This window comes from Volvox carteri (assembly GCF_000143455.1).
Source record: "Volvox carteri f. nagariensis unplaced genomic scaffold VOLCAscaffold_92, whole genome shotgun sequence".
In the NCBI taxonomy this organism is placed as follows: Eukaryota; Viridiplantae; Chlorophyta; class Chlorophyceae; order Chlamydomonadales; family Volvocaceae; genus Volvox; species Volvox carteri.
Window position 1 is genome coordinate 231,266 of NW_003307635.1, and position 68,352 is coordinate 299,617.

At 56.9% G+C, this 68,352-nt stretch overlaps 7 protein-coding genes across 7 annotated transcripts in view; 4 read left to right on the top strand and 3 right to left on the bottom strand.

Annotated features, from left to right (window-relative positions):
* The window catches only part of VOLCADRAFT_99660 (uncharacterized protein), a gene marked incomplete at both ends in the record, with an annotated part of 2,667 nt that extends 1,087 nt beyond the window's left edge, over positions 1-1,580 (bottom strand). The window contains 2 exons of the mRNA XM_002958360.1: positions 14-99; positions 946-1,580. Coding sequence (XP_002958406.1) covers positions 14-99; positions 946-1,580 — 721 coding nt within the window. The remainder of the gene's footprint in view (positions 1-13; positions 100-945) is intronic.
* A 6,518-nt stretch (positions 1,581-8,098) lies between these two features.
* Positions 8,099-10,002, bottom strand: VOLCADRAFT_99661 (uncharacterized protein; the record flags this gene model as incomplete). The annotated part of the gene is made up of 5 exons (XM_002958361.1): positions 8,099-8,421; positions 8,820-8,856; positions 8,960-9,186; positions 9,454-9,645; positions 9,972-10,002. The coding sequence occupies 5 exons, from the start codon at positions 10,000-10,002 to the stop codon at positions 8,099-8,101; spliced, it is 810 nt and encodes a 269-aa protein (XP_002958407.1).
* A 6,713-nt stretch (positions 10,003-16,715) lies between these two features.
* Positions 16,716-23,221, top strand: VOLCADRAFT_99662 (uncharacterized protein; the record flags this gene model as incomplete). The annotated part of the gene is made up of 9 exons (XM_002958338.1): positions 16,716-16,805; positions 17,110-17,516; positions 17,826-18,066; positions 18,226-18,351; positions 18,703-18,900; positions 19,321-19,972; positions 20,054-20,163; positions 20,726-22,414; positions 22,667-23,221. 9 exons carry the CDS (start codon positions 16,716-16,718, stop codon positions 23,219-23,221), a joined length of 4,068 nt encoding a protein of 1,355 aa, XP_002958384.1.
* A 2,239-nt stretch (positions 23,222-25,460) lies between these two features.
* On the top strand, positions 25,461-31,324 carry VOLCADRAFT_108114 (uncharacterized protein). The gene is made up of 10 exons (XM_002958339.1): positions 25,461-25,684; positions 25,784-25,851; positions 25,937-26,077; positions 26,660-26,839; positions 27,058-27,184; positions 27,832-27,859; positions 28,319-28,412; positions 28,878-29,038; positions 30,087-30,265; positions 30,760-31,324. Exons 1-10 carry the CDS (start codon positions 25,595-25,597, stop codon positions 30,805-30,807), a joined length of 1,116 nt encoding a protein of 371 aa, XP_002958385.1. The 5' UTR covers positions 25,461-25,594; the 3' UTR covers positions 30,808-31,324.
* Positions 31,325-32,931: 1,607 nt separating this feature from the next.
* On the top strand, positions 32,932-42,118 carry VOLCADRAFT_121714 (p300/CBP acetyl-transferase; the record flags this gene model as incomplete). Its single annotated transcript, XM_002958340.1, has 18 exons — positions 32,932-33,135; positions 33,210-33,252; positions 33,312-33,920; positions 34,262-34,503; positions 34,677-34,949; positions 35,118-35,387; positions 35,531-35,665; positions 35,992-36,201; positions 36,526-36,702; positions 36,860-36,979; positions 37,290-37,466; positions 37,500-37,715; positions 37,952-38,174; positions 38,824-39,106; positions 39,387-39,678; positions 39,986-40,225; positions 40,436-40,725; positions 40,912-42,118. The coding sequence occupies 18 exons, from the start codon at positions 32,932-32,934 to the stop codon at positions 41,024-41,026; spliced, it is 4,119 nt and encodes a 1,372-aa protein (XP_002958386.1). The 3' UTR covers positions 41,027-42,118.
* Positions 42,119-44,645: 2,527 nt separating this feature from the next.
* On the bottom strand, positions 44,646-53,502 carry eif3B (eukaryotic translation initiation factor 3b). The gene is made up of 15 exons (XM_002958362.1): positions 53,313-53,502; positions 53,141-53,236; positions 52,918-52,994; positions 52,659-52,814; positions 50,722-51,309; positions 50,104-50,239; positions 49,556-49,686; positions 49,097-49,253; positions 48,519-48,783; positions 48,174-48,318; positions 46,377-47,771; positions 46,016-46,040; positions 45,585-45,703; positions 44,915-45,073; positions 44,646-44,759 (listed from the first exon to the last, which is right to left on the bottom strand). Exons 1-11 carry the CDS (start codon positions 53,452-53,454, stop codon positions 47,565-47,567), a joined length of 2,100 nt encoding a protein of 699 aa, XP_002958408.1. The 5' UTR covers positions 53,455-53,502; the 3' UTR covers positions 44,646-44,759; positions 44,915-45,073; positions 45,585-45,703; positions 46,016-46,040; positions 46,377-47,564.
* A 761-nt stretch (positions 53,503-54,263) lies between these two features.
* On the top strand, positions 54,264-56,110 carry VOLCADRAFT_69399 (uncharacterized protein; the record flags this gene model as incomplete). Its single annotated transcript, XM_002958341.1, has 4 exons — positions 54,264-54,386; positions 54,705-54,874; positions 55,302-55,362; positions 55,625-56,110. Coding segments are annotated over 4 exons (840 nt in total), but the record flags the coding sequence as incomplete, so codon positions are not given.
* Positions 56,111-68,352: the final 12,242 nt, after the last annotated feature.

A 68,352-nucleotide genomic window follows, 5' to 3' on the forward strand; every position in this document is an offset into this window, starting at 1 on the left:
CAGACCACCTTACCGCCGTGTATGACGCCATTAGAGTGAAGATACGACATGCCCGCAGCTATGTCGTACAGCGTACGGATGTACGCGAACAGCGCCACCCTGTAACACGAGCCATCACGCAACAGCGTCAGCAACAGATAGGTTGAATAGCATTCGATTTAAATATGCCCGTACGGCTTAGCTGCCACCTATATTTGCTTAACTGGGAACGTGCGAGTGTGCGTTTGTGTGTGTGTGAGTGATGATTGAGTGATGGGGGGAGAGCATTGGATAACAACCAGTCGACCAACCCGTTTGCGCCTCAAAACCGCATTACGTGAAGCCTTTCCAAACATGCGTCCCTCCCACTTTCCCGCTCGAGCCATTTCTCCTCCCACGGGCGGCTGGGTCCGGTCCGCTTTCCCACAGGTCTTCATCTACTGGTTACCTGTCGTGTGCAGCCTTCCCGTACGCGCCTCTGGAGACCGCATCCGCCAGTGAGCCTTGGTCGCAGAACCTGTCCTTCCGCAGGCGAGGCGGTTCCCGGGTGCGCGGAAAGGATGCGGGTGGTCATGATGAGGAGCTGTGTGTGCGCACATGCGCACTGCACTACTGCACTATTGCACTATGCGCGTATTGCTATATGTGTGCCAGCAGTGTAGCACGATTTGGACACATAGGTGCGGAGCAGCCATGCAGCATACTGCTATGCTAATGGTGTCAATCGCGATGAAAACCGTGCACTATTCCAGCATTGGGGTGTGCTGAGTGAGCTGCTGATACGATGACCAAGTGATCCAAAATCATAAAAACCTATGATTTAAAAAACAGTCTGCCCCATTCGGCTGGTAGGCAGCCCATGAGCCATATGACCTAACCGCCTTGCGCGGTAAAGCGCTACATGGCGCCCCTCAAGTACAGACGCCCCTAACACCCCTATAAACCCCCCCTAATAACGCAACTCACTCCATGACTATCTGCGTAAGGAAGCAACCCGGGGCGCCGCCCACCAAGCTAAGCGCGTCCGAGTACGGAATTACAGATGCCGAGGATCTCAATCCGCTGGGATTGCCAAAGCCATCGAGGCTGTCGAACGAGCCCCGCAACCAATACATGGCGCCAGGTGGCCCCACGCCGTGGCCACCGGCACCGGCACCGGAAATGGATGGGCGGGAAAGGGGCTGCATCTGCTGGCCGAGGATTGAATTCAGTATGGGATTGTCATCGGATGTGTCGCTGGTGTCCAGGCAGCTGGCCACGTCGGCCGGTCCGGCTGCGGTTTTGTTGTCGTCTGCAGCGTGGCATGCTTGTAGGTCTTCTAATGTTAGCCGGGTGCAGCTATAGCAGTAGGTCTCCACCACGTTGGGTGCGCGCAGTCGCTTGCTGAGCGGGCCCTCGAGCAGCAGCTTGGTGAACGCGGAGGCGGGGGTTGTGGCAGGGTTGGCGACCGCGAGTTTGACTGCTACCTCTGCCAGCTGCCACACACCGCGAAGCACCACGGCCTGGCCACCGCGACCCAGAAGTTGTAGATGACATACCTGGGACCTCATCTCCAACAGCCGCTGAGGTGAAGCCAAATAGGCAAGCTCAGTTTGCTGCATGGCATCTTTAAAGCTAGATGTGTCAGAGGGGAACACTGTTCTTCCCAGAGAACTGATTGCGGCTCTGTGCCGATCGAAAATAGATCCAAAGGAGGATGTCGCGCCGCCGTTAGTGAGGCCTTGTATTTTGGCCGCTGGAACAGATGCGACCGCTGCCGTCGGAGAGCGAACTGTCAGCGACGTTGCATAAGATGAATTTGACGTCCTTCCTTTCGTGCCATGAACCTTATCTGAAAATGATTCGGGTAAGCATGGCCCGTCTGGACGGACTCCGAACGCCCTGACCGACGCCAATCCAGGCGTTATAGGGGAAACAAATCCACAAGAATTCAGGTTCAGGGCTGATGTTGTACTTGCATCAAGATCATGATGTCTGCTGCCAAAGCAGCAGCTCATCGCGGAGCGCAAGCTGCACTTTAGGTCGCGATTCGCCGGCATGGCCCTTAGGCGTCGAGCGCTAATTGTCAGATTTGCATTGCCATTATGTATACATCAAATTCATGTGCTGAGCGCGCCCCGTGCAAGCGCTCCATGCGCTATCAGCGAGCACAAGGGCTACAGGCAGAACAAAAATAGGCTGCAATACGTCGCACCTCATGGACACCTACTGGTCGGTAAGAGAATTAAGGGTATAAGTACACAATCAAATAACTTTCGTATGGAGGGAGTAATGATGCGTGAAGTAAGCACCGATGTCCAACGAACCGAAATGTGAGCGCACTAGTAACCCATCCGTACGAGGGACTTTAATCAGGGTAACCGGGTTGTTTGCAGCTTCGTAGCCACCAGGTTGAAATTTTTCTGGCCTAAGTTACAAAGGACTCTGCCGAAGACCTGAACCTAGTTGATTAGTTAGCATCACGTGACACAAGCCCAAAACCCAGGCTTCATCGATAAATGCCCTGGTGCTTAAGAATCGACAATAACACAACGCAGTGGTTATTACCGCATGTGTATCAGCTGCAAATTGCTTTGCCTGATAGTTATCAGATTAGCCAAGCGACCTTTTGCGGCTAAGCAGGCTTCCCGCAAGACGAACGTCCATGTATGTTCATGTTTTTAGGTATTATCATCGTGATCAACCATGGGAACAACCCAGAATCGCACTGTTGGCACCTTGCTCCGTGGAAACAGCCCAGAATCTGCACGGTACTGCACGGTCCATGCCTTAATTCTGCGAACAGTCACTTAATTGTTCACCTTCCCACTAAATTCAACACAATCCAAGCGATATGCACTGATGCCAAAAAGTTTGCGCGTGTAAGAAGTTCCGCGAAATCCGTGTAGGCCCCAGGCCCCAGGGACTCATTGGCCTTCACGGCTTGCTGTAATGTGTGCACCGTTTAGATGACGGACAGAAAGAGATCAAGGGCGAAACCGGGTCTGTCAAGAACCTTACACCACTGCAGACTGCTGGCGCGCGTGCGCCAAGCGCCAGGCGCCAAGCAGGGCCGGCTAGGCGAACTCCTACCACGCGACGATACTCTATTAGCGTTACGGTCGTGCAAGATCGCTGTACAGTGTTAGATCTTCGCGTGCCTGGTGTTCCGAGTGAGCTGCCCAGTCTCCATGTCCCAAGCTGGGACGGGGACGCTGCGGACATGAGGGAGGAAAGCGAGAGGAGCAGTAAGCTCCAATAGTGCTGAGAGGCAGGTTGCCGGGACTATGAAGCTTTTGAGCTAAAGGAACACAAATTTAAAATAGCAAGCTGTACGGCTGCCGTACATATATCCAAGCTAGAAGGTCTATATCCACTTCTCTTCAGCCCCACCAAGCGGCAAATACCTGCAGGCGCCACTGTGTGCTGATATGCCCAAGGCAGCTTATTGGCTTATTATTTCCAACATCCCAGAGTATGAGGGGATTAGCACGGGGGCATCCCCTTAAGACCCCAGCTAATCACCTGCTGCAATCTGCTGCCGTTAGAGGAGGCGACATGGCGGCTTTCTGGCCCATTACAGTCAAAGAAGCGGGCATGACTCGCCGGGCCATGGACACCAGTGAACGATTCATCCGGCCCAGTGCAGCACTGCGCATAGATCACGTCAGATCCATCTGTCGAGTTCTCTGTGTCCCTCGCGATCTTTATAAAAACATAGGATTGTCACGGCCTATGCATGGATACCAGCATGGCTGGACGAGGTTGTATGTTACAAGTCCGAGGAAAGCACATCATTACCGTGCCCTGCCGAGACTGACCCATACGGGAGCTGCTGTGCCTGGGGCTTTTGTAACCCCTGGACTACGGGACGCGGGGGGCAGACGCCGAGCAGTGCTCGTAGGGTTTTGGGGTCCTCATGCTTTGGGATTTCCCTTAGTTCCCGACCTTAGGTTGCTCGGTCTGTCTGTACATCCTTTTCCCTCTCCGTGCATCCAGCAGGCGAAGCATCACCAAGTCGAGCCAGCACCAACGATTGGTTCCACATAATGGGTCAACTGTTGCCTTTTTGTTTGTAATGGTTTGAAAGATATTAGTAGAAGCTTATAATAGAAGGATTTTAGAAGCTGAGGTAATAGAAGCTAAGGGCAATCTACATAGCCCATAGGCCAGTTCAGTTGCTTTGTCTGCATAGCCAAACTTACGAATACAAACAGATCCGTTTTCGTACCCAGTTCGCGTTATGAAACCCACCGAGGTCATCAACGAAACAGAGGGTTGGGATTGGGGCCAGGTACTGGTCAAGCGGGATGGTAATAGGGTCACGACGTCAGGATTGGGTTTAGGGGCCAGGGCAAGGATTAGGATTGCTACACTACTTTTAGGATGGGGATTGCTGTCGGGGTGAGGATGGGGCTGGGGATGGAAGCCCTGTCGGAGGGATGGGGATTGAAACCTTGACCAAGGATGGGATTGGGAACCCTGGCCAAGAATAGGGATGGGATCCTGGCTGACCAGGATGGGGATTGCAGGCTGACGCAGGTTTAGGATGGGCTTGCTGCCACAAGATGAGGATTGGGAACACAGCTGGAGGATTAGGATGGGGTTTTGCTGTAAGAGGAGGCTGCAGGTGCAGAATGGGGAATACTGACAGGACTGCAACAGACCAAACATGCACTTAGTGATGGTCGATTTGTTCTCACACACTTCAACTCATGGGTCAGTCAGCAATATGGTAAACCAAACACCGAGAGATGTCTTCACAAAGCAAGGCACCCCTGCCCAACAGCACCATAATCAGCTGTCCAGGTATAGCCCATGCCCATCTCCACCAGCACCACAACGGGCCTCACATTCCCCACTTGACACACATGCGCACATCTCACCAAAAGCAGCCCCTGCAGGCTGCACACACTCCCCTCTGCCAAAAGCCTGGCCATCTGTAGCAGCTGGCCGCTGAAAAGGCCTCTCGAGATGCTGGTGGTCGCGCTACACGCGTATTTATAGTGCCGTACTGTGTACCGGCTGCTACACCATCACAGTGCATGCATCAACATCAGCCATCTCACAGGCCGTCATGCATTACTTAGACCTTTGCTTATAAGTCGCGTCCCATAGCAAACCAAACTCAAACACAAGGAAGTTCTAGGAGTTGCCAGCACAGAATCTAGACTGGGGAGTCTAACATCGGAGTCATCCATGCATTTTTGCTTCACACCATATGGCTGGCACTCAATGCAAACAACACATCAAACGAGGGCTTTACTTATTTAATTCATGCAGGGTTACTGCCCTCCTCACCCCTCACTGTTGGAGGGACAGGGCTGACATGTGCCCACGAGTTCATGCCTGGCATGCTCCCAAAGCGACTAAACAAGGTGACGAACCTTTCAATGACAGGGCCCATACATGCAATGACACTGCCATGTGGATTCTGCACACTGGCTCCCCATTGAAGCTCATCACTTGTGCCCACCTGCCAGACAAACGAAAGGCGCTCCCGGAGAAAGCACACTGGACAGTTCAGCACATCATTGAACCAGCTATAGCCTATACCTGCCTCCAATAGCACCGCAGCCCGTCTCACATTCCCCGCCTGATACTCCCGCATGCATCTTGCAAAAAATAGCCCTTGGAGGCTCTGTCCTTTACATAAAAAAAACAGGGTTGAGAAAAACACATTTCCTCGCCATGCATTGCCCTCTGCCATTCCATCCACCGCCTCATTGTACAGAGACCCCTTAACCTCCCTTAAAACATGCATGTACTAGTCGGTCACTGACACGTGCACTTTCCAGTCCACCAGCCCCTTCTAGTGCCAGCACCCATGCCCTCAGCTGAACATCAGGATGACAGCCCACCAATGGTCACACCTGCCACTCAAAGTTTGGGTAGACTACACCTGCTGGGGGGTTTCGTATGAAGTGTCGCTGCAATCAGGTTCCTGGCCTGGTGTAAGCCAGACCCAAGCACTGCTGAAGAACTGTACCAAGTACCTTGCATGCCCCACAATCCTGTACAGCTTCCCCTCGGCGATATTCAACAGTGCTAGACTTGCCTCTGCAAAAAGCCCCGCAGCAGCCATGGCCACACGTCGCTCTGCAGAAGCCAATGCATTGCCTTCTCCTGTACCAGCTCTGCCCAAGGAAGCCCTGCAAACCCACAGTGCAAGACAGCCAGCGTCCCCTTTTCATAACATTCCAGAATTGTATAATGCAAAGGCGATGATTGGGTGCACATGACAGCATTCTTGGCATGTTAGATGTCCAATTCACTATGATAGTCCTCGTTGTGCTGCTTGCAGTAGATCACGAGCTGCTTGGGGCGGCCATGGATGCAGCCACTTTGCACAAGGTGTCAATGGTGTGCACACCCATTCCCACCCTCTACTCCTCGTCCATGCCCTGAGACTCTGGGTCGGTGGCCTACCTCATCACCGTCCCGTCATATCATCACCATCCCTGCAATGCCTGGGGTGCCGTGGTATTAGGCCATTCAGCTGCAGCACGTGCTGCAGCAGCAGCCTCCATGTGCTCAGCCTCAGTGCTGTCCAGCAACCAGCAGTGGCTCAGCCTTGGGGACAAGGAGTGGAACTGCATATGGACAGACTCGCACTCCAGCAATGGGCTTGGGGAGCCAGCTGAAGTGGCCAGCCCTGCTGTGTGCCAACAGGCCAGTGCATATTCTCAATATGCATCTTTGACTTCACATGAGCCCGGATGGCAAGCGGGCTCTTTGAACTAGCACTGGGCATCCAGCCTGCGAGTCCATTGGAGAATTTGTGCTGAGCTACATCCTCAACGGGCTCAGGGCCATTCAAGCACACCGCAGGCAGTGGAGATGGAGGGGGTGACACCTGCCCACTGCCGGTTTCACTATCAGTACAGTCGTGCTTCCTGCAGTTGCTGTCATGATGTGCACCACTGCTTCTGCCACCAACACGTGTGGCCGCCATGTTAGTCCTTGTGGCGTCCCAGAGCTTGCCGTTGCTGCTATCAAACTTTGGTGGTGGCTGTGTTGGCCACAAACCATGCACGCCATGCAGTACATGAAAACCACATGAGGCTGGTTGCCTGGGTATGTTCTCACAGAGCCATCATGGTCCACAATGATGAATGACCGCCTTTAGCTGCACTGCCTTTAGCTGCACCACCAATACATGTGGTGTCAGCAGTGTTTATGGCTGCCATTGTGGCAGCAATCCCACGCATGCCCTATCACATGTGTCCCAGAGCTTGCTGCTGATACTGTCTGAAGCAGGAACAAGCTTTGGTGGTGGCTGTGTTGGCCACAAGGCATAGTTGCATGCCATGCAGTAAGTGAAACCCGGATGAGGCTGGTTGCCAGGGTATGTTCTGACAGAGCCGTCTTGGTTGGAGTCCACAATGCTGAAGGACTTCAGATACCCTGCTATGTCAAAGGTAATCACCGTATTCCCCAGCACCTCATTGGCAACCAGCGATATACAACAGAATGCGGGTTTTTTGACATGCATGGCCTTGGTGTTAATTGCTTACAGGCCGACCTGGTTGCCAATGAGGTGCTGGGGAATACAGTACTGTATCACTAGTGATTACCTTTGACATAGCAGGGTATTGGAAGTCCTTCATCATTGTGGACTCAAACCAAGACGGCTCTGTCAGAATGTACCCTGGCAACCAGCCTCATCCGGGTTTCACCTACTGCATGGCATGCAACTATGCCTTGTGGCCAACACAGCCACCAAAGCTTGTTCCTGCTTCAGACAGCATCAACGGCAAGCTTTGGGACGCATGCAACAGGGCATTGCATGGGATTGCCGCCACCATGCATAAGGCGGCAGCCGTAAACACTGCTGACACCACGCGAGTTGGTGGTGCAGCTAAAGCCAAGGGTGGCAGAAGCGGCGGTGCTCACCACGGCAGCAGCAGCAGTGGTTTACGGAAGCAAGGCTGGTGAAAACAGCAGCAGGCAGGTGTTACCCCCTCCGCCTCCACTGCTTGCGGTGTACTTGAATGGCCCTGAGCCCAGTGAGGATGTAGCTCAGCACAAATTCTTCAATGGACTCGCAGGCTGGATGCCCAGTGCTAGTTCAAAGAGCCCGCTTGCCAATATCCGGGCTCACGTGAAGTCAAAGACGCATATTGAGAATATGCACTGGCTACACCTGTTGGCACACAGCAGGGCTGGCCACTTCAGCTGGCTCCCCAAGCCCATTGCTGGAGTGCGACTCTGCCTGTATGCAGTTCCAGTCCTTCACCCGAAGGCTGAGCCACTGCTGGTTGCTGGACAGCACTGAGGCTGAGCACATGGAGGCTGCTGCTGCAGCACGTGCCACAGCTGCAGCTGAATGGCCTAATACCACGGCACCCCAGCTGCAAGCCGACATGGCCATTGCAGGGCCGTCAGCAGTGGGCACGGCACAGGGCTCAGCCAGTGATGATATGACAGGGGACGGCAATGAGATGGCCATCGACTCAGAGTCTGAGGGCATGGAGGAGGAGGAGAAGGAGCCGGGTGCACACTCGGTTGGCAAAGATGGGGTTCCTGAACGGTGGGTGTGCTGCCCCAACTGCCATAAGAAGCACAAGATCATCACTTGTTGCTTCTGCAAAACGACTTGCTCAAAGGCCTGATTGCAGCGGCACACGTCATACGAAACCTCCCGGCAGATGTAGCCCGCCCAAGCAATGAGAGGCAGGTGCGGCCATTGGTGGGCTGTCATCCTGATGTCCAGCTGAGGGCATGGGTGCTGGCACTATAACGGGCTGGTGGACTGGAAAGTGCACGTGTCAGTGGCCGACTTGTACGTGAATGTCTAAGGGAGGTCAAGGGGTCTCTGGCTGATGATGTCTTAGCGGGTTCAGCTGTTGTAGCCGCACCATCTGATGCCACAGGCATGGCTGCAATATGACAACCCTGCAAGGTCCCGCCGTGATGCCTTACATCAGGCCCGACACCCTCCTGTGCCTAAAGCAATCCGGGTTGCAGCATACACGCGGATGGCCTTGTATAGACTTACCACGAGCGCCTTCGCCATCTCTTCGTTAGTCTTGCGCTCCTGCTCCAGTGGGTCCAGCAATGGTGACAGGCCCTCGTCCGACTCGTCAGACGGCTGTGCAGTGAGGGCACATGCTGCTTTGGCAAGCTGGAGGGCCTTAGCAGCTCCCAGGTTCGGGGCGAGGATCCTCAGCGATTTGACTGCCGTCCGGGCATTCACATCCGACAGGGGTGCATTGTCGTCGACCTCTGTGTCAGCAAGGAAGGTAGAAAGCAGGCGGTGACAAAACAGCAGTTGGCACCTTTCGTACAATACAAAACCGAATAGAGCCGGTGTCACAGGCAGCAGCTCTCAAAGTCTGTTACCTGCCAGGGTCCCAAACCTCCTAAGGTATGGGCGTAAGTGTCAACCCAAAACACGAAACATTGCAAAGAGTGCACAAGTCGGATAAAGTATACCCTGGAGTGGTTGTGCAGTCCTGAGTGAAACCAATTCGAGGCTGATGTGGTTCTTACCGCCAGCCACGACTATCACTGACGCCAAGTCCACCAAGCCTTCTCCAGCCATTGCTTCAGCAATGGCGGCATCGGTCGACTTCCCGATGGGGTCCAGTCCAAGTGTTTCCACGAGGACTTCAGCCATGTCCTCTGCGAAGCCAAGCTCCGCCAATTTGTCCAGCTTTTGACGCTTCTGCAGAAGGTTAACCACTGGGCATGGAACAGGCACGGAAAGCGACTTGGTGTAAATGAGGAGAGAAGTGAACCAATTGTGCACTGTGCCAGCTCCGCAGTCAGACGCAGTCCAATCCCGTTCTTACTTTGTCCGGCCCACGCACATCCACATCCACGGCATCATCATATGTGCCAACAGATGCCATTATGGAGGAGATAATGATAGGTCGCCGAGCTGTTACTGGCTTGCGCTAAACAAGGTGGGCTCTAAACAGGGTTTGGGACACTTTGTGTATAATATACAGTTTCTATTGGGGGTGTATTAACATACTGTAACGCCGCTAAGGCGGCGCTCGGCTCACCGGGCCAACGGTCATCGTACCAACGGTACATTCAAGAACTATTCATAATCTTTCCAATACCATACGGTATTTATCAATACCACCTTTTATCGTTGGACAATTCTCTTCGTAACTGCTTCGCCAACTGCCGAGCTTTGTTACATATACCCCGCCGGCGGACGGTCCCCTGTCCGCAACGCCGTACATCCTGCCCGTTCGCCTAGCGGACGGTCATGGAAACGATGGTCCAAAGCCCCAAAACATCTGTATGTAGATGATTCATGAGACGCTAATAATTAATGCTCCAGCTTGCACTCCTTGGCAAGCAATTAACGCGCAAAACACTCGCCAGGAGAAACTAACCCCAAAATTGTGACGCACATAGTCAAAAGGCTTCTAGCATAAAAGGAGAAAGCAATCGAAAGGAAAAAGACAACATCCCAAGGCGCGCGGCGGACATTCTAATGACCTGTTTATATAACCTGCTTAAATAACACCAACGCACTGGAACAATTGAATCATGCAATAAGGTCATTGCAATGGCCACAAGCACTGGGCATTAGTGAAAGGGATTCAGCAAAGACTGACCGTCACGCCCAACACGTCGTTCCATCCCTTTGTCGGCTCTGAATGGCACAATGAATGCTCTACTGGGTAAATGATCATTTGGCGGTGGAAAGAGGCCATTGTATGGCATCCGAGCTGGCGCACAGCTTGCGCATGTCCCCAAGACCCAACACGGCACCACGCCCCGCACCCGGTTACGCCCTTGTCCTGCATTCCACCTGCCAGCCTGTCTGTGCAACACAGCGCATGGCGGGCAGGCCAACGAAGCCATACCAAACTTTCGTTCAAGACTGGGGTCCCAAGCTCTCAGAATCCCAGGCTGCCAGGCTCCCAGGCACATAGGCTCCCAGGCACACAGGCTCTTAGAATCCCAGGCTGCCAGGTTGCCAGGTTCCCAGGCTCCCAGGCACAAAGGCTCTTAGAATCCCAGGCTGCTAGGTTCCCAGGCTGCCAGGTTTTCAGGCTGCCAGGTTCCCAGGCTGCCAGGTTTTCAGGCTGCCAGGTTTTCAGGCTGCCAGGTTCCCAGGCTCCCAGGCCCCCAGGCTCTAGGTCCCCAGGCTGCCAGGCCCCCAGGCTGCCAGGTCCCCAGGCTGCCAGGTCCCCAGGCTGCCAGGCCCCCAGGCTGCCAGGCACCCAGGCTGCCAGGCCCCCAGGCTGCCAGGCCCCCAGGCTGCCAGGTCCCCAGGCTGCCAGGCCCCCAGGCTGCCAGGTCCCCAGGCTGCCAGGTCCCCAGGCTGCCAGGTCCCCAGGCTCTCAGAATCCCAGGCTGCCAGGTCCCCAGGATGCCAGGTCCCCAGGTTCCCTAGCTCCCACACTCCCAGGTCCCCAGGCTCCCAGATTCCCAGGCTCTCAGAATCCCAGGCTGCCAGGTCCCCAGGCTGCCAGGTCCCCAGGCTGCCAGGTCCCCAGGCTCCCAGATTCCCAGGCTCTCAGAATCCCAGGCTGCCAGGTCCCCAGGCTGCCAGGTCCCCAGGCTGCCAGGTCCCCAGGCTCCCAGGTCCCCAGGCTCTCAGAATCCCAGGCTGCCAGGTCCCCAGGCTGCCAGGTCCCCAGGCTGCCAGGTCCCCAGGCTGCCAGGTCCCCAGGTCCCCAGGCTCCCAGGTCCCCAGGCTGCCAGGTCCCCACGCTCCCAGGTTCCCAGGCTCTCAGAATCCCAGGCTCCCAGGTTCCCTAGCTCCCACGCTCCCAGGTCCCCAGGCTCCCAGATTCCCAGGCTCTCAGAATCCCAGGCTCCCAAGTAAACATGCTATCAGAAACCCATGCTTACAGAATCCCAGGCGCCCACGCTCCCACGTTCCCAGGTTCCCAGGCACACAGGCTTTTAGAATCCTAGGCTTACAGGCACACAGGCTCCCAGGCACACAGGGTCCCAGGCACACAGGTCGCCCATGGCTGCGGTCCAAGCCTGGCCCCAAACCGCCAGATAAATATGCTCCTACATCTAATTGACTTAGCCGAATGCTAGTTTTAGCTTTGTTTACATTTCATGCATTTGCTGGCTCCTAGCGCTTGCATCGATGTAGCCCCCAGTATAGCACATTGCATTACATTATCCATGAAAAGATTATAAAACTTTAATTCACTATAAGCTCAGCAAATTGCAAATGGTAAAGGGCTCATCTGGACGCAGTTTGCGTGCCGTGCTGCCGGCTTGCGCAAGGAATCTCTGCGCGCGCTCCACGCCCGCGCGCGCCGCGAGCACCAGGATAAACTACAACAAAATGTCTTTTGCTTCGTGCAGAAATATGTTGGTATGTGTTGGTATGTGTGCCCGGAAAGCTGTGCCGGACGGTCGACCGTCCGGCAGACCGTCCGCCATGGACGGCCCCACCGTCCGCCAGGGGGGGTATATGAACCACACATACTGGCCGCATCATGCCGTACCGCATCCCGAAGCCAAAGATTATGATTAGTTCTTAGGTGTACCGTTGGTACGATGACCGTTGGAACGGTGTCCAAGTCGACTCAAAAGCATTCCATCTGGAACGCCTGGCTTCTCGGGCTGTTTGTCATAGCGCTTTGGCGTATCCAATTGGTGCCCGACTGTGCTGGGGGTGAACCATTGGTCCACCCGTTCCCTTTTCATCATCAGCCCGCGTTTCCAGCCATGGACATTTTGACAGAAAACCCTTGTTTGTTCTGCCATACTAACCGCAGCATCATGATTTGTTGTTGTGGTCATCCATCCAACATAACTCTCCTTCCTCCGTTAGGACGCGCTATGTGCATTAACAGCCAGTGTGCAAACAGATACATAGACTTATATGCAGCGAGTTCCCCCTCGGCCGAGATCCGCTTCAAAGAGTGTTTGTCGCTTCAATCTGCTTCGGATAAAGAGGACGGGTCAAGGTGCCTGGGCTTCTTGGGTGCAATAGTTTGCACCATCATGACAGTGAGGCATCCTCAGCCTTGGACATGCTTTAATTGTAATCCCGCTACACACTCGCCCACCTGCGGGATTACTCTGAGACGCATAAGTTCGTTTTGGACGAGAGGGTGCTGGTCGGAGAGGACCGGGCCATGCAGGCTCCGATTCAGGCGTCCTTGGCACAGGAGGGGCTGATGTTCGCACCTAAACCAGTTCAGCCTCGCCAATGCAAGCTCGAGTTGCGTGTTAACTCTGCTTGCCGCGGCGCTGGGACAAACTCTGCTTGCGACTCTGCAACATAGACTGGGCAGAGAGGGTTGTCTGTTAAACATACGAAAGGTCTGTTTAATGCATGATCACATCAATTTTGCTATCATGCATGAATAAGGCCCAGCATGTGTTTGACTGTATAAGGGTGCATATGTCCCAATTTGGTTCGTGGTGCCTCCTGCGGGTGCTTGATTCTTGGCAAGTAATACTGTCTCAGCAGTGCGTGTGAGCAAGTTTGCCAATGCTGCTCGCACTAACATATGCATCTGAATATGGGTGGTGGCCCATTGTTGGGGACGGCCCAGAAACTCGCTACAGAACTGTAATTTAAGAGGTCAAGTGTAGCTGCCGTACAGTGGCGGGCAAGTGCCGTATAGATCGCACAGTGTTGTGCATGTTGTTGTTGTTGTTACATGGTCGTGGGTGCGTTCCCCGTACCTGCAAACCACCCTAGTACGAGCCGAGGGCTCAAGGGCTGCCAAATCGCCTATAAGCACCATCCTACCTCGCACTTCTAACGAGACAAGTGATGAAGTATATTAACGGCCAAAGGGAACGATAGAGTTGCGGTGAGACCATATACGTTCCAGCATCCTTGCCAGGCGTTCAGGTTCCCACTTCATAGCGTCCTTCATATGTTCGAAGCATGGAAAGCCCATATCAGATCTGATTTCGTCGTAAACCGGACAGTCCAGCAAAATGTGTTTCTCATCCTCGATGTGGCTATCAGTGCCGCAGCAAGGGCATACTCGCTCCTCCCTAGGTATATAACGCCGTCCCTTACGCGCTCTGTTAGCCGCCAGTGCCCAACAGCAAAGCCTAAACTGCATAAGCTTGCGATTCGCCGAACGTGGGATAAACATTGTGATGTGCGGGAGCACCTCCTTCCTGCCCGCTTGCTCGGCCGCCAGCCCCATCCAATGCTTATACTTCGCCATGTGGATTCCTGGTTGCTTGCTGTCTGACGGATACACGTCAGGCTGGACATCTAAACGTGTATGCTTCCAACCACTCATTAATCGGTCCTTGAACTCCAAAATCACACCTTCTGGCATTGGCCTGTTGATCAGCCACTCCACTCGTTCGTCTACCTCGTGTAGCCCTTGCGGGACCTCTTTCCATACATCGTGCCCCAAAAAACATAGAAAACGGAGGAGTAGTGTCCCCCATCCGGCCCCTTCGGGGTTGGAGAGGGATTCTGCGACCTCCTGTCGCAAAACTTGGTATGCCACAGAACCACGCTGTAAACGGACATGGTTCCAAAACCTCACAACCTGCTTGAGAACGTGGTAGTGTAGGGGTGGCTGCGATAGCTCTGCGAACAGGAGGCGGTGTGTTGGTCTGGCAGCTCCTACAATTTGCCGCATGAAAGATATCTGAAGCTGCACTGCCCTGTCCTTTAGGCATGCCTCGAAAGGCCCCTCTGCAAGGTTATTCGCATCACTCCGCTTCCTGAGCCTGTCCGAGACCTCAGCTAGCATAAACGGCCCCCACGCTTGACAACCATACAACAGTATTGCTCGTACCTGCGTATCAAAACACCTCATCCTCACATCTGGGGCGAACAACTTTAGCTTAACTAATTTTGCACTCAACGCGAACATAGCTGCTCTAGCTGTGTCATACAACTGCTGACGGCAGGCCCAGAACTGCCGTTCCGGCCCATACACTAACCCCAGATATCGTGCACTATCCTTAGCCGGTATGGCCTCTCCAGCCAGCCTGAGCTCATCACACGATGCTTGGACAGCACTCCTAGTATCGCTGTCGCTTGCAAAAACGAGGCGTTCACATTTCGACACATTTGGGCGCATCCCAAAATCCTCACAGAACATGTCAATGTTGAGCAACTCCCCCATGCGTCCCGGTGTTGTTGCCAGAAGGCTAACGTCGTCGTTGTGCATGTGTGCAATACCCCTGCGAAATTTTACGGGTGTTCTATGTGTGTGTGTGTGTGTGTGTGTGTGTTACATGGTTGGGGGTGCGTGACCCCATACCGGTAAAACTACCCATACGAGCCGAAGGCCCAAGGGCAATATCTATACGCGTAAAAGCCACGGAGAACAGGAAACACCGCACATCAGCCCAGACTAGCGTCCAAAGGGGTAACTGAGTTTCGGTGAGCCCACATACGTTCCAACATCCTCGCCAGACTTACTGGTTCCCATTTCATGGCCTCCAACATGCTCTGTTGATGATCGAATCCCTCTTCAGTACGAATATCATTTTAGGCTGGGCATTCCAATAACACGTGTTTTTCATCCTCGATTCGGCTATTAGTACCACAACAGCGGCAAAACCGCTGGCCAATGGGGACATGGTACTTTCCCCTTCGTGCTCTGCTTGCCTCCAAAGCCCAGCAACATAAACGAAACTGCATTAGCTTACGATGTGCTAAACGAGGAATGAAAACCTTAGGATGTGTTGGCCACATGACGGCTGCGGCTCCCGAAAAGGGCAGTGTAATGTACAGGACTCCGTTCTATGTGCAATGTACAGGACTCCGTTTTTCATACTACCTGGCCAGCCCAGCCTGGTTAAAAGTTACACCTGACTCAAGAAGGATGAGACACGTTACAGGATTAAGTTTACAGCACCTGTGTAAGAATTAGGTTTGCAGCTGGCATCTCAGGATGAGGGTTGTGGCACCAGCTCAAGGGATGGGGATGGGACCCTGGCTGGCAGGATGGGATTGGGGGTTCCAGCTGTAGGGTGAGGATATGAACCCTGTCGGATGTATGGGATTAGCACCGGCCCTTACGATGGGGGATGGGGGACGGTTGCCCCTGCCAGGATGGGAGGATGGCTGACCAGTACCCATCCCCAGGATTGGGGGATTAGACCTCCTTTGCAACCCTCTGAACGAAACAGGCTCGGCCGAAACACCGGGATGTTGGATGAAAGGTGTCATCCTGCGCCAAGTGCCCTTTGTGGTATTGAGAGGACAGACACGGAGTGAAACGTGTTGCTGGTAGCTTATATCTATCAAAGGACTTGCACCATCGTTGAACGTCAAAGTTCGTCTAAGTTGACCTATGAGCTCCAATGCTCCATGCAGCGCTGATGCCTCAAGGGCCATGGTAGTTGTCATTCATTATAATTTTTCGCAATGGTCTGTATGATATGCGTGGGTCCAAACGTTACCCCTGCATCGGCCCGCCATCTGCGCGAAACCACTGGAGCGGGGCTCGGTTCCACCCTCTGAAGCCGTAGTGCCACCACGCTGCGATTACCACACCATGAACATTTTGGGTACAGTCAAATCAGCAGCAACTCTTAGTAAATAGGGGCTCGCACATGTTATTCATCTGTGTCCTTGGCGGGTTGTTCCTTCATGACCCGTCATCACGGCCTTAAATGATGTTCACTCATTAAGATCACCACGTTAGGGTTTCTTTTTTTGTCAATCTTGCAGTATGATGTACCCGACACCATTTAACCATCGCTGGTCACGAACCCCGTATCTGTCCACCGAAACGGGAATGGATGCATGAAACATGCCCTGGATCGAGCGCAAGACGCTTTGCGGGATTGATAAGCTTGACCACTGACCGGGTTAAATGCCGCTTTTCTGCTCCGGGTGTCAATCGACGAGCCTTTCCGTGGTCAACTCCGTCTACGTGTGCAATGTATGCGGTCAACAATCACAGGTGAGAGATACGCAGCTGGGTGGTGTCTACGTCGTTGGGAGCGTCTGGACGGGAGGCGGGGCGACTTTCGGTAAAAGCTCTACTCCACTTTTTTGGCCTTGGCACATGCCCCTGAGCGTCAGGCTCTGCGTTTGTAATTGAAACCCGTTTTTGGGGCGTTTGGTTTTCGCGCGATCGGCGTACGCCGCTCCTCAAGGTGACGCGTGTGTGGCGTTCACACCCCCCATTTTGCATCCCTTGATCGCCCAACCAACCTACCGCTTTCCGCCGCCTCATATGGGATCCAATACGTTGTTTCCCGAAGCTGGTGGAGGTTGAGGATGAGGCGTTTGAAATGGTCACCTTCGCCCGCCGGCAACACCGCGGTGCGGGCGTTAGCGCAGCGACCCTGCAGGAGCAAAAAGCTATGGACGAGGAGCGCCATAGGGCTGAGGCAGCCGCAGCCGCTGCTGCTGCCGCGGCAGCTGCTGCGGCCGCCGCCGCGAATAGCCGCGTCATAGAGCTGGTGCCCTATGACCAGCCGCCAGTTATGGCCAGGTTCAAGTACACGGCCCAAGTGTACCTCAGGGCGCTCCAGTTGCTGGTGCAGGCGCAGGCAGATGCGCTAGTGGAGCGATTTGGCGGGCCGCCGGAGTGCCGTGTGGTGATGCGGAACATCTGGTTTGGCTTCGTGCCGTTGACTGGGCTCCTGGATCTGGACCCACGGGTCGGGTGAGCGCGGCTGGATGGAAAGGGGTTCTGGAAATAGCGGTAAGGTTTGCAAAGGGTTGGGCTGAGGAAGGGCTGGGTGCGTGTGGGTGAGGGAGCGTGTGGGTGAGGGAGCGTGTGTGAGTGATGATTGAGTGACGGCGGGAGAGCATTGGATAACAACCAGTCGACCAACCCGTTTGCGCCTCAAAACCGCATTCCGTGAAGCCTTTCCAAACATGCATCCCGCCCACTTTCCCGCTCGAGCCATTTCTCCTCCCACGGGCGGCTGGGTCCCGTTTTCCTCTCCCAACCGCCAAACCGCCGTAACAGCGGCACAACGGTCCACGCCTACCTGGACGGCTCGGGCTATCCGGGCCTTGCGCGGGAGGGCGTGCTGGCGGAGAGCCACATGGGCGGCGGAAGCGACATCTTCGGCAGGTCCGCATTTGGGACCCTCACATCGTCGAATAGGCCGGGCATGAGGCGCGTGAAGATGACGTCGAAGTTCCACACCACCGGGGCGTCTGACATCGACTGGGGAGCGGCCCGGATGGACGGGTTCATTCGCCGGGTGAGGTGTGGACACGGGAGGAAAGGGGAGGGGGCGGGTTCAGGGGGGGAGGGCACGTATTGCACCACCTTTCCCCCCGCCTACGCACCTGCACCCCTGCACCTACACGCCTCGCACTAGCACACTTTCCCCCCTCTTCCCCCCGCTTCTTCGCCGCAGCTGATGCCCCCGTCCGCTACCCTGGTCATGACCTTGCTGACCTGTCTGCTGCTGAGGATGCCGGTCACTCCGGTGGACGTCGTCCGCTGGGCCCTGAACGAGTCGCTGCCGTACCGGGACTTGCAGGTAAGGTAAGGGGGGGGTTGCTGAATGAACGGCTTCAAATGAGAAAATGAAAATTTCTGACTTTTGTTTGTATAGAAAACGTATTTCGACAGTCCATTAGCCACTGCTCAAATGAGGGATTGATGGATTGAGGAAGGCCAAGTATATGTAGGCATGGGCGTCGAGAGAGGACAAACAGAAGCAAGTCAGGTAGGTAAAGATGGAACGCCAGGGTCGCCTTGCGCATCCCATCATCCTTTCTACCGCCAACCCCTCCTCCTCCTCCTCCTCCTCCTTGACAGCTTCCCCTGAGAAGCATTCATCTTTCGGTATCCCCCCCCCGCCGCCTCTGATGCCCCATCCCGGACACAGATGCGCGGCAAGCCGCTGCTTCGATCATCTCCGTTCAAAACCTTTCCCGCGAGGTTGCTGGCTGCTAAAGGGGCCGTGCCGCCGCGGCGGCTGCTGGTGGCTGCCGTGGAGATGGCGGGTGTGCTAGGTCTGCAGCTGCCGCCCCTCAATGTGGAGGGGCTGCTGGCCAAGATGACAGACGCGCTCGGCCTGCCCGGGGTAGGGAGGGGGGGATACGAAGGAAGAGACACAACCTAGACTAGACCGGCTTTGTTCCCTTGCCCCTGCGGAAATGTTCATATCCTGGTCTCCATGGTAACCTGCAAGCCCTTTTGCCCGCGCTGTGCCTGGGGTTCGGACGGCCAGGTGTTGCAATTGCCAACTTAGTCTTTTAGATGGTTCCGCAGCCATGTGAAACCTCGCTGTGAAACCGTCTAAAAGCCTATTACGTTGTCAGGGTTTCTTTGCCAACCTTTCCTTTCTCCCACGCCCGCAGCCATCCTGGTCTTGTCGGAACCTGTCACATGCTTTCCCGCAAACACCGCACAGAACGCAGGACACGGGGCATCCGCAATCGTGCTCACCCAACGTTTTGGGCGCGCTTGTGTTCTGCCCTCTCATACCCCTCTCCCCCAACAGCATGTGTTCCTCGTGTCCCGAGAGCTCCACCGGCTCTACCTTCTGGCGTCGCCGCTGCTGCACCCCAATGCCGTTGGATTACGTGGAACGTACCCCTACCTGCCGCTCACGGCGCTGGTCTTCGTCGCCATCAAGTTGTGCTATGGACTAGACAACCGAAGCGCAGCACCGCCGCCGGCGGTGGCGTCTGACGGCGCTGACCACCTCTCCCATCTGAAGGATTCACGGGCTGGAGGGGCTCGCGCCGGAGGAGGATCACCGGAGGGGGAGGCGGGGGAGGCGGGCGGCGAGGTGCCGGACGCGAGGAGGACGGGCCGGTCCGTGGGCCATGAGGGACCAGCCGCAGGTGGACGAGCAGGAGAAGTGGCCGTGGCGATGGCGCACGGTGAGGCGGTGGGCGAGTATAAAGCATTTCGAGCCGCAGCAACGGCAGGCGGAGAAGTGGAGGCAGCGGCGCATGGCGACGCGGCGAACACGAAAGCGACGCGGAAAAGGCCGCGGAAGTCCTTGGGTCAAGGGGGTGAAGCAGCAGCGGCGGCTGTAGCAGGTGGGGGATCGGCGGCGACGGCGGCGCAAGGCGAGGCGCCCGCCGAACCGCCTGGAGGTGCCCGAAGGCGCCCGAAGAAGCCTGGGAAGCGGCAGAAGGCGGCGGGTAAGGAGGGGCCAGCAGCAGGGCCGTCGTTGCCTGGCCGCTCCTTCCTCCATGACGTTGCACCGCCGCTGCTTCCCGGAGTGCCCCCCCTGGTGCTTCCGGCTGGGGGCTGGCCCGCGTGGGCAACCTTGCAGATGGGACCACGGCCCTTCAAGACCCCCGTCACAACTGCACCGCTTAATGCGTGGGAGGTGAGTGGGTTAGGAGGGTGCGGGTGCTGAAGCTTGTAGGCATCGGGCTGGGCAGGCATCGGGTGGCATCTGCGTGCATGTGTGTGCGCGTATTACATGGCCGAAGCTTCATAAACCCTGTACCTGCAAACCTACCCGCCCGAGAGCCGGGAAAACCGCGGTAGACGGCTAGGTAAGGCAGGCGACTGAGCAGCTGGATGAAACAGATGACGGCGATGACGGGCGTGAGAGATTTAGGCGCCGGGAAACTGTTTGTTGCGGTTTGGGGTATTCGCTGCGTTTTGAATTATGTTACGCGGCTGAGGAAGTCGCGGAAGTCCTTGTCGCTGGCAAAGGCGTCCTCGGGGCCTCGAGGCGACGTGCTCCAGTCCAGTGCTGCAAGTCCCGGTACTGCATGCCGCCGCCGGGCAACTGCACTATCACACTGGTGGACTTGCGTTGCACATGTCGGACACGCCTTGGTGGTGCGATGATGCCAATCATTACCCTAAGTGCACGCAACACTCACAACTGATACCCATGTCCGTTCGTGTTCGTCTCCACGGTTTAAACCGTTCCACAGGCATCGCACCTGCCAACTGACGAGCTGCGGGCCTTTGTGGTGACGGCAGCTGAGCGCCTGATGGCCTACTCGTATGTTAACCGTGTCCCCAGAGTCTCTACCCGGAAACTGCAGAGGGTCCTGTACAAGATGCAGCGGGCTTCGTTGGCTGCACAGGTGCCAGTCGGCGTCGCCGCGGCGGCAGCAGCACCAGCACCAGCGGACCCGGAGGAGGCGCCCCCGTCCCCGCCAAGGTCCACAGCTGCACCGCAGGCGGCGGCCGCGACGGCGGCCGCGAATGTGCGTGAGGAGGATGGCGGCCGTGGTGTTGAAGGTGGCGGCGGCGGCGATGGCCTTGTGGGAAATCATCAGGATGTTGGTACATCTGGACGCTCAGCTGCTGTTTTCAGCTGTGCAGCGGCATTAAACATCGCAGATGGTCTTCCGGTAACAATCGCTGCGGCCGGACCGCAGGCAGCGGCCCTGGCGGGCCTACCACGCATTGCGCCCTTTGCCGGCCCGCAGCAGCAAGCCCAACCCCAAGCCCAAGCCCAGGCCCCAACCCAGGATCAACCACCACCGGAGACTCAGTACCAAGACCCGCAACAGCCCCAGCAACATGATCCGCCCTGGCCGGACCCCGCCCTGGTATTGTCGCAGCTGCTGCCGCGCGGCGCCGGTATTGTGGCCCCCAAAGACAGCCTGCCACCGTCGAAGCCAGGGGTGCAGGGGGCGCTAGTCCTGCCGGGCGTGCGAATGCATGCGGATGCAGTGGCTGTGCTAGGGCTGCTTGCTTGGTCACAGAGTGTGTCGTTTGATGCTCTGTTGGACTGGGTGGCAGCGCTGCTGACGGAGATGAGCAGGATGGAGGTCCGAACGCGACAGGTGATGCAGCTGGTGCAGCGGGGATTGTCAGAGGCAGAGGCGGTGCAGAGCGTGCTCGGAAAGGACGGCTTGGCGGATGCCGTGAAAGGGGACGAAGAGGTGGGGGGTTCTTTGTATGACGCGGAGGAGGAGGAAGAGGAGGAAGAGGAAGAGGAAGACGAAGAGGAAGAAGAAGACGGAGAGGGCATGTGGGGTGGTTCGGAAGGGGAGAGGAGCGAGATGCCAAGGGCGCATGGGCAGCGGGGACGGGGACGGGGAGGCGGCAGGCGTGGAACGGAGTCGCGAGCAGATCGGCGCGACGATGCCCAGCGGCTGTTGTCACAGCAAGGGCGAGGGCGGGGCCGCGGCCTGGGGGAAGGCCGGCCGCGTAAGTCTGATGCCGCGACACCCACAACAAGGCTGACACGTGGCCGCGGACGGGGACGCGGACGCAGTGGTGGCGGCGGCGGCGGCAACGGGGACAGCGGCGAAAAGTGGAGCGAGCACAGCAGCAGCGACGACGCCTGGGCGGAGCCGGCCTCGGTTAAGAGGACTCCGACTGCAGGCGCCGGCCGGCCGGGGGTTCAGCGGCGTGCCGCTGCAGCAGAAGCCGCTAGGCGCATCTCAGCTACTGTCGGTGTCGACGTCGGCACACTACCAAGCCCGGAAGTGAAGGGCGCCTCGCTGTCCGATGACTCCGACACAAGTGGTGGGGATGAAAGCGGTGGCGACATTACCAGGAACAGCGAGGACAGCGGTAAGGGTAAGGCGGGTCCGGCAGCTGATGCAGCCAGGGACGGCACAGGCAGAGAGGAGGCGAGGCCGGGCAAGCGGTCCCGCCTGCAGGTGGAACCTGAAGCGGCTGGCAGGGGCCAAAAAGAAGCCCAGGTTGGTGGTGTTACTGGCCGCAATAGCATCGGCGACAATGGTGGAAGTGGTGATGCCGATGACAGCAAGGACGTCAGCAGCGACGATGAAAGCAGCAGCAGTAGCAGCGACAGTAGCGATGATGAAGACAGCAGCGATGATGACCGAGGTCCGGGGACAGAGGAACTGGCAGCGCAGGTGGCGTCATCGGAGGATAATGATGACCCACAGGACGAGAATAATGACCAGGAAATGGGGCAAGAGGAGGAGGAGGAGGAGGATGGCGGCGAGGGCGTGATGGGGGTCGACATGGTAGGGCGGCCGGCAGTCGGCCAACCAAGCAGGGGCGAGGCCCAGCGGTCACGGCCTCAAGGTACAACTGCTGGCAACGCTGGCCGCAGCCCCACCATTATTATTATTTCTGACACTAGTAGCAGCAGCAGTGAAGCCAATAGCAGCAGCGAAAGCGCTGACAGTAGTGAGGATACTGGTGATGATGCTGACGACGACGACGATGAGGGCCAGCGCCAGGCAGCGGATGGGGCTGGTTTAGCGGCTGCCGCGGTGGGGGAGCCCGGATCAGAATCGAATGGAGGTGACGAGGAAGTCGGTGACGATGAGGATGCGGAGGATGAGGAGGAAATGGACGATAGAGGCGGCGATGAGGAGCAGGAGGATGGGGAGGAAGAGGAGGAAGAGGATGGGGAAGGTGAAGCCGTGCTATGGGCCATTCGTGCCGCAGCAGACCGGCAACAGCGGCAGCGGCAGCAGCAAAAGCAGCAGTAGTTGTGCAAAAATGCTTCGGTGGCGTCCGTAGGCAGCAGCGCTGCCCATATACCCGCGCTGCCACCCAAGCAACGCTTCTGCACACCTTCGACACACCATCAGCGCACACAGGCGCCCCTTAAAGCCATGCCCCTGCTTGATTTGGTACTTGGACTTGTCTGTGTATTTCTCACGGCGGTCCGCGGCTTCACGTTACCATGAATCACCGTCAGTAATGTGGTCTGCAACCGCAGTATTACGAACCGTGTCCGCCGCACCTTCAAAAACCATAGTTGCAGTGGGCGAGATAGGGGGTGCAGAAAGAGGAAGGAATCTCGTGTTCGCTGTGGTCCACTTTACCCATGTATTACAACGAGGATACATCGATGTTACTGGACCGTCGATTGGGTTTCCCTTGCCAGAGCCCGCGAAGGCAAGGGAGGTCGAAATGATGAGCATGTCACTATTGGGCTTTTAATGGTTCAACCTTAATAAAGCAAGGCTGCCCAACGCCGAAAGCTTTGCGGTCGCCCTTGCGGTGGGGTGGGGGGTGCAAAGAAGCCAAGTGGCTCTCCTCACTTACTGGCCACCGCGGGTAAAACAGTATGAGGATTTCGCGTTCTTTGCAGCACGAGCATTGTGGCGTGGTGAAGGGCGGGGATATGCGGGTGCGCCCCCTTCTTTCTTTTTTCCTCACTCCTGGGCTACACGGTCTAGCCAGGGGTGTTACAACAGCACGTCTCTCGCGGCACCTGCTCGGGCATCGCCTGAGTTCTGCACAATTGCGCTGGAGGGTGGTAGGTAGATGCGGCGATTGCCGCAAGGGTTGCTGAATGCAGCATATGGGCGTCCTGTGTGTAGTGTGTTGCGACAAGAGGTGTCTGTGGAAGTGCGGAGAGGCTGGCGCGGGGCAGTGGTCGCCAGGGCTGGTGCCTGCAGAGGAGGGCCTTCTCCGGGACGGCACCGGTTTTGATGAAAGCCGTGGCCCTCGAAGCGCCGTTTGTCGTGCGGTGCGTGCTGATGATGATCCGGCGGCTTGAAAGCTTGTAGTGTGGGCCCAGGGCTTTTTATGTTTTTTCGCGATGGAATACTTGATAACATGTACAAGCATATGGGGTCATGGGGCACTTACTTGGAAGGGAGCATTTTGCCTATGTGGGTGTTGTATGTTGTAAAAGCTAGAGTTCGTGTGCGGGAGTTCCCGCACCCTTCGTTGGTCGCGCAGTGGCTTGGCGTAGCAGGGATCATGCAGTGCTACGTTAAGGTGGATTGTCAGCGTGTCCTTGCTGCGCAGTCGCGAGTTGCATCGGTTTCATGTCCAGTTTGGAAAGTCATTCGTGCCAATCCGGATGGCAAAATGCGTCACCCCACCAGGACACAGACACACAGGGGCTCTTAGGTTAAGATCCGCATTGAGGAACCGGCTCTTTGAACAAGGCGACATGGTATCGAACCTGTATTCACAAAAGCCTACACCACCAGGTTCGGGCATGACCTGTCCCTGGGGTGGCATCCGGCTGTCCTGCTTAACACCTTAAAGCGTGCTCAGACGGAGCATTCAGACGGAGAGGTGGCATTTGTATGCTCTTGACAGTAGAAATGCTACCGAGCTCTTAAGGGAGTCAGCAGAGGCAAAAAAGCCAGGAGGCGGACACCGCCTTTTAAACGGGCGACCTTATGGATTGGCCTGAGGATAGGGCTCACTGGCACGAGAACCCGTCCCGAATTTTCTGGCGCGGGTCTCCTGTAGAGCCCTGCATCTCCCGTTGTAGTGCTTTCTTGGCAGCCATGGTGATAGCAACGCAACGACTTGGGGCTGGGACCAGGAAGCGCAATGAAAACGGTCTTACCCAGTTGGGTAAGACCTTTGGCACCTTCAGGCTTCGCTAGGGGCTACCTCCCCCAGGAGTCAAAGTCGCATGCTGAGGGGTCTTGAGCACGTTCATTGATAGCTGGTCCAGGATCGCGCACGTGCATGGGTGGCAAGGTATATTGCAATGTGACAAGAAGCGCTCGACAGCGCCGTACCGTACACGCTTTGTTCTTTAGCTATTGGCCGGGAAATTATGTTACAGATGGGATCTATTATGCAAGTTTACCGAAATGTTATTGGGCCGCTGCAAGAAATCCGTGTAGGTTGTAGCCACGTACCACGAAAATTCCGGTTTGTTCGTTCTTCGTTGTCCCGGTGGGCCCTGCTTGCAATCAGCCACAATCATTTACTCAGTCAAGATTTCCCCAATCCTGCCTTGCAGGAATACGGACCTGATGAATACCTGCATGAGCACAACTATTATTAGTCGCCAGTAGATAGCACCGACGGGTTACTTGTACAGCTTCGCACATATACGCAGGTTAAAGGATTTCCTTTGTATGTTTTAAAGTACTTAATAGATGCAAAAGATGATCTCATTTCGTGTGCATGTTCCCGATGGCCGAATTGCAAGCAAGTTTCGGAACAATCAAATAAAAGGCCCAAGGCCGGTGAGTTGTCGCATCATGCTTCAAGCTAATCACTTTCCATGGCGACTTGGCCGTGATTGGTATCGCTTATCGAGGAATTTGCAACATCGGTGTGGATAGGTTGGCATTCGACGCTTATGGCGTACACGGATGGTGCAGAGATGCACCTTGGGTCCAACGGATAACGAGTAAGTCTGTTGGCGTCTCCAACGCCGCATACGGCGAGCTCCGTCGACGCTGAACCCAGTTTCCCTCCCGTAACCCACTTAGCAGCGACCAGCAGAGCGAAGACACGCCGAGGCGACCTCCTCATCCCGAAATGGATGATAGCGCGCTGCAGGGCAGCTCTGGCTCATCCTCGATCCCTGACACGCTGCCTTACATGGGGAGCGCATTGGACTGGCGTGAATTTAGGTGCGGGCCGTACCGGCTAACCTCCTCCGTTTTTCGCTCATCAAAGAGGTGGAGTTCATTGAGCAACCGTTGCCAGAGGTGGCCACCGTAGTGCACAGGCGTGAGGCCGGCGCCAGCCGCCGGGGTTTTAGGAAGGTCTGCGTGGGGCCGTCCCTTCTCTGGAGGTGCCAAAGAATTTGCTTCTTAGACGCATTCCCCACTGTTTACCCGTCACCTTTCCCCACTCCCACCTTTCCCTCCCCGCACACTCCACTTCATCCGCCACTGCTGACGCATACCTAACCTCTGTACACCGGCACCTCATGCACCTTATGCCGTGTTGCCGATCCCCGCGCCATCGACTTTCCTGAATTCTGGCATCAACATCAACATGTTCCCCTCAGCCATCCTCTTGGATGCAACTGCCTCCTCATCTCCGGCTCTCCACTCCAAATCCAATTTCAATCCACGCATCACACATCTTGATCCGGATTCACATGCTCCACAATTCCAGCGACGTACTCCACCTCACGAGCCATCGGGTCAGTTCCCGTCTGGATTCCCTCAGCCGCCTCGGCCCCCATTCCCTCATACCTCAAACAGGGCCAAGCTGGTCTCCCAGTCACGCGGCGGCACCGGCGCGGAGTCGGATGAGTGGGCCCACATCATCCCCAAGCCTGAGAAAGGCGCCCTGCTGCTGGCGCACCCGCTGCTGTTCCAACAGAGCCAGACCTACTTCCACCGGGCGGCCATTCTGCTGCTGGAGCACGGGGACTTGGGCAGGTGGGGCCGCCTAGGCAGCTAGGGGTCAACAGCATCGCCTTCTGGATCTCATGGCGCATTCACATCACATCTTGTTGCCCGCAACCCGCCTCCGAAACTCCCATGACCTCTCCCCTTGAATTTCCGTCGCCCCTTTCCTTTGTCCTTTCTGGATATCTGCCTCTGTGCGCCTGGACTGGCTGGCTGGCTCGTGCCTGGCTGTGCCACTGGCTGCGTAGCTATGGTGTCATTCTGAACCGACCGTCCAAGTACCTCATCGGGGACGTGCCCCTCAGTCGGCCGCAAACTCAGTTTGGGGATTGCCGGCTGTACATCGGAGGCGATGTGGGCATGGGGGAGGTGCAGGTCAGCCAGCGGGGGCGGGAAGTGGGCGTGCGCTGCAGGCTTGAACGGATATAGACACACCATGTACTGCATTGCCTTTTGCCCGTGTGCGTGTGCTGAAGGACGAGTGCAAGGCTACAGGCTATGCAATGCGGACGTGTTCTTGTGGGGACTGCCCGGGGGGGCCCTGCTCCGGGAAGTAGGTTACAGAGGAGATGGAGGTGGAGAGAGATGGCTAATCTGCTGGAAGTGATGCTGGGGCCGTCGCCCTGGGTGGCACTGCTACCGCTGATGTCGGTGGTGATGATGGGCCGGCTGCGGCACCAGCTTCGTGCTGATGCTTCTAGGGCGCCAAAATGTCTGATGTCAACGCACTCGTAGCTGGATACAACGCCGTTCGACACGGCCTGCTACGACCGCAAATTGTTTTTTTTGCAGTTTCTCACGCAGTCCACGACATCGTACATCCATGTGCCGTATTGATATGTGTAATCAATCAATCAATCAATCAATCAACATGCAATATTAGCTGTACGCAAATAACGGGTTGCAGTTCGCGTCTAGCTGGGATAACCGACGTTCCCATGGCCTACCTTACCTGGTTGTTTGGCCGCTAACTAACCGCGCAACTGACAAAACGCCCTTGCCTATGTTCTGCGCTCACGCAGGTGATACATCCGTACGGCCAGCTTTCAGGTAGGGTGGAGGTTCGTTGGATGGAGAATGCATGAAAGTAGAGCAGGTAGAGCGGGTGACGGGTCAGGGAAAGAGTGAAAAACTGGCGCATTACGCTCGTGGTGTGCTATCCCTAAGCCTGGCCTTAAGTGGCTTGTTTTGTGGACCGCCATCACCCGAGGCTGTACTTGTACCGGCAGAGGAGCGGTACCCTTAGCGAGCAAAGGAGGAAAGGAAAGGTAAGGCGTTTTAGTGAGGCTCTTTTGCCCGCCAATGCTTCTCGCTGGGCCTTTGCCCTCGGCCTCGACCTCAATTATATAAACATAAACAACTATACTTTCCCCGGCATGCAGCTTCCTTTTACGTGTCGGCGCTTCGGTGCTGCGCTCAAACTGCCCGTGAACCTCATCCCTGTCCTTCCCCTGCCATTGCGTGTCTGAGATTTGCCTTGCCCTCCCAAACCTGCCACGAACCCGTCAGGCGCGGCGGAGGTGGTCCAGGGGGTGTACGCAGGCGGCATCGACGCCGCACGAGACGCGGTGGACGCGGGCTTCGCCCAAGCTAAAAGCTTTCGGTAAGATGGGATCCGCACGGCCGATCTCAGCGACGCGAGTTGATTGCGGCTGGGGTCCTGGACGGCCAAATGCCAGCAGCTACGGGCACGCGTGTCAGCATGGTTGGTTGGGTCGTTGGGTCGTTGTTGGTCGGCTCTGCGAGGGGGTTTCGGATTGCGCTTGCATAGAGTTACAAGTTACAAGTTCCGCACACAAGTGCGGGTGTGTCCGTAAAAGCCGGGGGGGCCATGGACGTTGTATTGGTATTGATGCGGCATAGATCTAACGGCTTTGAAAGGGTGCATCATGCCGGGACCAGCCCTCGAGAGGCCCTTCCCTGCTGCACCTCGGTGCCGCAGAGAAGTGAGGCCTCAGGTTGCCTTTCTAGCAACGAAAATGCCCAACTTCAAAACCGTGAACCTAACCGTGTTCTGCTGGCGCCTCGCGGCCTTGCCTCCTCCTGTCCTGCCCTGCCCGCCGCGCAGCTGGTTCAATGCCTACGCTGGTTGGGGCCCGGGGCAGCTGCTGATGGAGTGCAAGCGGGGTGTGTGGTTCACTGCGGCTGCCAGTCCCAAGCTCATTCTGCAGGAGGTGGAACTAGGAGAGGGCCCCAAGTACTGGCACAAGGTCATGAGCATGTTGGGAGGTGCGATGGGCTATGTGGCGTGGCCGGGATGGGGACCGGGCACATGCGCGTACATGTGCGTGGTGCTGGTTGTGTGAGTGAGTGTTTCGCGAGTGAGTCTGTCGGGGGTGGAGAGAAAGGATGCCAAGAGGGAGCGATGCGAGAACGTGTATAATTGTGGAAAATCGTGGCGTAGCAGCTGAGGCGGGGAGGTCAATTTCCCAATGATGTCACCCGACTGAGGGTGCATCCGCCTGTGTGGATGCTGTGGGGCATATCCGTTGGTTTCCCTGTCAGGTGGCAAGCAAGTCCGGCGACCGGGTGTTGCGTTTTCGTTGGGGCGAAGAGCCTCTGAGTAGGGAGCAGGGAGAGGGTTGTGGGTATGCAGTGAGCGCACCTGCAGGATAAGGGGAAGTTCCACGCCGGACTACTTGTGTGCGTGTGCGTGTATGTGTATTGTGTGTATGTGTGTGTATGTGTGTCTTCTGCGTCATCGTCTTCCTTCGTCAAAAGACCGCGTGCTTTATGTCCTTGCCCAGCTCTTAACCTCCCTCTCCATCTTTACTTTTCACAATATTTAATTGCAATCCACGTGTTCACGAAATTTCCAACCCCAGCCCCACTTATTGTTTTCCCACCCCATGTTTCCCAACCCGCGCCCATGACTCCTCCACGCCGAGGCCCCCAGGAGACTACGCGGAGCTCTCCGCCGCCGTTCAGAAGCATGAAGACTTGTCCTCGGATACCACGTGACGCGACATAGAGCTCGCCTGTCGCCTCGCGCCGATGTCCCCCCACCCAGCTTTAAGCATGTACGTGGCGTCTGTTCCACAGCCCGATCCTGGCATGTCGTAGCCGCATTGTCCCTCGCCCACCAATTCTGACTCTGGGCTTGGCCACCTGCGCGCGCTGCGTCATGGTGTCTGCTGTGGAGGCCTGGTCATGTTGCGCTGTGGCTCCGTAGGCGGCCTGGATTGTGCTGCAGCGTCAGGGATCATTGTAGGAGCGAATCAAGACCGGGTCCTGTCCCCCACCTCCGCACATCCAGCCGCGCGCGGCCCACATCCAGCCGCTGTGAGTGGCAGTCAGACGGCCATCTCGATGCATCCTCGTAAGATACCCGGCAGCCGGGCCAGATTACGGAAAAAGGAGGGGGACCTGGCGAGCTTGTCCACGGAGGATTCTGTGGGCCAGCACGCGAATATGCAGGCTTCCTATTGGCTGGGGTTGGCGCGTTGCAGGCTGTTGGTGAGTGCGGGCGCAGAGTGCGACGAATGAATACTCTTGGCTGCAGGCTGGCACCAGGCGAGCCCTGGTCTCTGGTGGCTCAGCCACTTGAGCACGTCTTCAGAGAGTGCCATGTTCATGACCAACATGGGCTTGCTCTGTAGTAGGCGTAGTGGGGTGTTATGCCGCTGTCCAGCATCGGAGGATATTCAGCGCGCTGTGTTGCGAGAAGAGCTGGTTGGTGAGGTATTCGGTGCCAGTGGGGGTGTTTGCTTGGGCTGGCGGTTGCAAGGTGTTTGGTTGTATGTGAGGCAGGGGCAGGATTCGGCTCACGGCGCTGTCACCACAGCAACCGCCCGGACGGCTGCTGGCTCCGCTGAAGGCGGCAGACGATGGATAGCCTCGTTTCATCATCAGCCAGAGCCCAGACCTCTTCCACAAGCGCGTCCATCGGTCAGTTGGTTGGACTAGACTCCTTGCGTTTTTATAAGGCCATCATGCTTTCTGCCGTGCAGGACGGCATGTCCATGTTGGGAGGGGGTGGCGGCCGGCGCCGCACTTAGACTTAATCGCTATTGTACAATTTTGTTGCAATCGTTCAAATGACCCCGAAGCAGGCCTCCGTCCAGCTTAGCTTGTACAAAAGAGCCCAATGGACGTGCTGCTAAGCGAGTGGCCTTCATTTGGGCTGTGATGACCAGCTGTCCAGGTTAAGGTCTTTACGCAGGTGACAAAGTTGCTGTTGTTGTTGTGTCTATATTATTCGAAGGACAGAGACATAATCGGGAACATAGTTCATGACGTAACGCGGTGCGTGCCAGCCCGTGTGTACGCGTGTACGTGTATGTATGTATGTACGTACGCGTGTACGTGTGTATGTATGTATACATACATACATATCTGTGTGTACGTATGTATGTGTGTGGTGCGCTGCGTTTGGCTGCAACGTGAGGCGTGCTGGTCGCCCTGCGTAGATCGCGATCCCTGGTTAGCGTAATAGGTAGGGTAGATAAGCAGTCAGCAACAGGAGATTGCAAAGAAGGTAATGTGGACTAGACATGATGTAAGGATTGTCCTGCGCCTGCCAGGCTCTGCACCTGCCAAGCCGCTCGCCACACTGTTCCCAAAACAATTCTGTGGCTTTGAGCTGCGTCGGTCCAGGCAAGTAATGTTCAGGTTGCCCTCTCATCCTGCCCTTTCAAGCTTGTTGGCATCGGGCGGCCAGCTCACAAGCAGCAGCTGCTCGGGATCAAAGGCTCCCAGTCCGGCTCCTGTCTGTCAGAGACGGCAGGCTTAGACACTGTGTTTTGCCCTGCGGGCCCATTGGTTTTCCCTCTTCCCGCAGCCCGGTGCCATCAACCCAATCGGAGTCCAGGGCCCTCTCCGAAAGGGAGCTTCCCCAGTCGCGTCCTGTGCTGTGTAGTGCCTTGTCCTTCACGCAGAGATATAATGAAGTGCATTCAGTTGCATAACGAGCAGTTTAAGAGCTATACTGTCCAGTGGTGTTGGTAAGCTAGTAATTCTCTCCTGGGTACTCACGCTTCAATGTATGCGCAATGTCATGTCAGGCAAAGCGCAGACCTCCGCTGCCGACGGGCATCAAAAGTTGTCCAAATAGAAGCGGTGTGGTCGAAAAAACTTAGGATATGCGTGGGCTATCATCCAGGGCTGCTATGCGGAACGGCGCGACATCTCAGCAGGAAGGAACGTCGAGCAGCCGGAGCCTAAAGCGCATCAAAGTAACGGCGTCACCCTATTGGACCCCGCTTGTGTGAGACTGCCAAAGATTGGACAGGTATGGCCCCTTTTGTAGTTGTCGTTGCACCGGTAGTCTCAAGTTGGTTGAATGTCCAACCACCGAGCTGGCCCCCCTGGACCTGGACCCTGCCTGCCGAATGCGCAGAGCTCCCAGTGCGTACGTTGGTTTTCTTCGCAAACCCCTTCGCACATCTTTTCCTGCTTTTCAAACACAATGGACTGATGCGATAGCCCGATAGCCTAGCGTTCCCAGTGGGGGTAGAACAGGCATACAGAATGTCCTCACTAGCTGTTTCTGCCACATCTACCGCTCCTGCCAGACTGCCATGGCAATCGGATGCGGATACTGCTGACCGTCAAATGATGACCGAACAAATGTATGTCCGCGCGGTATCGCGAAGACCCTGGTCATCGTGTTGACGGAGAGTGCTTCTCTACGCGCACAGATTCCAAATATTTCAAACAAAGAGGCCATCAACACAGCAGTATAATAACAAGCTGCCGGAGTTTGTTAAGCGGCTGGAGGAGGGGCTGTATCGGTCGGCAAATAGCAAGGCAAGTAGAGCTTTGAGGAGACTCTGGCCCGGGACCCGCGCTGAGGCCTTTACACTTAATTGCTGCAGGAGGAGTATACTGATATAAAAACGCTCGAACAACGGTTACACGACGTCGCGAAGCGCTTTGTCCGGCCTCACCAAGCAGCTCAGCCCGGCGCAGGAGTGTTGCAGACTGCACCGATGCCGCAAGCTGGCCTGCAGCAGCCTGCTGCACCTCCTGGGCAAATGCCAGGGATGATGAATATGGGAATGCCGGGCATGCCGCCGCAGTTTCAGCTTCCCCCAAACCAGCCCATGCAGACACAGGGCTTCATGCAGAACAACGGAAGCCTGGCCGGAGGCATGGGCTTGCCTGACCCGCTGCGAAACCAAATGCCTCAAGTTGGAGGCATGGTGCCTTCGCAGCCTATGCCGCAGCTCGACCCGAGTAACCATTACCCGCAACTCCTGGGAGCCAGCAACCCAGCCTTTAACCCAGGCGCAGCGATGCCGCAAGGCGTTATGAGCAATGGTGCTCCTGTCCTTTTGCGTTCTCAGCGGGACTGGAACGGGAACGCAACTCAGCAGCTGCTTGGGGTGAGGATGCGTTCGTTGGTAGAACTCTATTTCCAAATGTAAAACCTCTTAGGTAAATTGGTTATTTGATGCAGGGACAACCTGGGCAACAGGCGATGAACAAGCTGACTATTAACGGTACGTGGGTCTGGCAACATGTTCGCTTCGCGATGTCTTATGTCTTATTCGCTGCGCAGGTCTCTTGCCAGGCCAGCTCGCGACGGGACCAGCCATGATTTCGCAACAGCAGGCTATGCCAAACGCAGGCTTCGTGCCGAACAACGGTACCAGCGGGACCAGTGGCTTGATACCTATGGCCAATGGCATGGTGCCCAGTGGCGCCATGGTACCAAACGGCGGCTTGGTTCCCAGCGGGGGCATGGTTCCTAACGGCGCCATGGTGCCGAACGGAGGAATGGTGCCTAACAGCGGCATGGTGCCCAGTGCAGGAATGGTACCAAACGGGGGCATGGTGCCGAACGGAGGAATGGTGCCGAACAGCGGCATGGTGCCAAGCGGGGGAATGGTGCCGAACAGCGGCATGGTGCCAAGCGGGGGAATGGTGCCGAACGGCGTCATGGTATCCAACAGCGGCATGGTACCCAACGGGGGCATGGTGCCGAGCGGCGGAATGGTGCCGAGCGGGGGAATGGTATCAAGCGGGGGAATGGTGCCGAGCGGGGGAATGGTGCCCAACGGCGGAATGGTTCCATTGAACCCCGGTATGCCTGGGATCAACACGGCTGGCTCGCCGTTGCTCAACAACATGGCGAACTTCAGTGGGCCGCAGGCTGTATCGAATGCCGGTAAGATGCTTACTGCCGCAGATGCTTAAATACTTACTGCGTCAGAACGCGGTATCTGATCACGGTCGCATTTGCAGGTATGGGGACGATGGGGCCCAACCTGCAAGGGATGGTGCCTGTGGGAGGCATCACTAACGGCGCTTCGACGCTTCCCGGGATGATTCCCGTGAGCAACGCCGGCACCGGATTCTCGGCCACGTCATCGGGGGTGGGGCCAATGGGACAGGGCCCGAACCCGATGTCCAATACCACTGGAATGCTTAATGGTGGGTTTAGTGGCAAACCGACCCGGTTTGCGTTCACGCATACGCATGAGTCCGAGGGAGTTTCTTTCCGTACAGGCATGCCCGAGGAGATCAACCCTAAGGTGCAGGAGCAGTACGTGCAGAAGCAGCAGCGCTGGTTGCTATTTCTGAGGCACTGCGCGAAGTGCCGGGCCCCTGGGGAAGAGTGCCAGCTAAAAACGCAGTGCAAGTTCGGAAAGCAGCTGTGGGCCCATATCCTATCGTGTCAGAACGCGCAGTGCGACTACCCGCGGTGTACGAGCTCCAAAGAGCTGCTGAAGCACCACCAAAAGTGCCAGGTGCGCTTTCCCCCAGTATCCTTGTACTTCGTAATTTGCCGTATCCGTATCGGGCTGTGTGGGTACGTTATGACGCGGGCATAGAACATGTTGCGGTGTTCGGTTGAGGGGAAGGGTTGAGGGTGCATCCTTAATACGTTTTCCACCTCCCTGCAACTGCGTGGCGTTTGCAGGCATCGCAGTGTCCAATTTGTGCGCCCGTGAAGGATTACGTGAAGAAGACACGACAGGCGACGCAGCAGCAGCAAGCGCAGCAGCAGGCGCAACAGCAAGCGCAGCAGCAAGCGCAGCAGCAGCAGCAGCAACAGCAAGCGGCAGCAGCTCAGCAGCAACAGCAGCAGCAGGTGCAGCAACAGCAGCAGGGAGCTGGCGGGCCATTTATGCCGGGGCAGCCTAACATGATGCCCAACGGTATGGTACCGCAGCAACAGCAGCAGCAACAGCAGGTACGGTATGAACCTAATCAGATAACGCCATACACTTGACGCCAGCGGCGGGTCATGAATCATAAACATAAGCGACGTATGCCATGGACTGGGTTCTGCGTTAGGTCTCGGCAATGAAAATGGAGGGCTTTTAAACATGACTTCCCCGTCCACGCTTTAATCCCACAGGTGATGCGATTAAACGCCAACAGCCTCGGGGGCCAGAAGCGGCCACACGAAATGATGAACGTGGGGGGCATGGGGTCGGCCAGCCTGGACGGTGTGAGCAGGATGGTGCCGGTTCCGGGCGGCATGGGGATGGGCATGGGCGACCCCTTACAGCAGCCCATGCAGCAGCCGCAGCCGCAGGGGCCTGGCCAGCAGCCCATGGTGCCACAGCAGTCGCAGCCGCAGCAGCCGGCACCCAAGCGGCCTAAGACCGAGGATGTGTTGCGGCAGGTAAGCAGTTTACCTTACATGCATAGACTTTGCTGCGTGCGCCTGGGTTTGGCCCGATGTGTCGGTCCATTATACGCTCACCCGTGCGTGAGGCTTTGGAACCTTCTGACGTCGGTTGTTCCCTGGCCTAACACGCTGCTCAGAATACGGGGACATCGCTGCTGGAGACCTTCGACGCAAAGCAGATCCGTGTGCATGTGGATTTGATACGGGCAGCGGCGGTGACGCAGAAAGCACAGCAGCAGCCGCCGCCCATGAATCCGGAGGATGCGTGCAAGGTAAGTGATGTTGCTATGGTAGCTCGAATATTCCTGCGTGCAAGGTTACGATGTATGGGCCATCCGCCATGTTGAGTTGAGGAACTGTAGGCGTCGAATTTACGTCGTAACGTGTAACGGGGTCGTTGGCCGGGTCCTCGCAGCTAGGCGGGGCAATAGGAAAGCGTTATGGAAATAGTCGTCTTTTAAAGGGAAAAGATATTTCTTTCAGTCGGCCGGGCGCTATTAGGAAGGGGAACGGCGGTCTGGCATAGCGCGGGGATAATTTCTTCAATTATCAGCTTCAGCTGTAGCAAAGTCGGCCTCTTATTGCCTGCCACACGTAGGTCTGCTTGCTGGCAAAGCTTTCATTCGAGCCGCCCGTCATCTACTGCTCGTCATGCGGTCTCAAAATTAAGCGTGGGCAGATCTACTACAGCACACCTCCAGAGCACGGGAACGACTTGAAAGGGTACTTCTGCCACCAGTGCTTCACCGACCAGAAAGGGGAGCGCATCTTGGTGGAGGGCGTAGCAATAAAGAAGACGGATTTAGTGGTAAGCGTACATGCGACGCGGGGCCGTGCCTTCAGCGTCAACATCACTGTGGCATGGATGGATGCTGTGGGCACAGCTTGGCGTTAAGTTATAAATCCCTCATGGCGGACAGATATTGGGCAACGGTGCCAAGGGATCCGCGTTTGTTGCAGCAGCTGATGTTGCATTTAAGCGGCAATTAAGGGTAGTGAAGTATGAGTGCCAAACGTAGCGTAGTAGCTGGATGCGTGGGATGGCTGTTAAGGGGTTTCGCTGCATTGGTTTCAACTGAACCAATGAATCATAATTCTGACCTTTGCTACTCTAAACTCTTGGCGCCCGTAGAAACGGAAGAATGATGACGAAATTGAGGAGGGCTGGGTGCAATGCGACCACTGCGAGGGCTGGGTGCATCAGATCTGCGGCATGTTCAACAAGGGCCGCAACAACAACGACGTGCACTACCTATGTCCCGAATGCCTCGCCTACGGCTACGAACGCGGGCATCGACAGCGGACAGAGGTAATGCAGTGTCGCGTCATTGCCGAGGCAGTACTGACTTATGCCATGTTGTCCATGTGGTGGTGCGACAGAGGATCGGAGCGTCATGCTGACGTCATGAAACCAGAGCCTTGACTTGGTGCTGCATTTCCCGTCCGCTTTGCTTTTGGTCCCACAGATTCGGCCCCAGGCCATGCTTGAGGCTAAGGATTTGCCGACGAGCAAGCTGAGTGAGTGGATTACGGAGCGCCTTAATCGGGAGCTGGAGCGTGAACGTATCAGGCGGGCAGAGCAGCAGGTGGGCTCTGTGGATGTTGCCCCGGGTTGGCCTGGCACTGGTGAGGGGCGCAGCCAAATGGTGACTGAGCCATCCTTTGCACGGCCTTGCGTTGTTCAGCAAGCTGGGATGGTCATCAATTCAATCCGGTATTTGAAGCGTAGGTTGCGTCTAAGGCGTTAATTGAAGTCGCCCAGTATCCTGCTGTTGCGTACGAGCCGCGCCTGTTGCAGTTGACGAGTGGTGGCCACCGCATCAGTGGTCTAGTCGGCTTTGGCACTCGCTGGAAGTGTCGGTGTTAACGGCTTGAGCTTCCCACTTCTGCCTTCAGGGGAAGGCGCCGCACGAGGTTCCAGCGCCCGAGCCGCTGACGGTGCGCATGATCAACAGCGTGAAAAAGAAGTGCGAGGTGAAACCCAAGTTCCACGAGACCTTTGCCCCGGACGGCTATGTCTCCGAGTTCGAGTATCGCCAGAAGGTCTTGTTGCTCTTTCAGAGCCTAGACGGGGTGGACGTCTGCCTCTTCTGCATGTACGTGCAGGAGTACGGTAGAGACTGTCCAGCACCGAACACGAACGTGGTGTATTTATCGTACCTGGATTCCGTCAAGTACTTCCGTCCCGAAATCCCTTGCGCTCTCGGGTCCAACGTGTCGCTGCGCACCTTCGTCTACCACCAGCTGCTCATCGGATACATCGAGTTTACCCGCAACATGGGCTTCGAACAGATGTACATCTGGGCGTGCCCGCCGATGCAGGTGCGTGCCTGTGCAAAACCGCTGTCGGCTTGCTTGCCCCTATTTATGCTTGATAGAGCTGCACCGATGGCCCGACGGTGACCGGGGCGATGCTGGTAACTCCTACATAGGTGTCCTCCTATTGTGCGAGTGACGTCGCTATGCAATCAAGCGGCACGGCGTGGTGTCGGTCTGCGTACATGGCATAACGAATTTTCCTTGTCCTGAACTTTTGCGTACTGATGGCGACCATGCAGGGCGACGACTACATCCTGTACTGCCACCCAAGCAAGCAAAAGACGCCCCGTTCGGACCGGCTGCGCATGTGGTACATCGACATGCTGAAGCAGGCGCGCGAGGAGGGCATCGTGGTGCACCTTTCAACACTCTGGGACACATACTTCGAGGGCGGGCGAGACCACCGCATGGAAAAGTGCAGCGCCACTTATATTCCTTACATGGAAGGGGACTACTGGCCAGGTAAGGGGCAAAGAGATGTTGCTTCATCGTTTTTGCATATCATATCGAGATGCTAATCCACAAACTCCGCGCTCTCCTGCGTACTTTTGTACGCTCATCAATTTGCAATCACTTGTTGGCTGGGCTTTGCTTTTCGTGAACGGGGTTGAGTTCAAGGAGACGAGTGCAATGCTATTTCCAAGAGTTTTCTTGAGTAGTTGCCTTACCGCTTAGGGGTCGTACAGACGGAGGGGTACCTGCAGGCAGGAAAGTTGTGCTTGCTTCCGTGGGAGGGGGCGAGCCTGGGTACCGAGCGACTCTGCTTCTGAAGCCTGTAGATTAGGCAGAAGCTGCAGCGGAAACTTATCAGTACGGAGACTATGAACTCGCGAAACTACTCTTTCCGTCGCACTCCTGCGACTTACTCTAGCCCTGTACGGTCCAGCCGTACGCACCAACGACATTCAACCGAGTACGCTCTCGGCAAATACTCAGAAAACTTACAGATTTCGGCGTAGACCTCAACGACGAAACTAACGGTCTTACGGTTTTGCGGAAGAAACTAGTAGGTTTTGCTAGCCCCATGTTCAACATGCTATGTGGTTGGCACTTGGGGCAGATGCGCTAGATGTCCTGGCTGCGGTCATGGGTCCCACTTGGTGGCCTGCAGGTGAGGCGGAGAATCAGCTCGCAACCATCGCGGACCACCAGCGGGGCGGAAAGGGGCCCAAGAAGGGCGCGACAAGCTCCACCGGCGCCGTGGTGCCCAGCCGCAAGGCGGGGTCCAAGGGCAAACGCTATGGCGGCGGCCCGGCGACTACGGACGAGCAGCTAATGTCTCGACTGGGGGAGATCCTTGGGGGCAATATGCGGGAGGACTTCATCGTCGTTCACATGCAGCAGCCCTGCACCTTTTGCCGGACGCACATCCGGGGGCCCAACGTTGTTTACCGGTGGGTCGTGCTGTCCGTTGTGGCTCGGGTTGTCGGGCCCGGTCTTGCCTTGCAGTTTTACGCGACACTACAGGCACGCTAACATATAGGGCGTGGATTAAATCCAGGTTCAGAGTGCGGGGCCATGTAGGCACTCGTGCACGCTCCAGCGTCCGGACATCCAGTCCGAGTCGTCACCGTGACATCCTTTCCTAATAGGAGTCATCTGGCAAGCAACGTTCTGATACCCATTCCTAAATTGCGGATCGGTGGTGGCTGCCGTTGCACTGCGATCCGGCAGGTACCGTGTACCGCCCGGTGCGACGCCACCAAAGGCTGCTGCAGAGCGCAAGTTTGAGGGCATCAAGCTGGAGGGTGGTGGCCCATCCGTGCCGTCCGGGACCGTCTCCTCGTTGACCATCTGCGAGGCTTGCTTCCGTGACGAGGAAAACCGGGTGCTGACGGCGCAGCAACTCCGGCTACCGGCGGGCGTGCAGCCGCACGACTTGCTTGTGGAGAAGCTGGAGGAAATGCACATCTGGGACCGCGATCCGGACGGGGACATCGAGAGCGAGTTTTTTGAGACGAGACAGGTTCGTAAGGGTGCGCGGCGCGACACTGGACCCAACACAGTAGTGCTCCGTAAGCAATTTGCGGTTGTAAACATCTGCTATGAAAGGGTGAGGGTCTTTGGCGCGTCTTTACCTGTACCCGTTTGTTTTAATTACCTGTACCTCAGGTATGTCTCTCGGAGTTGACGAGACGCGTGTTTGTGGAAAGCCTGGAGTGATGCGTGGAAGATTAGAGCAGAACCGGTCGTATAGCGTCCGCCATATTAACTTCTTCCCCTAAGCCGTAATGCATCACCTTCGTGCGCATTTGCCCCTATCCTCCACGCAGTCCTTCCTCTCACTGTGCCAAGGCAATCACTACCAGTTCGACACGTTGCGGCGTGCCAAGCACAGCAGCATGATGGTGCTGTACCATTTGCACAACCCGCACTCGCCGGCGTTTGCGAGCAGCTGCAATGTCTGCAATGCCGAGATTGAGCCCGGCATGGGCTTCCGCTGCACCGTCTGCTCGGACTTCGATATGTGCGCCAGTTGCAAGTTCAACGTTGGCCATGCGCACCCGGTCGTGGTGGGTATCGTTTCCTATTGGCAACCCATTCATACGGACTTGGATAGCGTCTGTAAAATTACTGCCGTGCCCTGTCGGTCCAGTGGTCGTCTGGCATGCCTGTGACAAGTTCTCCAATGGCGTTTTGTCCACGTGCATTATGCGTCCTGCATCGTCCTCGAACACCATACGGTTGAAACTGATGCGCGATATACCTTCCCACCCATGCAGCCGCACAAGCGCGCGCTAGACGAGACCCGACAGCGGCTTACGGAGGCGGAGCGGCGCGAGCGGAACGAGCAGTTGCAAAAGACGCTGGCGCTGCTCGTCCATGCTTGCAGCTGCCACAACCCCGCGTGTGGAAGCAACAGCTGCCGCAAGGTTAAACAGCTATTCCAGCACGCGGTACAATGCCAGGCCAAGGTTACGGGCGGCTGCCAGCTGTGCAAGAAGATGTGGTGTCTGCTTAACCTTCACGCTAAGAGCTGTACACGGGCGGACTGTCCGGTGCCACGCTGCAAGTAAGGAGGGGTCTTACCTACTGTTTCTGCTTTGCCTTGGGATGCTCTTGTCAAAGTGTCGATCAGCTCTTGTATTCCAGCTCAGCCTGGCACATTCACGGCTCACAGTGAAAAGATTTTGGGGCCATTTAAGCATGACGGGAAGAATGAAATATGTATTATTCTGTGCTTTGTGCACTCGTGCAGGGAGCTCAAGGAGCTTCGCCGGCGACAGACAAATCGGCAGGAGGAGCAACGCCGCGCGGCCTACGCGGCCATGCTGCGGCAGCAAATGGCAGCTCAGCAGCAGCGGCCTATGTAACCTTGGACCGGCTTACACTAGCGGAACGGTTTCATGACCGAAGGGTGGCGTAAATATTACTAGTAAATGGGGTGCAGCGCTGCGCTGCACTTCACCTTTCCAGAATGGTGCTTGTGCACCATCCTGGCGATAGCTGGGTCACCTATGCAGCATTCGTTTGGTTTTTAGTTGTTGCCCGGAGCGACTTGTTACGACCGGATGCACGAGGCTGTGGCATGGGCAAGTGTCTGCATAGGGCTGGGGAGGGTGGGCGGAGCTGCGTGCACGTGCTGTGTCTCCGTGAGGCGTGTCTAAGACACATTTGTAGGTTACTTTGTTCCGAGTGGGGGCACCTGCGACCGGGAGATCCCGTGGGCGATTCAACGCACTAATACTGGGGGAACATGCACAAGGGTGGTGTGGCATAACGAGCAGTTTGTTGTGCAGCATGTACAGGTGCTGTCTGTTGTGTGTAGGGTTGCCTGTCCCGCTTACCTGAACCCGCGTGTTGCTTGAAGAAGTGCGCCCTCATTCCTTCATCTAAATTGCGGCTAGCGGTAGCTACATGGCGTGTACGTCGATAGCGGCGCCATAAGGCTTCTAGTCGCTTGGCTTGTGGAAATGCGGGCATGGACACGTCGCTTTTGCTATGGCCATGGGTGTCTGCTCCTTCATAAAGGAAACATCCCGGGTCGGGGAATGGCTCATTGGACCTGGCATAGGCTAAGGAAGTACACTTTTCTTACTTGTGTATGCGGTTTTATGTCTCGATCTGGTGTTTGGATTTGACGTGTTGAAACCTGTTTCTTATGCGACTTTTGCGGGCGGCGCACAGCCCGTCACCTTGGCAAACTCGGCCGACTGCCCTCTAATTTTGCTGTTGAGTGGGTTAGGGCTTAACTGTACTACCAATTATTCGTGCGTTGCAACGGACAGGCCAGTCTCGGTCGAGTCTCTATTGGAAACCCAAGCCTCATGTTCGGGTTACGCGCCTCGAATGAAGCTCAATCTTGAAGTAATGTGTGGTGAGCGGCTCACTTTCATTCGGCAGTCCATCGAGACAAGCCGTCGTCAAGAGATACGTATGCCGTTTGTAATTTTATATTGCAGGAATTGTGTGACCGCCCGACGCATGGATGTGCAGAGGATGGATACATAGTGCTCCCTTACCGATTCTCCTATAGCTCAGGCGAGCTGTCGTACGAGTTACTGTCTTGCTCCGTCTAAATCCATACGGAACGATATTGTGTTCCCCTGAGAGCACTACGCCCAAGCAGAGTTCTGCATCTCAACTGCCAGCAAACCATGCATTATATATAGCGCACATTAAATCAGGTATCTTGTGTCAAACCTCGCGCACTGGTCCTTATCATTGTGCTGTATTACGAAGCCTAACGAAGGAAAGAAACAGCCCAGCCCAAAACAGCTTCGTCCGAAACAGCAGGGCGTCCCATCCATAATTAAAACACTCGCCGCCACGACTTAGATTGCAAAGCAGGTGGCGATCATGAACGTAGGTTGCTTAACCCCCGCTCCAGCCGCGTCGTCCTCCCTCTGAAAAATCGATCCGCACCTAAAACTTCATGAAGTCCATCGCAAATCAAACGAGCAAAGCGTTTACACACGCAGCGTTCTGCCAGATAGTGCTGACGATCGTCACCTTGCATCAAAACCTAAGATAATAGCATGATACATATTTCAATGTCCGCACACGCACTCCTGCATGCTCTTGATCCTGTACTTCACACTCGAACGATTAGCACCACAGATAAAGGAAAAGAAGGCCGTGAGTCCCTACTGTTGCTGCCGAGCCCATGGCGACTCGCTCAGCACCCCCGCTGCATAAGATAACAACTTACAACCCCACTCCCCCCCACATCCTGCAGCCGATGTTTCACACATTGGAAATATAAGCTCTCATAATTCCCACCTGGCTGCCTTACGGTCTAACCAGCTCCCGTGTGGCGGCTAATCCGCAGTGGGCACCGTTCCCTCACACAAGGAAGATGCAGCCCATTGCCACAAGGACTATGACCACCTGTCGAGAAGAGAATCACGTGCCGCGAAAACGGGCAGCCAGGCGCACCGATCAGGTAAAAGGAAAGTGCCAGAGAACATCGCACTTCCCAGGTTAATCTAGTAACACAGGGCGGCGCAAGCAACGCGAATCGCATAGGGATGCAAAGACAAAGCGGTGGTGTGGTCGGGATGCACGGATGCAGGGGATAGGGAAACGAAGGCTTGAGCGAAGCAGATGAGAACATACACAGCACAAGATAAATCTGAGGAAGCTCCCGGCAATGACTGTACTGCGTTAGGGAATGCCTCCCACAGCCAATAAACGGACACGCCGAGGTGAGGGCATTGACATGTACTCAGCAACGCGCATGCTATTAGGGAGGAGGAAATGCGGCAAGTGTTACGTAAGATGATCCACTGCAAGCTGCAACGCGAAAAAGGAAGCGGAGGTGTGCAAAAACACCCTAAGACGTGCTAAGGGCAACCTAGCTTCAAAATTGGGGGGCCTAACCAGCATAAGTGTTGCCAATCCGGACGGTGCGACTGTGAACTCCTGTGAAAAGCAAGCTCACCTCCGACACGAAGACACCCGGGGATCCAAAGTTCTGCGGGACGGGCCCAGGGAGGGACAAAAGAAACGATGAAAACGTTTTTCTACCTCCATTACAAGCCATAGTCATGGCCCATCGAGTGTGAATGCACGGTGGGCGAAACCATTGGCAAGACGTGTAAGTGAGCGCAGCTAGGGCAGCACCTTTGGCTTTGTGGTTCCATCACGGAGGTGGCAACATGTTAATGGTAATTACTACGAAGCCAACAAACGCCGCAGCTGCTCTCGCGGATCTTGGCCGTGCTCACGCCTCGGTTTCAGGGGTGATAGAGGATGACCTCTCATCCTATACCTCCCCTGCGTCTCAGCCCACCGATCCTTACTCCAATGGGGACGATGTCCACTCGTAGCCAGCTCTCGATGCCCGTCCCAATTATCGCTCCGGCGAACAGGCAGCCGAAAGTCAAGGCGGCCGCCTTACCTGGTGAGACGACCATCACAAGGGAAAGGGGTATGGCAAAAAGTGTTACAGCGCCGCGTGGACCAGCCTACAACGGTCCAAGCCAAGATGGTGGTCGCGAAGAAAACATATGGAGCTGCAAGCGGCCCCTGCCCGTTACAATCAGTGGCGTGGGACGGCCATGGACAGTCGTCTCTTGAGCATAGTAAATGCGCTCGCTTAATCCTTGGAAAGGTACAGCGGAACGGCGCTCCCTGTGCCGTACCTCCGCTCATGCCCTGTGTCCTCCCACCGAGAAGCAAAATCCCCTAGTCCTCGTCAATACTCCATCCCAAATGCGGCATGGTCCGCAAGTATAACTCCAAAGCGGGATATATAAGACCGTGAGCCATAAATACTAAATGCCAATCGGCTAAGGATTGCACGAAGCCCGTACGTACATGATGAAGCGGGTTGTTTCCAATCACACCATGCCGCGTCTTGCATCCCGACCGGCCCGCAACCAAAACTTGTACTCCCGCCATGAGCCCCGGGATGAACCTCCCAATGGTCAAGCTATACACCAGACATCCCGTCCCCTATCAGCGGAAGCGGGTGGGTCACCGGCACTCACCGAGCTCCATCCGCTTGTTCTCCCGAAGGCTATACACGGAGTAACCCAGCGCCAGCGCCATCTGCAGCCCCGCCGTGTCAGCCAGCTGTGCGTCGGGAGACTCCAGAAGCGCCTGTCCAAAGCCGTGTTTTAGAGCCGAGTCGGAGCGCCGGGGAAGAGGGCGGTATCAGCAGGCGCGAAGTGGCGTGTCAGGACCGAGAAGAAAAGAATGCGAGGGACTGCACTGCAGTGACCGCAGTGTTCCCCGCCCGCGACAGGTGCACCTACCTGCGCTAGGGCCCACAGTCCGAGTGCGGTAAAGACGCCGCTCTGCACCAGCGCCACCTGCCGATTGGCGGGCATAGAGATTCCCACGGGCAGCCCCCCCGCCGGGAGCTTGAGTGGGGATACCTTGGGGGCGGCCCCGCTCATGCCGCCAACTTGCTTCTACACGCGCGCAGAAAGCGCCCAAGGGAGAGTCAAGGAGGCGGCGGTTTTTAGTCGCTTGGCACAATCAAGAGATGGTAAGGACGGTGCCCGACGGTGGCGCAACATGGTCCCCTACAGTTCCTTGCGCACAGGAAACCGAATGGACATAGCTGATGCACTGAAGTCGCAATAATATGAAGTAATAAGGACGAATCCAGCACAAAAGTAAAACGGAAACCGAAAAACGAAGACGGATCTTCGAAGACGGATCGCGGTAAAAGCGCCACCCGTATGCGTCAAGGAGTGGAATGTGGTGGGAAAGAAAGCAGGCAACTAGATGGACATAAAGAAAAATCAATTCACACGTTTAAGCAGCCAGGATGCTAGCGGTTTATAAGGGAGGGACCACAGAGCATATAGTGGAGGGCCCGGCCCAGGAAAGAGGGACCTGAACCACACACACCGACACACGGGGAGGCAGGGTGATAACGGGTTTGGTTGCCCGAGGAACGCCGGCCGGCAGGCGTACCGTTGCTTTTGCGGCGGCGCCGCGCTTTGGTGTCGACGGCACGTCGGCATAGCGCACACTGGTGGATACCTCCAGCTCCCCGGTGATGCGTCGTTTCATGCTACGCATGAAGAGGATGTCTGCATGCAGGCGCAGGTGCGGACGGCGTTGGGCGTGGAGCCTTCCAGCCGGGGTGACGGAGCACCTGGCAGGGTATGCCGCAGCTGCGTGACTGCTAATACCCGGGTCCGCGAACACTAGGGACGCAAGACGTACATGCCACGCGTGTAACACGCGTCACTGCGTTCATATTGCCTTTGGCTCAGGTTCGCCGTCCAAACCCTCAGCTGCATTCGTGGGGAGCTCTGGAAGCACATTGGACAAGTTCCCTTACTTAACAGGCATGGTGCCCTTCGCTGCTAGATCCAAGTGTTCCCCCCATGGTGCCGTACCATATGCGCTCTCGATTTCCACAACCTGGAAAGGAAATGGAGGGTTTTTGGAATCCGGTTCCAAAGAGGGATTACATGTAAGCGAGGGGACAGCAAGAGGGGTCCCAAGGGTGAAGCTAACCCGCCTGTTTTTTGTCCGGGAGAATCCTGTGTCTCCCTTGTCTCCTATGCCTTGCAAGAAACGTCAGGAGTACTCTTTGGGATTAAAAACTTTCTCACTAATACTGTCACAATACCTCAACTCGTCACCATGCAGCTTCATCCGAGCGCAAGTTAGCAAACATCCGAGCTCAAACAGCAAAGCCGCCCTGCCCAACCCCGCGGAACCCAGCAACGGAATTTTTTTGTCTTTCTGAATTACCTGATCCATGTCTCCATCAGCAGCTGCAAGCTTCCGATTTTTCGCCTGGAGAATCTCCTCAAAGCTTGCATTGGTGCTCACATCCAAAAGTTTACACGCATCCTCTGCTGTGAGACGTGTGACTGGTGGCACATCCTCCCCAGATGCACGTGTCTTCAGTAGTGGTAGACCGCGCATCGGCAATGGCCGACCCGGGGCACTGCGAGTGAAGCTGCCCGACGCAGCTCGACGGAAACCAAGCATTTTTCCTGATCAAATATTCAACTGCAGAGTGCGCTCTGGATGTTTGTGAAATGCAGCCACAAGGTTGGAATGCTTCTGGAAGAAAGGGTTCAGACAAAAAATACCAAAGTTGGAATTTTTACAACGTCCTGCAATAATGTCAAAAAACACCAGTTCACTTGAGCTGGAGGCCCTGAACGTAGTTTGTGCACCTGCGTTTGCGCACAACACGCATATCATGTGGCTAACCAATCTACCCGCTAGAAGTCCGCCTGTAACGTGCTCGTCCACGTCAACGCCTTGGAAACAAATGACTACATTCTGTCTGAAAGGACGCAGCTGCTTCACTAGTATTCGCACCCCCAACACCCTGCAGGAAAGCCTGTTGTGTCCTATCATCATTTCCCACGGCGTACCGGTCCCATCCCTCCTATCCCGCGTCAATCTCACCGAGACACGGTTCACCACCGTACTAACTGAGCACTCAGCGTCTGATCGCCAACGCCAATGATAAGAGACAAACATGCCGTACATAGCGTAAAAACGACGAGTTGCAATGAACGCCACTGCCCCGTATGCTGTGCACCTGCGTCTCCCCGGTCAGTACCCACTCCTCCACCATTCATTCGACCAGCGACCCATTTAGCTAAAACAGTCGCGCACACGCCAAAGCGTGGACGTGGCCGGCATACGTCTACGGCGCTTACGCCTTTCGGCTCATGTGGCGGGTTCAACATCGCTTCAACCATGCGACATCGAAGTCCCTGAACCCGAGTGCCGCCGCCGACGCCCCGCAGCCACGACACACCAGCCTGTGCCGCCATCGAGCCACCACCCTGGGCACAGTCTAAACGCTCGTACCCTCTCACGCGGCTTTCGCTTATCCAACCCCAATTTTGGCCTCAGCACTACAGTCAAAAGCATCCTGTTGGTTGTTGGAAAAGCTGCTGCACCGCAGCCGTCTGATTACTTGGTGTTGTAGGGCTCCTCCTTCACGTCAACGACTTGCTCCACCAAAACCTTTTCGATGCGGAACTCCTTCTCCGCAAAGCGATGTCGGTACAGCTCCCGCTTGAAGTCCAGCTGGAGTGCCGCGTAGTCGCGGCGGCTCTCAACGTACACCTTCCAATCGTCCAGCGCACGTTGACGCTCGTGTAGCACGTCGGCGTCGGCCTTGAAGAAGGGGAGGAAGAGTAGTGCGGAGGGCGCAGAGGCGGGTGGTCTTGGTTCGTCAAGTGGCAAGTCACGGTCACGTGACACCTTCCGGATGATTATTGCCAATTCACTTATTGATAATAAAAAAACAAGGGATTATGGATCTTACCACGCAAAATTATAAAAAAAGAGCAATTCAACGATCCATTACAGTCACAGCGGGAGCTTGATACGCCACCCCAAATGGACGCGACGATGCGCAACAAACCAGGAAAGCATTAAAAGCAAAGCAACGCCACGCGACCTAGGCTTTCAGAGAGGTGCCCTACTGGGACATCAATACTGCAAAGCACCTAGGTTAAAGATACACGAATGGTTAGACTGGCGCGAACATGAACCACTATGCAGCGTTGAACGCACCTGCATGATCAGCTGCTCGTCCTCCTCGTCGTACCGCTTCGAGTACTGTTTGAGGTTTTTGGCAATCTCCGCCTCCTTCTCCGGAGGCAGCAGGCTAGGCATGCGCGGTCGCCAGCTGAATTGGTACAGCTTGTCGCGTTGCGTGCTGTAGGGAGTCCAAAAAGATTGGATTAAGAGAGCACAATACATAATGGGTCGCCAAGGGAAAACCTCGGGCAAAGAGTGCGCCCTGCCCGCCTAAGTGCCGAGACCTGGAATAGAGTAAGACGTCTGCACGGCACCTCACAACCCAAGCATTGCCAAACAGCGCACAAGTTATGCAGGCGCTTCAGCCACCGCACGCACCTGTACAGCAGCCGGCCGGCAAAGGACCAGACATTGACGCCATTCTCCATCTGCTGCACATGCGACACTATTGTCGCCACGTAGCGGCCGGTGGGGTCCCACTCTACATCCGTGGCCATGAAGTGCTCCGCCGTGGCCATGGTCTCCATCTCGTCTACATTGAAGAACTCCAACTGCCCGTTGAAATTCTTCAGCCCCGCCAACACGATGTTGCGCCCCTGCGGCGACCAGCTGATGGCGTTGCAGGCGCGGTTGTCCAGCAACTCTAACCGGGGATTGGGGGGAGAGGAAATCCAACAGGATTTCGGTTATACAGCGTCGCTACAAATCAATACCCAGATTGCGCATGCAAGCAAGGGCTGCAGAAGCACGGCTCTGGGGAAAAGACTGACCGATAACATGCATGGCGCATATTTCATTAATCCTAATAATTGGCAACCATACGACAAGGTGGGACGCTGGGACTGACGCGGAACCCTGAGCAGGCACAAACCGCTGGCCGTCGCATGCCATGCCCCATCCGCTCGGCGTAACCCCGGTTTCCATCCGATAACGCGCTGTTCCCCGGCCACACTCACTCAGCTCGCGCACGCCTAGGCGGCTCTTCTCGTCACGCATCGTGAAGAACGAAATGGAGGGGCGGGGCCCGTCTCCATGCACTACGGCGAACCGGTGGCCCTTGGGCTCCCACGCAAAGTTGAGCACACGTTCCTTGTTGTTCTTGAGCTCAAATACCTTGGGATAAAACATGGGGAAGGCGGGTTGACCGTCAGGAGTAAATTCCCGTTAAAGACAGAACGGAGCGGGCCATGCGCGTGGGCCTACTTCTTGTATCGCGCCGCTCAATACTGTGGCATGGTGTTACTAGGGCGTAAACATGACACATGGTTGTATTCCATGTGGAGCTTCCCTTACATGACGATACGCGCTCTTCACCGGGAGCCCGCTATAGCCCAAACCACCGTTCACCAGCGCTCCCACCAACATTTACAAAGGGCATTACCACCGCGTGGAGGGCGGAAGGCATGGCAACGCACCTCGAGGGGTACGTCTTTGTCTTTGACGCAAAAGATTTGGAAACTCGTCGTCGTCGACTTCTTCGTCTTGGTCCAGGCCTCAACCTTGACGGCCAGGTACGTGCCCTGTGGGTGCCAGTACAGCTTCACGTCTGCGGAAAGCGAAAGGAACACAGCCCGAGGGGTGGAAAACAGGTGAGAGGCATCCTGAAGAACTGCCGGCTGCTATCCATTGCGAGGCACGGGCTCAACAGCAGAAGTATGAGCTGGCCGACAGGTTGCAACGGACCGCCGGCCAAGTTTCCGAGCAGTTGACTGGAGCGAAACTGGGTACCAAAGCTCCACCGTGAACAGCTGTCATGAGCTGCGCTGCCATGCAGCAGGCCCTGGCGGCACGGGTCATGTGAACAGACCGGGCTTTGGGGGCCCAGGAAACCGCAGGACGGCACACCGACACTAGCATCCTAACTAGCCCCCTTCTTAAACACTTAATTCCATCAGAGGCCCATCAAGCTTGTCTCAATCGAGTGCTCCCCAGTGAAGCGCTCCGAGTAGTGCTCTCTACTCACCGCTGACGTTGAGCATGTTCTTCTGCCGAATCTCTGTACGCTCGGGAAGCTTAATCAGAACGATGCGCGCTGGTTGGTTGCCCTGCTCTGCGCTATATGCGGCCAGCAGCGGCTCCGAGGGGCTCCACTCGAAATCCTGCATCACCACATTATCCAACACAGTACAACCGCGCTTATGACGAAGATGATGTAACTTTGTGTCAACAGCATTACCTAGTCAGAAAGTTAAGCAGGCTGCAGGCAATTTTCCAAGTCAGAGAACAGAACTAGTGCAACCCATGTACATACGAAAAAACAAACGGTAAGCTGAGTTGTCTGTTACCCTCCAGCCCTGTAGTTGTCGTTCCGAGCGCAACTGAGGACTGGACCAAACAAAAAAATCCGTCATGACGCCACTTCCTCCTACATGTCGATTCATTCCCCAACTGCAAACATAGTCACTGTGCGCTATATCCTATGGCCATCTGAAGTTTTCACGCGCACGCCAGCCGAGCTGATTTCCGCCCAGGCCGTGTCCCGTGCAAGCGCACAACCAGGGATAGCCAAGTGGCCCATAGGCGCCCCATCTCAACCCAGCGCAGCATCCAACCTTAGGGCGATGTGGCCCCTCTGCCGCACCTGCACGCCATCCAGCTTGAGCGACTCCTTGCCCAGGAGGCCCATGTGGGGGCACTCGAAGATTGAGATCCTGCCACGGCCCAGGCGGGCATAGTATAGATCATCCCGGCCACCGGCCCACTTGAAGACCGGCCATTTCAGTGCGCCGTTGGGCCCTGCAGATGATCCCACAGCGTACTCGTCCACGGGGCCCTCAAATTTGCGCAGCAGCTTGCCCGATCGCACATCCCAGATGTTGATGAGGATGGTGTACGAGTCCCGAGCGGTGACCGGCTCGTGGCTGGTGTACGACAAAATGTACTTCTCATTGGGTGAGAAGTCAATGAGCCGCACGTTGGGGTGAGCAAAGCGGTTCAGGCGGGCGAAGGACGGCCCACCCCATACTGCCATGCCCTGTCTGTGCATCGTCGAAAGCATGGTGCCTTGCGGAGACCACTGTACAAACGACTCCGTCCAGTACTCGCGCTGGAAGGCCACCTCAGCGCGGCTGCGCTTTCCGTCGTTGAAGCACACCACCGTGTTGTCGCCAAACCGCAGGACGTACTGATCACGGCCCAGCTTGTCGGCCAGCCAGCTGTGCAAGTTCTCCTGAGGGGGGTGCGAAAGCGGCCCGTGAGGCGAGCAGGAAAATGCGAACGCGACGGTGCTAGCTTAGCTTGCTTTTCCTGGCATGCCATATGATTCACAGGACGCCAGGAACAGGAGCTGAACCACATCGCGTACAGAGCATCTGGATGACTGCCCGAAATGCTGACCGTGACCAAGTCACGCAGACCACAAAACGATACCAAGGACGCGCCAATACACCCATTACGACACGGACATCATTCCGATGCAAAAAAGGACAGTTCATTTTCTTGCCTCATAGCAATTCGAACATGCTGTGGCAATAGATTCAGCGTGTCGACTGCACCTGCTGCAGCTGTGTTGCTGTTGCAGCAGTGTTATTGTTGCTGCAGCGTGTGCTTTACTCCATTCAGCGGGGTCTGTGCAATGCAAGGCAGTACCCACCCTGTCCGGGGCGATACGACAGACAGTACAACTTTGCAGACGCCGCCAGGCGGCTAATTGCATGACTGCCCCGTATCCCTGCTTCCCGCCTCATCCGCCCGCAAGGGGGCACATGCAATCCAATCTTAGCACAACCACCCAACATTCGACGCGCCGCCACAATCCATCCCCTAATCCCCACCACAGCTTGCTAGTCAGCAGCCGCAAGGCCGCCGTGGATGTGCGCAGCCCAGGGAACAACAGCACCCGGGATACGGTTCAGGAGGTAGCTTATACCCCAGAATTGACTTCTTAAGAGAAAATGTCAATGGAAAGCGGTGCTCGGAGCTGCGAAAGGCCCGGAGCTTAGCTCACGCCAAAGGAGATGAGCTGCCAGAAGCTATCATGTGATGTGAAAAGCTGTCCTGAAGCAATGTAGGATACATCGACTGCCAGTCTGAGTCGTCCACTCCTGACTCGGCAAGCAACTTCTTTTACCATGGTATTCCAAAGCAATAACATGAATTTGTTATAGATTGAGGGGCTGGAACCGGTCCGAGGCCTGGCATAACGACCCCCTCCCGCATTGAGACCATGCCAGCGCTGCTAGAGTATGCTGGACGGCACTGCAGAAATGGCTGGCCACCACCGTCGTCGCCGCTGCCTGCTGCTACTATCCATGCATGCTGCTGCTTTTGGCAATATTATAGCACGGGCCTGGTAAACCATTTACTGCCATGCCATAGGACGAGTCAAGCTGCCACATTAACTGACCGCCATTGGATCAACGGCCACTTCCGGGGCCCACTCTGCGTTCCGTCACGTGCGGTTGATGTCCGCTGACCGGCGATGGGTGGTTTAAGCATAGGGGTGGTCGTCTCCGGAAGGAACGTAACGTACCAGGCTGTGCAAGCGCACTGAGCAAATCCCTTGCCCAATTATCGCACCGGTTGTTTGTATGGGACTTGCTCAAGTGGTACGTACTCGTACGGCACTTTCGCGTACTTGTCGAAGTCATCAAAGCGGCAGAAGCTCAGCTTGTGGTTCTTGTCCAGCTGATAGCCATTTGCAAAGCGCTCATTCAGAAGCGCCGCATCCACGTCCTATGCCGATGTACACACGAAGTTAATAGGCGCTGGGGGGGGTCCCTTACGCCAAGTCGAGTCGAACGGGGCAAACCTGCCAACCAGTGCGCCCGACTCCTACCTCCTTGCGGGTTAGCTCCACAAACGCAAAACCCTTCGTTAACTTCGTTGCGTCGTCAAGTGGCATGTAAATGCCATCTGTGATGGTAAGGCGCAAAAGCTTCAGTAAGCGCGCCGAAAATCCCGCTGCGCCGCCCTTAACAGCTGAAAAGCCCACCCCCTCATCGGGAAAGCACACAAAGACACTCGTGATAGTTTTTTAATTTCGTCACGAATCCACTTACTCTCGCGCACGTCCCCCATGTTGCTCGCGATGGTCCGAACAACGGTCATAAGCTTCTCATATTTCTCCTCCGGCGCCTTGGGCAAGTTTTGAATCACTGCAACCCATGAAAGTATATAAGCGTGCTGTAGAAGGCAGGCCTAGCCTTGCGCCTGATTAGCCGCCGCCCTCACCAAGGCAAGATCCAAAGCCTGACTGAGTCTGGATATCCTCTTCCTTTATGTCATCGTCATCGCTCCTTATCCCCATATCGTCACCACTTGGCAAGATCAGCTCCTCAAGTTCAAAGTTCTCAAAAGGAAAGCCTGGCGGCATGTCCGGAAACAGGTCTCGCGCTACCGCGAGCGGGTCTAGGTCGTGCACCATGGCTGCGAGCTCTACTAATCAGAGTGAAAGTGTCAACTTACTGGGGAAATGGGAGAAGAAGGGTAAGGGGCAGGTTCAAGACTTAGTACGGCAGCACGATTGGGACTGAAAGTTCCCGGTGTCATGCAGCGAACTTTAGGTTAAGAGCTTGCGCTCATATGCATGTGCCTGAAGGTACCCGGGAAGGAGTAAAAACATGAAACCGTTACCTTGTAAATAATTTGTAGTTGGCCTAACCTGAAGCGTGTTGTTCTCAGCCACAAGAGTGGAAAATAAAAGGGTTGCATGCTTGGGCTGCCTGCCATGGGTAGGCACGCCCTCTACCTCGGACTCGGGATGTTAAGGGATTAGGCATTCTTCAGTTTCAACGTCCGGAGCCAGCAGTACGCCATGCATAGGAGGCGGCCTGTTATTGTAAGTCTCCAGGCTACTACTTCACGGACTTTATCGCCAGGAATAGCTCTGGGCCGCATGAAAGCAAGCCTTTTGCGCCGCTGCCGCAGGCTTGCCCCCCAGTTATTCATTACGCAGACGATGGCGAACAGGAGTCTTTCGCCAAGCACAGGCAAGACTGTATGCTTGCCTATCTTCTCCCCGGGTGGCGACGTGGCAAAGCATGACTATGACCCGGCTAGGTCCGCATATCCTTTATCCCCATATCCAATTGTTCTGTATTACGCAAACTGGTGCTCGAACGGCCCGGCTTTGGTGTCTCCTGGAATCTCAATATGCCACAACCGTACCCAACTCCACCGACCATGGCATCCTTGCACCACGCTGGTCAATTTCACTTGCGTCACTGTAGGCTTCTCGGTTATGGAGGCTTTGCGGCCGTATACGAAGTTGAGCGTATCTCGGACGGATGCAGGATGGCTGCAAAGGTGAGCCCTCACTGCCCAGCAGTGCTGGCCGTGGGCACGGATGGAGGGATTCGGGCGGTCTATTGCACGCCCTGTCCGACATTACCCATGTTGCTCCTATGCACTACACAAGGAATTCAGCGGATTGTTGTTGGCCTGTATTGGGCGTCCAACCTTTGTACCATATCGCCAGACGACCGCACCCGCCAATCTGCGCCATGTCCGCAGCCCTCCCCTAGCCAATGCCATGGAGCCTGTGCCTTCCTCTTACCTTACCTTCCCCACTCCCCGCGCCCCGTGGGCTGTCGGCCATCGGTTATTATGTCGGTACGGCCCCAGGTTCTGCCTTTGAGCTCCCTGGCAGATGCAAACAAGCTGCGGCGGGTCCAGAACGAAATCGACATCAACCAGCTGCTGCACCACCCGCATGTGGTCACATTCCTGGGCTCCTTCCAGGACGAACATAATGTGTACCTGCTGCAGGAGCTGTGCTGTGAGACCACAAAGGGGTCCCGGAGGGAAGGGGTGTTAGGGTTGCCTGCGGGATAGACGGAGAGTCCCCTATGTAAGGGCTGAGGTGCCCCTGCGTGGGACCTTGTGCCGGTGGGGTGGTGGTGGCGATAGTGCTATTGCCGGCCGTGTGAGGTGTCGGGCTGGTCGGGCTGGGTGCCTTCTCTATCCTGTCCTTTCCCCTGCTCTTGGCGTGTGCCCGGGATTCTGCTGCACGGCATTCCTCTGAGCTCAAAACACTGTTCAGCTGCCGTCTTGGGTTCAAAGCAAGAAGTTTGTATAGCGCCTTGCACTTGTGTTCAATTACACTAGTAGGGCGTCCTGAGAAATGCTGGCATTACCAAAGATATTTCGTCTAATGAAACCGTCTTCCCTGCACGCGGGTGCCCTCACACATCGTGCACGGCGTGTAGGCATTACGCTAAGCGAGTTGCTGAAGCACGTCGGGAGGATGAGCGAGTTGCAGGCGGCACACATTTTATGGCAGGTGCGATTGCGTGCGCGATGTGGGTGCCTCTTCGGCAAGGGGCACATAGATCGCGGCACTTCATGACGCTTACAGGCAAACCTTACGCGGATCCGGGTCCGGGTTCGTATTCGATGGATTGGCCAAACACTGCGATACCGTCACTTTGCCCCCAGGTGCAGAATGGGGCACGGAGAAACGACCGCTGCCTTATCAGACTTTGGCCTTGGGCACAGACGGGGAGGACCGCCGCTGAACTCATGCACCCACCGAACACCCTCAGGTCACTTCCGCATTGGATCACCTCCACGGCTGCCGCGTGGCGCACCGCGACCTTAAATTGTCGAATATGTTCCTGGCCCGCGACGGCACCGTCAAGGTAGGCGACCTGGGCCTGGCCTGTCACCTGCCCACGCCCTCCTGCCGCCGCCGCTCCACCTGTGGCTCACTTAACTGGATGGCGCCGGAGGTGCTGCGACCGGGCCAGCACGGTTACGGGCTGGAAGTGGACATCTGGGCGCTGGGCGTGGTGCTCTTCACGCTGCTGGTCGGCAGGCCGCCGTTCTCAGCGGCAGGGCGCGAAAGCGTCGCCGCCGAGGACGGCATACCGCAAACAACCTACGGACGTATCCTGCAGGGCCGCTATCGTTGGCCAGGCCCGGACGAGGTGGCACTGGGACCCGAAGCACGCGACCTGGTGTCGCGGCTGCTGGTGGTGGACCCCGCGGCCCGGCCCACTTTGGAGCAGCTGCGCACGCACGCGTTCTTCAGGGTGCACCTGGGTCCGCTGGCGGCACCGCAGCCGCTGACGTCGCGGCGCACTCTGGGCGGCCTGACGCAGCAAGACTCCCAGCTGCCGGAACGCAGCGGAAGCACCGGGGAGGATTTCCTGGCCCAGGCAAGGGGGGCATCAGCCGGCGAGGACTCGTTCGCACCCCAGCTGTCGTCATCATCGTTGCAGTCACCTTGGTCGCTGCCGCTGCCAGCCGCCGACATTCGGTTGCTGTTGGACGAAGCAGGGCTGGCGGCGCTGGCGGCCTCGGCGGCGGGGACCACCATCGGCGGCGCTGGCGACAGCACCAGCGGGTCGTACATGGAGCTGTCGCAGAGCGAGCAGCACAGTGTCGCCACCGTGGCGTCAACCACTACCACCACGGCCACCGGCGGGCGCTGCGGGATTGGGGAGCCCAAGTGGCAGCACATGCCACTTGCGTCTCATGCATCAGACATGCTTACTGGACACGTGTCCCAGGTCTACGACCCTAGCCGCGCACGGTCGCAATCTCAGGTGCCGCCATACCGCATGTCCGAACAGATAACATCGTCCAATTTCGGCTTCGAGCTTCACGGCGGCAAGGCCCCGCAAATGATCAGTAAGCTCTTCGCACGCAGCAGCGTCCCCAACTCCCCTTGCATCGATCCCTCAATGTCTATCTGCGGCACTGAGACCGGTTGCCGCGGCAGCCCCCCGTCAGTTTCTAGCTTGACACAAGCGACAAGCGCCGCCTCGCCTACCACCGTCGGCGCATTGCCCTCGGCGGCGACGGCGCCCACGGCACGGCTCCTTTCCAGTGCCGCTTGTCTGGCCGGTGTGCAGCACCTGCAATCACAGTACCAAACGTCCCATCACCACCCCGCCCATTCCCACCACTACCATGACCAACACCAGCAACAACGTCCTTTATTGCCGCCGTCACCGCAACAACAACAACAGCAACCACAACCACCGTACCAAGTTGTCCCCAGTCAGGAAGCTCACGTACAGCCGCATCTGATAATGCGCCAATCGCCCTGGCCTCGTCTCCTATCGTCGGAGGTTTGCAAGGCCCTGCCCGGGGGTGGCGCGGACCAGGATCTGCCGGCGCCTGGCACGGATATGTACCGCGTACACGCCATGATGGCAGGTGCTGCTGCGGGTCCCGGCCCCGCCGCAGGACCTAGGGCCTGTGTGCACTTTCCCGTGCACGTTGGCAGCGTTGGCGACTGGCAGCTAGACATCGGCGGCGGGGCTAGCAGCTACGGCGATGGACTGGGCGCGCTGCCGGAACGGCAAACGTCCTGGATGCGCAGCTACACCAGCTTGTCGCGCCAACCCTCTACCACCGTAAGCTCCCGTTCTACGAGCCAACGCAGTAGTGCCTTCGTTTCCAGCTGCGCGCACGCAATGATAGGACCGCAGCAACAGCATCCGCACCCGCATATCGATCAGCAGCAGCGGCACCAGAATGACGATCCGCAGCGTTTCCCACGCCAGCAACGACAACAGCAGCAGCAGCAAGAACAACAGCAGCAACAGCAGCAGCAACAGCAACAGCAGCAACGACAGCAGCAGCAGGGCGGTTCGTGTCTTGGAGAGCGGCGCCGAACGATAGACAGCACGGCTGCATCGGCTGCCACCACCGCTAACCCTAGGGCTGCGGATGACGGTACACGCGACTGTGGCAGCAACAGCGGCACAGGCGGTGCACGGGGCCCCCATTCGAGCATGTCCGCACTGCGCACGGCCTTCCTCAGCCAATGCAGCAGCCACCTTGCCACCACCGCCGCGCAGGCGCGGCGGCTGCAGGCCAGCCGCTCCGCTCACGCACGCGACAGCATGCGCATTGCAGCCGGGCTGCGCAGCGTGCCCGGCGGCAGCGGCCTTGACGAGACGGAGAACGACGGCAGCAGCGACACAGTGCGGTCCTTCGCGGACAGCCTGGAGGCAATGCTGCTTGGAGGCAACGGCCGTTACACAGGTGCCGGGCCCGGCGGTGGTGGCGTTGCTGCCTTAACACGCACCGGGCCTGCTCCCGTAATGCCATCGGGCATGGGACGAAATGGCTATGCCCACGGCCAAGGCTACGGCGCAGGCGACAGCCGTGGCTACCTCTCATCGGGGCTGGCGGCTGCACCAGCTGCGCCATCCGTATCCCCTCGGCCTGTCGTCTTGCGCCATGCCCGTAGCTCCATCGGCGCCCCCTCAGTCCGGGGGGGGACGGCCAATGTCAACAGTGCCGGCGAAGCAGCCGGTGGTGGTAAGGCTTGGGCCGCGCAGCGGCAGTTACAGGTCTCTGCCCCGCCATTGTCATCCTGGCCACAGCAGACTGGTGCGAGCGCGCTCCACTCGGCACCCTGCGTCGCGGCGTTGCCATCTGGCCTAGCAGGCTCGGAGATGCAGTCCAGCTGCTCATCAGGTAAAGGAACCACCACCGGTGGCGACGGCGACGGCAGCGATGCTGGCGCCATGTCTGTCGGCAACGCGGCGACACAGGGGCCGCAGAGCATGCCTGCAGCGTTGGATCTTTCCCGCCTTCCATTGCCCCTTCCTCCCTATCAACCGCTGTCATCCACTAAGGCGCCGCTCTGGCACTCCTCCTCAACAGCCACAACACCGCAACACAGCGAACCCCTATCCTTAGCGGTCTTTGCCATCCAGACGGGCCATTCCAAGGGCTTGCCTAGCCGCGGCCTCAACTCACCGCCGCCGGGAATCGAAGGCGCGGTTTTGGACGGGGGCCTGTGCATCTGCTCTGCGGCTGACAGCCCTCTCCCAGACGCCATCGGCTGGAGCGGCGATCTGGCACAGATGCGAGGCAACGGGCCCAGAATCGGTTCTGGGACCGCGTCGACGGCCCTGCTTGCCTCCGCCGCAACGGCGACGGCGGGGCCAGACCCGGTGGAGGAAGCTCTGGAAGCCGAGCGTTCAGTAGCGAACCTAGAGCTGAGGCCCGAACGCAGTGCCCTGAACAGTGCCACTGTAGTTTCTGCAGCTGAGAGTTTGGACCGAAGGGCCGCGGCTTACACGCTCAGGGCGTCCCGAGAAGAGCAACGGCCCATGGAATCCCAATTACAGCCACAGCAGACGCCGAAGCAGACGCAGCGACAGGTACTGCCCTCGGAACTGATCGCAAGGACGCTTGGCGGCGTGGCCGGCTCCCGGCTGGGTTTCCTTGATGATGGCCAGCCCACGCTAAGGCCAGAGTTTCAGTGCAGCCATATGTATACACCAGCCGGCGCGCCCGCACCTGCACCTGCATCCTCGCCTGCGGCAGTCATTTCACTTGCGGTTGCAGGGCACGGCGTAGGGCAGGGCCAGCACGAGCAAGACGAGGTGCGTTGCCAGGCCGAGGGCGGGAGTGCATGCCATCTACGGCCGGAGACTGGGAAGACCGCAAAGAGTACCCCGGCTGCACGCATGCTTGGCGGGTTGTGGTGCGCGGATCCTGGGCAACCTGGGGTTGCAGCTTCCAGCCTCCAGCCGTCAGACTCTCCAGCGCAGCCTTCGCAGAGCACCCTTGGGACAATCCACCTGTACAGAGGTCTCAAGCCCGCGCAAGAGCCAGAGCAGCAGGAGCAGGAGCATCAGCGGACCCGGCCGTATGGTGACAGTGGCTCGGGCTTTAGCTTTCGGATGAACGTGCACCCATGGCGCGCGATGGCGCTGGCACAAGTGCGTCAGGAAGCGATGCGGTTGTACCGGATGCAGCGTGAGGAGGCGGAGGCGGCGGAGCTGGAGGGGGAGGCCACGGACTTGGACGTGCAGGGGTTTGAGGAGTGGGGGACCGCGAGTAGCCGCAGCGCAACTAGTGCCGCGCCCTTGGAGCAGCAGTTGCGCCTGCAGGGTTGGGAAGGGTACGGCCGACCAACGCCATGCCTGCGGGGCCCATTAGCGCTAGCTGCCGCAGTTGCAGCTACAGCTAATTCCTCAAACTCATCGGCCGCGTCATCAGTTACTGTAGCTATTGCAGCGCCGCGGTCGGGCAGCGGGCAGCGGATAGCAACGGCGGCTTTGGCGGCTTTGCCGGGTCGAGTAGCGCCCCAACCCTTTGCCGCAGCTACGGCGACTGCGAGCCCAGCGGCAGCGGTTGAGGAAGTGCCTTGGACCGCAAGCGCCTGCGCTCCGACACGCGTTGGCGCTCCACCGGCTAATGCAGCCCCTTGCATTACTGCCCCGGCGGTTGCCGCTGCGCATGGCGCAGCTTCGGCGGCGGCGGCGCTGCCCCGCAAGGCGCCTTCGTGCACTGGCTGGACGTTGGACCGGCTGGGGCTCTGCTGCGCGATGATTGCAGGCGGCTGCGGCTTTGGAAACGGTCCGATATCGCCCATCGCCGCCGACCCGTCGCCGCGCAACCCCAACGGCAGGTCAGCATCACGCCGCTGCGGCAGCGAACTCGACAGCTCCAAGCCTCAGGTTACGTCCCTGGATGTGGAAGAAGTACTGCGGCATCTGGAATCACGCGACCCTGATGACATCGCTACGACGACGGCACAGCACCGGCCTGATGAGATTGCAACGCTGCACTGCTCTACAATCACCACCACGGTCACCTTAGATGGCCACGATACGTCCATGATGGAGGACATGGAGTCGGGTTTGACTCCGTCAGACAGTTCCTGCCATGCGGGATCAGCCGTGCCCGTGGTATCCGCGTCAGCCGCAGAGGCGGACGGAGGCCCATCCGGTGCAACCGCCGTACCACATTGCAAGGCGGCGTTGGATACCTGGCCGGCTTCTTCCGGCTCTGGGCGAGCGGCGTTGGCTGGGGGGTCGGTTGGCTGCACAATACGCACGGTGACGGCGATAAGGGCAGATGGGAATTCGGCGCCGGCGATGAGGTTGGGACAGCAGGACCGTGCTGCTTTACGGACGGATGCAGCACTGGCCACCGCCGCCACCGGAGTGGCGGTGGTCTCCCCCACGGCCGCCTCAGACCGCTTCTGTGGTTACGACGTTGTTGCAGACGGACGGGAGGAGCAAGGCTCCTGGATCCCTGCGCCAAGCAGCGAGCCTGCCGAGGCGCTCCTGCAGGGAGCTAGCTGCTGCGGCCAAGCAGACGGCGCGGTGGAGGCGCCGGGGGTCGGCACCTCCGCGGTGTCGGTCCCTGGCGCGGCTGCAGCGGTGCTGCCGATGGCTGCTGAGGTGGCCTCAACGACGCAGCCGGACTTATACCTAGCGTCGCCTATGACACAGCACGCCTGCGGTGCGACGCAGCCGTCGCTGGCACCACCACTGGTCCTGGATCCCGGGTGGGCATGTGCCGCAGGTCATGACGTAAGCAATGGTGAACTGCACCCGGCGGTGGTAACTGCGGCTGCTCCGCCGCCGCCGCCGCCGCCGCAGCTTCTGCTGCTGCTGGCAGAGTCTGCATCCACACCTACATCTGCACCAGGCTGCCGCTCTACGCCATCCGCAAGCGGCATGCGTGACGCAGTGCCGCAAGATGCTGCACCGGAGATGGACCCCGAGGCCTTGGCAGAGTTGGCCAGCCGCTTGCGGTCAAAGTCTTTCAAGGACGGTATGGGCAGCCGAACCGGCAGCTTCACATACCGGCCTAGCCGCATGATGCCCGTGGCGCACCGCTCGCCGTCGCGGCGAGTCCTAGGCGGCACGGCTGCCCAGTCCCACGTCCCGGCTGGCCCGTCGGCATCGTCCACGGGGATGGCGTCAGATGACGGCCGTGTTGGCGGCGTCGACGGCGACAATGGGGACGGCAACGGAGGACCTGACAATTTGGCCGAGGGTGCCTTCGAGCCTTTGTCAGGGCGGTCGCGGGCTCTGGTGCACCCGCGGGAGGTACTGATGGTGAAATGGCTGGATTACTCGTCCAAGTACGGCTTATCGTACGTGTTGTCAAATGGCGCTGTCGGTGTGCTCTTCCGTGACGGCACCCAGATGCTGCGAGACCAGGGCGACGCATACGTCTGGCTTCTGGCGGCGCCAGTGGCGGCAGGGAAGCTCGGGGAGTCAATGGTACAGCCGCAGTGGCTGCTGCCGCAGGCACAGCCGCTGCTGGTGCAGGAGGACCCCGCCGCCTCCGGCCAGGACGGACGCCACCGTCACGACGTCTCCAAGAAGCTCCGCTTGCTGCGTAGCTTCGAGGGGATGCTCCTTGGCAGCGACGGCGCAAATGGCATTGGGGTTTTCAACCGTGCAGCCAATGACGAGCCGCATTCACATTCGCACTCTGCACGACACAAACCGGAGCGATGCGAGTGCCTTCCGTCGGTGGGGGATGAGCCGCAGCAGTCGCACGAAGCGGGGGCCGTGGGCGCACGGACGCGCACAGGGACAGCGGCAGCGGTGTCGGCGGCGGCAGCACCGCCTCCAGCGCAGCCGCCGCCTGTTTTCGTGACTTGGTGGATTCGCACTAGGAAGGCGCTGGTGCTCTGTATGAGCAGCGGAATCCTTCAGGTAGGCAACTGGGAAACCTTGTGGGACCCCTGCTGCTTCTGACGTCATCAGAACCTATGCTAGCAGGCCCGGCGGTATGCCACTATACATGATGGCTATGAGGCCGAGGGCGAACACACCGTGCTGTGTTCGCCACCGTTGTTGTGGAGGGTTGTTCCATGCCGCCATGAGTACAGTCCCCAAAGCCTCGGGCTACGTATCTACACTTGTGCCTTGCGAAGTATCGTCAGGCGCTAGGCGTTGGCCAATAATTGGGCCTGGCTTCGGCTTTTCGCGCAAGGTGCTTGGTCGGCCCGATTCCCGGAAAGCGAGCGTTTTTTTATCTCCTTGTATCTGTATGTGCTTGGTTCGCCACTTGCACAACAACGTTGACTTTCACAACATTCAACCATCTTTCGCCTCCTGTCTGATAGGCGCTCTTTTGCGACGGCAGCGAGCTGGTGGTGCGGGAGGCGGAGGACGAGGTGGAGTATCTGGCACGTGACGGCAGGCGCACCTCTTGCAGTCTACGGGCTGCGCGGCATGCGGGCCCCCGAAATTCAGTTTCCAAACGAATTCAATATGCAACGATGCTCATGCATTCGCGTCCCGTAAAGCAGTAGTAACGGCGCGGCACGGTGTACAACTGGCTGTTGCACTGCTGCTGTCCAGGCATATTTTTTCAATTCAGAAGTTCTTATATAACTTCTTGATCATTATGGACCAGCCTTTTGTGCTTTGCGTGGGCCAAGGCATGGTACTGGTGGCTCGGGCTTAGCCTTGGCTTTGGAACTGTGAAACAGTGTATGTTATATGCAAGTGCGCGTTGGAAACGTGCAACAGATATGCATTTGCATGGGTCGGTTACGATGTTTGTCGTTGTCGTGAATGGATGATGAAGGTTGCGCGAAGACTGAAGCAGGTGAACCGATACAGAGAGGTACGGCATTGCGGGCCTTGGGCGTTTTCTTTTTGCAGATCAGTATTGACTGTGATGAAGCAACTACCTGGGCCAAAAAAACTGTGGGTAAACCTAATCGGATGGTTTTAGACGCGCTGCTAACCGTCGTATCATTACTGACTTCGCTACCATGAGACATATTAGTCCATACTAATTGCTCACAGGCAAAATGCTTGATTGTTATTTTGCTCCTGCTTGGCGTTCAGAGATCTCGTACAGTCGCGTACGGCGCGACTTCTGTAGACGCATTTTGCATTCCATGTACACACTAATAATATATTGTATACGTCATATATTCGCTTACATTGCCTCAAATCAACTGGTTTCTTGTCTGAAATATTTGCGTTATCCATCCTGTCTGAACTAGTTTTTACCTGCGCTCCTTGCCTCTGTTCTTGCCAGCCTCGGTGCACCTGCCTGCTGTGAGGTGCATGGTTATAAGTGAATTAAGCGCGGGCGGCGGGCACTGCACGACTTGGTCGGCGGCCTCATCCGTTCGTCAGACTCTTCTACCCTTTGAGGATGTGCAGCTGGATAGCCAGGTCGGTACCCTGTTGTTATGTCAAATCCTTCCTTATATGCGTCAACCTGCTTAAAACGTTTTTTCGCAGAGTTGCGCTCGCTCTCGTGCCCAACAGCAGCTGCTATGGGACACCTTACAAAGCTTGAAGGATAAAGCTGCACATGCCTTTTCACCTGTGGACGCTAGTCAACCTCTCGACCCTTTTCGGGTACGTATTTGGCGGGTATCTTACCGTCGTGGTCATGCGCAGGGAAGTTTGGGCTGTGAGGGTGGCTGCATCCGCCATGGCTGAGCATACTATTCACATGAGCGCTCCATGAGAGGATGGTCGTGTAACTACCTGCTTCCGATAGTCGCAACCGCTCCTTGTCGACTCGTTTGCATGTGCCGAGAGGTTGGCCACAGTGTTCCCATCCTATGTCGCGCTACTGTCTCGTTTTGTTACGCTGCTCCATGTTATCGGCTGGGAGTGCACCTGTCCATTCTCCGAGACATGGTGGCGGCGGCGTGGCGTACTTCGCTGTCGCAGGAAACCTTCAGTGATGGCGGACTATTTGGAGCTGGGTGCAATTATGTGGTGGGCTTTTACGGGATACAAGGGCGGCAGCCGAAGTCTGAGGATTACGTGCTGCACCTTGCGTTGGGGCCCAACCTTTTTTCGGCTTTCGACGACTGCACGCGCGCCTGCCTGGCTTGCGTCCTGGACGGCCATGGGGGCACTGGGGCTGTCCAATATGTGGCTGAGCGGTTTCCATCCTACCTGCTGGCCGATTTGCCACGTTTAAGGTGGGTCCTCTGCCGACCTTGTTTCCCATGCCGCATGCCAGAGACATCTCCCATGCTCTTCAATTTATAATCATGATATGGTCAGGGCAGTTGGTTTGCCCATGCGCCCTCTCATGCACACGGGCATGAGTGTAATTGGACAGGTAGTGGGGCTAACATGCCCTGTACCGTTTGAAGCAGCTGCGAAAATGTACCTGTGGTTGGTGTCCAAAGCGGTGCAAGATCATTGCTAATGGCCTGGACCGTGTGGGTGTCGTACAGTATCTTTTTGAACCCCACGGCCGCCAGGTAGGTAGCACATGGATGAACTTGCCCAGAGCTTCGATCCCCGCCTTCCATCAACCCTGGCGCCATTGACATGTGAAGGTTTTTTGATGTCGGGCTGGAGTTTGCCTTATCAGTTCTATGAAGCCTTTACATTTTCGCAGTGCATTGAGAAGTGGCTGCCACTGCAAATCTTAAAAATTGAGTTGTTCAGACACACGGGTGCTAAATGCGTCAACTACCCTTTGCCTGGTCGGCCTAATATAGCTAGCACCCGGGTTGCCACGTGCTTCACAGTTGATGCAATTGTTGCTGGATGATTGCAGGGCACAGCCTGCAGCAGCCATGAGGTTGGCCCTCCACCGCATCGACGAAGAACTAACAGCGTTGGGCCACAACAGCGGCACTACTGTTAACGCGCTAGTGCTGATCGACAACCACATCACCGTAGTCAACACGGGCGATTGCCGTTGCATTTTGTACGACTGGGTTGACGAGCGTGCCGTACAGGTGACGCATGACCACAACCTGCAATGCACTCGTGAGCGTGAGCGTGTGCTGGGAGAAGGCGCGGAGCTGAGCGGCTGCGGCGGGTATGTAGTGCTGCCGTGCCCGACTGACGGCGCTAAGCTGCTAGGGGTAACGAAGGCTCTGGGGCATGCCGGTGTGAAGGCACTCCAGCGTTCCTTCACGATGGGATCCCTGACTGGCATCTTGGAGGCCGCACCCAGTCCTCGGCGTGGGCAGCCGGCGGGGCAGCCGCTATTGCAGCGGCTTTCGCAGCAGCTAGAGCACCGCGGACATCATCAGGCGCGTTCCCAGCTGTCCGAGCAGTCCTTGGCAATGGGCGGAGGTTTTAAGGCGTCTGTTTCATCATCTTGTTATGGATTTGCCAGCTGGGGCCAGGTTGCGCAGAGTTGCGAGGGAATAGCTACGGCGCCAGCGGCTGTGGCATCGGAGGCAGTCAGAACGGGGACCGCTGGCGAGGCGGTCAGTGGTAGCGGCATGAGTGACGATGACCCGGTGATGCCGGCGCCGGCTGCAACGCCATCGGGGGTGTTGCAAACTGGGCCCGGGACTGGCTTTTTAGCGGATATGGACATGTGCCCGTCTTGCTCGGCGCTGACCCTGAGCAGCAGCTGTTTGCAGCTCACACGTGCCCATGGCCGGGAGGGGCTCACTGTGTCGGGAAACGACACCGCATCTGTCCCAGGTGCTGCCATTCCCGCCACCGCTATTATAGGCAGGACCACTTGCAACAGTTCGTATGGGTGTGTCGCCTCAATCTCCTGTTCCGCTGCGACCGGGGCCATTGCCGCGGCTACCATGCCGGTCTTGCTGTCGTCACAGCGTTGCAGCAGCACCGGCAATAGCAGCCGCAAGAGCAGTTTCGCTACAGCGGCAGGTGCCGCTGTGGCTGCGGTAGTTGCTGGGGCTCCCGAGTCCTTTATTGACCTTGCTTGTTCCGAAACCGTCGCCAGTCAGGTTCTGCCGCTGGCCGCAACGGGCACTGGGGGCAGTTTCGTCCTGACGTGCGAGCCCGATGAGTTCGAGTTCACGGTTGAGGACGACCGGCACATGGTCCTGCTAGGGTGCGATGGCGTATTTGACCGCATGGGCAATGCAGAGGCCTGCAAGACGGCTGTGCGGCAGCTTACAGCAAGCAATAGCTGCATCGATGCGGCGCGCGAGGTGACGCATCGCGCTTGCCGCCTGGGCTCGCTTGACAATATCACAGCGCTGGTGATGCGCTTCGGTCGCAAGCCGATTGTGCGGCGGCAGAGCTTCAGCGTGTTGTCGCTTCGGCGATCGAGCAGCAATACTAGCGGCGATCTGGCAGCGACTGGCGGCAGCCTCACTTCCCGTGCCTGAGTCCGTCTCTTCAGCCTTTGCCTCAACGCACTTTCCAGAGAGGAGGACGATGCCAGCTGCCTGGGCAGCTATTTCTGCGCTCCGTCGGCTCCCGGGCTTCCCTGACGCTAAAAATGTGAGCTCTCCAGGAACAGTGAGCCGCGAAGCTACTCTTATGTGTTGCGCAGGGAGACACGTAGCGCTGCCTGGGAATGGGGAATGCGTTAGCTGATCCTTGAAGCGCGAAATTCGGGGATTGGTACCTGAGAAGTTTTGCACGAATAAAGGTTTGTCTGGCCGTCCTGCACTACTGGTCTGATAAACTGCAGGTGGTGATTGATGAAACAGGGTGATGACGTTACAATGTGTGCTGTTGTTGATAAGTGTTTATAACTTAATGCTTCAGGTCGCTGGGGCCTAAGGAAGGTGCGCACAAAAATGACTAGGATTGTGGGGGCGGGAAGCAGGGATGTGGGCATGGATGCATTTCATCTGCCATTCGCACCGGAGGTGTTGGAAGCAACGGCCAATTACGGACGGACGGACGGTCATGGGAGTTTAACAAGACAACGGACATGTGGATGGTACGCAGGGCTGCCTGGCCGGCAGGCATTGGACTGAAGGGAGGATTGAGGCGCGAAAGCGCGGACGTGAATGTTTGCGATGCATGATCAGATTCATCCTTGGAGAGATGAATTGCGATTTCGCTTCTTCGCTTTTGATTGTTTCACGTGGTGGTTGCCTGACCGACCCTGGGTGCGGCAAGGAACTGCATCCGTACCGCGTCCCTTACCGTCCACATTATGACCAGGAATATGCGTCCAATCTTGCCTTCGGGATATTTCGAGAAGAGAATCTTAGCCAAACTACCGGGAGAGCTTTTTTTGACGTAATAGGGTGTGATGATCTGGTCATTGTGTCGACTCCACGTTGCCCTGTTTTAGGAAGGATGGGGAAAGGATTTTGTCTGTCCATCATGCCGCATGGTCAGGGCACGTGTTTGGCATCAATCATATTGCTGCATGCCCCTGCGCCACACGCGAAAATGCATCTTTCGCCGATAGTCCTTTCAACCGTAGGAACGATGTTGCAACTTACGTCTCAGCCTTCTCTGCGCACCCGATCCATTGGCGACATGAAAGGATGGAAGGGGTTGTGGCGTTAGCATGTTACCGTTAGGCTGTATGAGAGTGGCATCTTGAGAGATGGCTATGGAGACGTTCTGCTTGCATCTGTTTTGCATTGGCGTTAGGCCCCTTGGGCGAGTCGCCTCACATGGCGATACGGATTTTGAGCGAAAGGTTAAATATGCAGAGGGGGCCTTGCTTGGTCTGTATTATGTCGTAGCCTCGCAAAATCTCAGGTTCGCTTCTTTCATTGGCGTGGGAAGCGCTTCGCTGAATGATGTCATTGACTGGCATTTGCTCGTGTTGCTTTTGTCATTTTCTCTTTTCCTTCATGTTAATAATCATT

What these genes read in the sequence shown, in the direction of transcription:
- VOLCADRAFT_108114 (XM_002958339.1), top strand. Translation starts at nt 25,595, where the DNA reads ATGCAAAAGATGATCTCATTTCGTGTGCATGTTCCCGATGGCCGAATT. An exon ending in TCCGTACGGCCAGCTTTCAG is followed by an intron (nt 27,860 to 28,318) that starts GTAGGGTGGAGG and finishes CGAACCCGTCAG; the next exon opens with GCGCGGCGGAGGTGGTCCAG. An exon ending in GCCCAAGCTAAAAGCTTTCG is followed by an intron (nt 28,413 to 28,877) that starts GTAAGATGGGAT and finishes CCCGCCGCGCAG; the next exon opens with CTGGTTCAATGCCTACGCTG.
- eif3B (XM_002958362.1), bottom strand. Translation starts at nt 53,454, where the DNA reads ATGCCGCCAGGCTTTCCTTTTGAGAACTTTGAACTTGAGGAGCTGATC. An exon ending in TCAAGCTGGATGGCGTGCAG is followed by an intron (nt 50,240 to 50,721) that starts GTGCGGCAGAGG and finishes GTGGTGATGCAG; the next exon opens with GATTTCGAGTGGAGCCCCTC. An exon ending in ACGAGCAGCTGATCATGCAG is followed by an intron (nt 47,772 to 48,173) that starts GTGCGTTCAACG and finishes CCCTTCTTCAAG; the next exon opens with GCCGACGCCGACGTGCTACA.